Source organism: Paramisgurnus dabryanus, chromosome 10, assembly GCF_030506205.2.
Source record: "Paramisgurnus dabryanus chromosome 10, PD_genome_1.1, whole genome shotgun sequence".
In the NCBI taxonomy this organism is placed as follows: domain Eukaryota; kingdom Metazoa; phylum Chordata; class Actinopteri; order Cypriniformes; family Cobitidae; genus Paramisgurnus; species Paramisgurnus dabryanus.
The window spans coordinates 34522858-34594946 of NC_133346.1; the positions used below are offsets into that span (position 1 = coordinate 34522858).

Below are 72089 nucleotides of genomic sequence, written 5' to 3' on the forward strand. Positions count from 1 at the left end.
GCTACAATATCATATAATCAACATGTATGTACATGTTTGTATTTTTGAGAGAAAAATGTTTATGCGTGGTTTTTGAAAAAGCAAAATTTTTAAGTCACTGATATAACTCCACAAAACTCATTCTAAACATGTTTTCCCAAGACTTTCCAAACTGGATCTAGTAGTCTAGAGTTTTTTCTTCAAAATGATGTGAAAATCATATGGCCTACTCAATCACATAAAGCAAGATATTGATTTACAATTTCTAAGACACTTTTGCTTGGGAAAGGCTGTATGCATGGAGGCAGGAAAGCTCCTGAATAATCAGTGATTGACAGCTGAGAGACAAAAGAGTTGAATAATGAGCCACTAATGAGCCTTGTGTGGATGTTCAACAGGAATAACTTTCTCTGTAGTAAAACCATGATAAGGTTTACTTTTCAATATAATGTAAATACACACACACACACACACATTATATATATTTATATATATTTCTATTGAAATATTTTCTATTAATTTCACAAGTATAAGTTACCTTTTAAAAACCATAGTAGCTTAATCATGGTAAAGATACTGTTTGGCCATCCCTTGTCAAAAAATCCTATTAGAATTTCATAGAATCTTGTAGGATTCTAAAGGATTCTTAAAATCCTATTGGACATTCAGATATATTTTAGTGGATTTTAACTTTGTCTTGTAGGATTCTAAAGGATTCTCAAAATCCTATTGGACATTCAGATATATTTTAGTGGATTTTAACTTTGTCTTGTAGGATTCTAAAGGATTCTCAAAATCCTATTGGACATTCAGATATATTTTAGTGGATTTTAACTTTGTCTTGTAGGATTCTAAAGGATTCTTAAAATCCTATTGGGCATTCAGCTTTATTTTAATGGATTTTAATTTGTCCTGTATGATTCTAAAGGATTATACAATCCTATTGGAAATTCAGATTTATTTTAGTGGATTTTCAGTGTATCCTTTAGATGTGTATTTGATTTTACAAATCCTGTTTGACATTGTTATACACCCTATCGAAATTTCATTTTGACCTATAGGATCATATTTGACTTATTAGATTTCTATTATATAAGAAATCACACATGTAGTTAACTGCAAAGAGCACCAGTAATAAATAATAATAATAATAACAACAACAACAACAGCAACAATAAATTGTGTCTTTCTCAAGTAGCCTAATCATAATAAAATACAAATAAAATAATTTGTATATTTATACATAAAATGTCTACACTTCCCTATCACACTTTGTAGTCATTAACATTGGGCATAGGCATCCTTTGTCCTGTTCAAAAACTTCAGCAGTTTGAGGGTTCTGGCTAGATGAAGTACAGCTATGGCCAAATCTCGCGAGATGTTTGGTTTAGCTGAAAACAGCGCTTGTTCGGCGAGAGCTCACGAGATTTTGGACACAGCTTTAAGCCGGCTAGTATCCCTTCTAGCCACAACTCAGTTCGTCTGAATGGAAACTCTGAGGAGCACAAACAACTGGTAAGTGGCTAAGTTTTACTATTTTTTCAATATTTTGCACGGTCTAGAAATGTAAGCGTGTGTAAAACATAATTTCTCATTATAAGCTACTGTTGTTGTTCCCGTTACCCAGCAACATTCTTAACCGTTATGAATGAAGCGAGAGAGCGAGTATCCGTGCAAAATACGCAAATTCAGGTGATAAAACGACAAAACTGGATAGGCATTAAATGTTTGTTGTAACTAATGATAAGTTATCGACCTTTTTTGTTGATGTTAGTTCATAACAGCTTTGCTGCACGTCAAAGAGCTTGCGTCACTTTTCTCAAACTGAACTCGCCTTTTTAACCAGAATAGAGGTAACTACAAACAAAGTTTTTCAATTGTTATATTATTATTATAAGAGAGAGTCATGGCAACTATTATGGACACCGCAGTTATGTTTAATGTTACTGTCTTTTCTCCGTGCATGGGAAAGAAAAGTCATACTTTATGTGAACACATGAATGAACAAACACCAGTCAGCGCGTGGCTCAGCACGTCAGCTTGTTGTTCTCTAATGTAAATCTAGTGTATAAAGTACTAATGGTGTAAATGTGGTAACTTTAAATCTTCAGTTGATAAGAATAACAGTTAACACTTCATTTTAACAACACTGACACTTCATGCGATCTGCTCACTACATTGTAAGAGAGTTTTCTTGGTTATTTCATGCAATTTAAACAATCAGCCATTAAAGGTCTCAAATTGTGTAGAAACCAACCTACTTAAAGTATATTACTATGTATGTCCACAGATCTGTTTTTTTCTAAAACAATTCTACTTTCTCAAATCTCTAAATTTAGACTATGAACAGAATTTACAACTAATGACATTATTTATTAATTTTGGTTTGTTAAAATATGTTTTCTATTTCTTTATTTTATAGGCTACCTCAAAAATGAATTCCATATGGAACTTAGTGGAAGACCATCTCCCAGAAATGTGCAGATGAATGTAAGATGTCAAAAAGGCACCACAGTCATTGTTTGTGAAAATTACTGCTTTGCATTAAAAGATATTTCACGGTAATGTAATATAGATTTTTTTACCTTTTGAAAGTAACAAATATAATATGATTACAGTATGTAATAAAATAATTACAGTTATAAGCATTTATCACTGTGTCTGTTATCTTTTACCTGTTATCAGCACTAATACTCTATTCAAAAGAGGTAAGAAATTGTTTTGTTCAAACACAGCATAATTATAAAGTATGGTTTTGCTGGGTTTTAATTGTTTTTTTATTAACACAAAAAACAACATGACTTCTGCTTCTAGAGCCTTAGAGCTGTTCATGTATAACTCCGTGGTAGAGCATTGCGTTTGCAATGCAAAAGGTCATTGTGGGTTTGAAACAAATAATAAGCAGCTTGTAATGCACTTTAAGTTGCTTTGGATAAAAGCGTATCCAAATGCATAAATATTATATATACACATGATGTAACCCCAGGTGGACCACCCAGGTGGAAACATGTATGCTTTAGGTGGACGGCTTTATCCAAAGCATATACTTTTTATTAGTATGTGTGCTCCTTGGTTATTTAGCCCATAACCTCTTATTTCAGCCTTGTTTGTTTTATTTTTTATGTATATACACTGTAAAACCTAACAGTGTAAGTCACTAAACGAAATGAGTTTTTTAAACTTATTATTTTTTAAAGTAAATTTCACTTAATAAAAACTGTGATATGAACTCAAAAACTGCAAATGATTAACCATAAATTAAACCAAATAAGTAAGCAACAGCCAGGACACAGATATGAAGAGCTAACAGGTAAGCACTGCAAACTCTTTCAACCTTTTTAAAGGACAAGTTCGGTATTTTAGACTTAAAGCCCTGTTTTCAGATTGTTTATGGTGAAATAGAATGGTTTTGACTGAAATTTCGACATTTGCGGCTGCCCTGAGAATTTTCGCGTGTTTGTGTTTCAGCTCAGACCTCTACAGTGGGTTTAATGGTGCACTGGAACAATCCTTCCTAAAATGCATTAAACTTTCGTTTACAAAGACGTGATGTTTGTGTTTCAGCTCAGACCTCTACAGTGGGTTTAATGGTGCACTGGAACAATCCTTCCTAAAATGCATTAAACTTTCGTTTACAAAGACGTGAAACTCACCGAGTGGTCAGGGGTGTTCACTGATATGCTCACACAAAAATCGCTGCAAAAGATGCTTTCCAACAGCTGTTTTAGCGTTCGTTGTTAACTTGTGGACCTATTTTTCCAAACGCCTCACACCCGTACATTCTTCCGCTTAGAGCTTGAATAATATACACTCCAGCCCAGGTGGTGGCGCTAATCCGCCTTTGCCAATTGCAAGAATAGAAACAAAGTTCCCGGCGCGGAGTAATACGTACCTCACAGCACATCTAATACAAGTCAATGGAGTTGGCAAAAACTACGATAAAACCTGTTGGAATGCGTCTTTTGGAGCGATTTTTGTGTGAGCATACCAGTGAACACCCCTGACCACTCGGTGAGTTTCACGTCTTTGTAAACGAAAGTTTAATGCATTTTAGGAAGGATTGTTCCAGTGCACCATTAAACCCATTGTAGAGGTCTGAGCTGAAACACAAACACGCGAAAATTCTCAGGGCAGCCGCAAATGTCGAAATTTCAGTCAAAACCATTCTATTTCACCATAAACAATCTGAAAACAGGGCTTTAAGTCTAAAATACCGAACTTGTCCTTTAAAGCATCTTTAAACTTTAAAAACATGTTGTTTGTCGTGACTCTACATTGTAATACTCACCCGGTTACAGTAATTTGTGTAATGTTGGACATACGATGAAACAACACGACATTGATACAGCAATTTGACCTCACACTCATTTTTATCAGCAGATTAGTGTGCTTTGAGTACACCACAGTTCTGTAAGTGAAAAATTAATTCATATTTATGTGTGTTTCTTTCTCAGTAAGGACTAACTTTAACTGACTTTCTGTCTGTCTGGCTTCGTTCATACTGCAGGCTGAAACGACCCAATTCCGATTTTTTTGCCCCTATGCGACCTGAATCTGATCTTTTCATGACAGTCTGAACGACACAGATCCGATCTTTTCAAATGTGACCCAGGCCACTTGGGTATGTGGTCCTGAATCCGATACGTATCCGATCTTTTGAAATGCGACCTCAGTCTGAACGGCCAGGCCACATGTATCCGACCCGTACGTCATTGATGCGCTACAAACGTCATAATTCTGCGTTGAAGTAGGCGGGAAGGAGAAGAAGAAACAACAACCATGGCGGACGATGCCGCTGAGTCCAGTCAATGGAAGGGAAGCGAGGTCACAGATTTGATTAATATTTGGGGTGACAGCTCTATTCAGGCCAAACTCGAGGGCTCTTATCGGAACCGGGCGGTATACGAAAATATTTCCCGCGAAATGGCCGAGCGTGGTTACAGACGATCCTGGCTTCAATGCCAGCGAAAAATTAAAAGCCTCCGAGCCAAATACAAGGAGGTTAAAGACTGGAACAAACGAAGTGGCCGTCAACGTATTACCTGTCCATTTTACGAGGAGTTGGACCGCATTTTGGGGGATAAGCCCAGCGTTCAGCCACTAGAACTGTTGGACAGCTGCTTTGTCCAAGAAGAGCCCGAGGAGGAGAGCCCAGGTCCCGCAGCTGTCGCGGCCAGCGTAGCTAGTCACTCTTTCGGTGATACAGGTGGGTTATTTGCACATGGCTACTGTGACTTAACTTTATAACATTGAAATACGATGTGTGACAGTTTGTTAAATGCATACACAGGTGATGGGACCCTTCTAGCTCTTTCGCCTTCTGCCTCTACCTGTGATGAAAGTTCTGCAGCAAGTGAAGATACATCTGTGAACAGCCATGCATCTTCCACACCCACTGCTTGTATGTTTTTGGCTGTATTTTGATCGTTTTCCAACTCAACTAACCTCTTAACCCCCACCTGAACCGAATACATTTTCTTCAGTTTGTCATTACCCAAATCTAAAAGCTTCTTGGAAAAAAAGCAATGAAAATTTTACAAAAATTCAACTAAAAGTGACAAAAACATGACAAAAAATTGATTAAAACGTGACAAAACGAAATAAGAATATGATGACAGTGCAACAAAAAATTGTCAGATTAGTGATCATTAAATAAGTCAAAAACTGATGGCCAAACGACAATGTTAGATCAGTGATATAGCTTTCAAATGAGGTGTTAGTCTGGTCTGTAGGCTGTAAGCTTTTAGATTTGGGTAAAGCCCAAGAAAATGCACTCAGTTAAAGCGGAAGTTAAGAGGTTGTGAGAAGTCTTGGCAACCTTCGACCTAAAACATGTGATATAAAATTAATTTGTTTGAATTAAACGTTGAACTGGCTTCCACTCCTGAACAGCTTAGTATTGTTTATAAATGGCCATAAATAATCATAATTACTACTAGATATAAACTGGAATGCTTGGCGTTTTTACTGTTATACTAATAAAAAAATTAAACATGGTAATCCTTATTTTGATCTGATTTTTTTTACAGCTACTACTGCCAGGAGCAGAAAAAGAAAATCAAAGATGGTGGCAACGCTGGAGGTGTTTGCTGACAAGATTACCAGTGCCCTTAAAGATGACGACACAGATCTTTTGTTGAAGATGCAAGCAGCTCAGCATGAGCATGATAGTAAAATGTTTGCCATGATATCTCAGTTTATGGAGAGATCAATCCAGCCTCCACAGCCACCTTTCTACCAAGCACCAATTCAGCCATCTAAGATTTACAACTCAATTGGTCCTCCTGCTCATCATTCCACAAGGTTTCCTGTGGCTTCCTCTCCATCTCCCACCCAGCCCCTGCCCTTTTTTCAAGATTTAAATCAACCACTGCCCTTCAATAATACACATCCTCATTTCACTCAGTCCTTTTTCCAGGCACCGGCAAATACTCAGGATAAACAGGCTTTCGACAACGAGGATCATCAGCCACCTTTCCAGTCTCAAGATGATGAAACCCACTTTACAAGTTTATGAATGGTTCTAAAACATTAATGCCAGTTAATGATGCAGTTTTGCACAATGTTCAGGTTGAAGTGTGAAGGTTATTGATATGCAATATGTTGCATTGTATTTGTTTGCACCATTATAGCCACACTGTTTCTCTTAATAAAAAGGAAACCGCAATAGCGGTATTAAAAATGTTATTTAAAAACTTATTGCAGCTATTGTAACATATTACAGTAAAATGCAAAAAGATATGTTATTTTTCTCTTTTAAACCTATGTGATTGTCCTGGGAAATCATTTTCATGAACTGTGATTTGTTGGATAATTTGACTTAAATGATTCAGTTTTGCACAATGTTCAGGTTGAAGTATGAAGGTTATTGATATGCAAGGTTATTTTGATTTGTTGATGGAAAATTGAATATGTTGCATTGTATTTTTTTGCTCTATTATAGCAACACTGTTTTCTCTTAATAAAAAGGAAACCGCAATAGCAGTATTGAAAATGTTATTTAAAAACTTATTGCAGCTATGGTAACAATTCAGCAAAGGAGCACTAAACTAAACAAATAACTAATTTGTGGTTAGGCCTGTCAAGAAAACAGGTACATATTACAGTAAAATGCAAAAATAAATGTTATTTTTTCTTTTAAACCTATATGATTGTACTGTGAAGTCATTTTCCTGAACTGTGATTTGTTGGATAATTTGACTTAAATGTTTAAATAAAGTCATACATTTCCTGATATTTATTATTTCATTTTATTTGTGTCAATTGTGCGTTGAAATGAGCTCCAGCATCCCATGCAATTCTAGAGTAGGCCTAAATAAAACATTTTTTCATTTAATTAATTTTTTATACATCTAACACTAAATGCAAAGCAACTCACTTAAAAACTATACATGAAACATCTCAAAGAATGGCTTTTAAAAGCATGAAGTTCAACTTGACTTAAAATAAATTAAAGTTACATCATCAAACAAATGATGCAAGATTTTTAAAACACATTTCAATATATTGAGCTATTAAAATATTGAAGACCTTGTAATGACACAGAAACTAACTAACAAATATATGTACAGATAAACATTGTACAAAATGTTGAACGATATTGTAATTATTGTGACAGCCCAGTTTGTGGCTCAACGTTGGCTAATAAAAAGCTGAGTCAGTGCTTCTCTGACTCTTGATGGCTGCACATCTACAAATCCCCCTCCTTCAACCCATCTCTCAACATGAGGAACATGAGAAACAGTTCCACCAGCCTCTTCATAATTCTCCCCGTGCATTTCACACACGTTGTGGAGTGTGCAACATGCACTGATTATGGTGGTGACCAGGGAAACGTCCACATCCAGCCGTTTAGCAAGGCACCTCCACCGGCCCTTCAGTCGGCCGAAAGCGCACTCCACAGTCATCCTGGCTCTGCTGTGGCGCTCATTGAAGTACTTCTGCTCAGCTGTCAGGGTCCCTGTGTCGCAGTATCCTTTTAACAGCCAGCTTCGAAGGGGATAAGCCGGGTCACCGAGCAGCATGATTGGCACTTGAACGCCCATTATCTCCTCAGTGTCCTTAAGATTTAAAATCAAAATAATTAAAGACATTGTATATGTTATTATAAATCACTATTACTAGATTACTCACTGGTGGAAAAAGCTCCCCTCTCTCTGCGAGTGAGTACACATGGGAATTCCGGAGTACCCTCGCATCATGGACACTCCCTGGCCATCCAGCATAGATGTTGGTGAAGCTGTTGGAAGACAGTGTTAAATTACTGAACAGTGTACAGTGTCCTATGTACAGTATTTTCAAGGATAATATTCTTGCAGATGTATGGCTCTACCAAAAGAAATTCTGGCAAGTACAGTACTTTTAAACTATTATAAAAACAATATCTATATTTCTTACCAAAACCGATGATCCACGACACCCTGGAGCAGAACTGAGTGCCACCCTTTGCGGTTGAAATACTCTGCGTGGTTATCCTCTGGAGCAATGATGGGGATATGACTCCCATCAATAGCTCCTCCACACTGAGGGAAACCCCATCTCTGCTGGAAGCCTTCAATGACCTCTTGCAGGTCATCCCCTTTGGGCAGTTTTATGTACTGGGGCATGAGGACACGACGAACTGCTTCGCAGAACTCGTGTACAATGGAGCAGACTGTAGACTTGGCTATGCCGAACAAGTTAGCTATCGTACGATAGCACGCACCTGTTGCTAGCCAATACACTCCAACTCCAACGCGTTTCTGCACTGTTATGGGCCGCCGCAGACATGTCTCTTCCCGTGACAGAGTTAATCGGAGGCGCTCACAAACATAATCGAATGTGAATCTGGTCATTCGAAAGTTACTGATGAATTCTGTATTAGTGAAGCCACTCACATCAGTATCCCACCACTCCTGGCTGCGACTCCGCACCCACACGTTTCTCTGTACCGACGTTGCTAATACTGCTCCACAAAACGCCATGGCCAAAAACCTTGCTCTTCTCCTTCTTTTTAATTTTCTTCTTAAAGCGAGAAGATTGAAACTGTGCTGGCTCCGTTGGGAAAATAACTTTGCAAAAAGAGCTCCGCTGTTCACAACACTGTTGTTGACATACATTTTTACGTTAACTACTTCCGCAAACAACGAGTGACGTCGTTGACCGTTGAGTACTCTTCTGCGCATGCGGGTCACTTCTGGGTCATTTGACGTTCACACAGGAGATCACAAAAGGTCGCATTTAATTGGAAATGTGAACGGCCTTGCCAAAAAATCGAATTTTTTCAAAAAATCGGAATTGAGCATTAATGTTTGCAGTATGAACGAAGCCTCTGTCTGTTCTCAACCAAACGGTCATTCAAGACCTTTTAAAGGTAACGTTACCACATTTATTCATTCATTTATTATGTTTTGAGTACACCACAGTTGTGAAAAATGTATTCATATTTATGTGTTTCTTACTGTTTAGCAAAAACATTTCCCGTGCAAGTTTGAATCTCTCTCAGTAAGGACTTATTGACTGGCTGTCTGTTCTCGACCAAACGGTCATTCTTACTCATAAAAAACTTTTAAAGGTAACGTTACCCCATTTATTTGTTCTTTTAATATTGTTTAGTACACCACAGTTCTTTCAATTGAAAATTAATTCATATTTGTGTGTGTTTTCTTACTGTTTAGCACAAGTGTGTCCCGCGCAAGTTTGAATTTCTCTCAGTAAGGACTGACGGACGGCCATTCACTCATAAAACCTTTTAAAGGTAACATTACCACATTTATTATGTTGTGAGTATACTACAGTTCTGTATAGGGATGGGCACGAGTACTTAAACGTGGCATCGATGATCGATCACAAAAACGATGATCATGCGGCTTTATTTATTTATTTATTGTGGATATGACGGCATTGGATGTCTGGTTAGCATTACAAGCGCATGTGGTAGTAAAGGCTGGGTCTGGAGATGCGTGTTTGACATTGTGTTGAGCTATGCAGACCGGCGTATGACATCAGTAACATTACCATGCATGATTAAAAAACAAACAGATAATTCCGCGCACCCCCCGTGCACGCGGCAACCCCTCGATCCACGCAATGCGCGGCAACTCGCCGATCCCGTAAAGCCGGTCACACCTCACATCACTGAGGCATTATTGTTTAAAAAGATGCCCTGATTTTCAGAAATACAGTGAGTCAGGTGAAAAAGTACAGCGCCGTCAAAAGTTCAATGGGTTATCATCTCATATTTAAAAATCAATGTTAAAAGATACCAGAGAGCCATACGATCATTAACATTACATCTTGACTGAGAACAGGTTAGGGGACGGTTATCATCTCATATTTAAACATCAATGTAAAAAGATACCAGAGAGCCATACGAGCATTAACATTATATCTTGACTGAGAACAGGCAAGGGGATGACACGCCACAGCTAATCGCTAAAATAATAGCAAAAGACTTAAAGCTGCTTAATGTTATGAAGCTTGTGCTTTGACTGGACGTGTTTAAAAGGGCGCTGTTTATGGTGCACATCCACAATGGGAGTTAAACTTTCTGTACATAACTTAGTTGAAAACTTAGTTGAAGTCTAGCATTTTATGCAGATAGATGCACAATGTAAATTTATGTTGTATAAAGGCTTACTATATTTAGAGTGTGTCATATAGAAAGCGGTTTGTGCTTATTAACCCTTTAGATTCACTTCATCACGCAGCTATTCCTATTAGAGGTTTCTGTTAAAACCATTTAATTCATTAATAATCTAGGATGTGTTCATTGTTCTCCCAGGTTAGCACGAATGCATCCAGCATAATTTTGGATCTTTACCATTGAGGAGACTGGCTGACTGTTCTCAACCAACCATCATTCACACGCAAAAACTTTAAAGGTACCACATTTATTTAAGTTGTTAGTATACCACAGTTCTGTTAGTGAAACATTTATTCATACTTTTGTGTTTTCTCACAGGTAAGTATGAACGTGTCTAGAGCAGTTTTGGATCTTTACCATTGAGGAGGTTGACTGACTTTCATCTACCAACTGTCATTAACACAACAAAAACTAAAGAAATGTTACTACAAGTGGACCTATTCAGTTACTCATTATGCTGTGAGTACACCACAATTTTATCAGTGAAACAATAATGTTTGTTTTTTCTCAATGCTTGGCATAGACAAATGTGACCCTGTGTAATTTGGAAATTTCATGGGAAATGTGTACGTCTTAAAAATGTTTAAATGTCGTTTGAGTTAAGGAACAGTACACCGATTTATTAAAAGTGTGCAATACACTGAGTCTATTAAAGTCATAAAGGAATACTTGATATATTTCATAAAGGAATGTGTAAATCTAATATTAGTTTTAATGTGAATTTGGACAGAAAAGCAAAAAAATGTTTGTAAAATAAACAATTGTTTAATAAACTGTAATAATTTTACCCTTTTCTGTCATCATTTTTTATACTAATGTTTGGTTTAAGGCAATCGGTTTCCTCAAACGGCTTAAGTTGAGTTAACTTTTCGGGTTTTACATTGTAACAACAATGTACAAAATCAAAAAGAGGAAAGCATATTTTAAGAAACAAAAAATTTAATTGGATCCCATTAAAATCCTCTACAAATTATCCTAAAGGATATTTTTGTCGTGTCTTAAAATCCTTTAGAAATAACCTCTAATAGAATCCTATAGGATTTTTTCTAATGGAATCCCATAGATGTTTTGTAATGGAATCCTTTAGGATTTTTCTAATGGAATCCTATGAGATTTTTCTAATGGAATCCTATAAGATTTTTCTAATGGAATCCTGTAGAATTTTCTAATGGAATCCCATAAGATTTTTCTAATGGAATCCTATAAGATTTTTCTAATGGAATCCTATAAGATTTTTCTAATGGAATCCTATAGGATTTTTCTAATGGAACGGTTCCAAAATATGATAGAAATTCTAATTGGATTCCTGTACAGGATTCTTATTAAAAATCCTATAGGATTTTTTGACAAGGGATCTTAACATGAACACACTTCAACCCAGGGTTAGTGTTTGGTTGGCCAGCGAGAGGTTTACTTTTGTGCAGTAAAAAGCTCAAAAGAACAACTGCCTATCGTTGTCTGGACTCTTATTTGTGTATTTGTAATCATTATAGTAGAAACACAACAAGGGACACGCGTGGTAAACGTATCAATGTTTGTTTACAGCCGCCGCCATTACCTCACGTGTTGATCATGAAAGCAGTGAATGTGTGCACACGCGAGTGATCCTGTGTTTAATAAACTTGCTGTGCGAGATATGCGCTTAGACGCAACTAAATAAGGATTGTACTGTTTGGAATCGCGCATTATATAAGAATACCAAAAAGCGCGTCGAGTTTCCTGACTCGCGTGTTTGTGTATGTGTGTTCCAATCGCGTGAACTGTTTGACGGAAGAACAAAGAAAACACTCGCGTCTGGAGATACTGACACACATACGCAAGGAAATAAGGATTTATGTCATGTTTGGTGCAATCGGATGGAACAACAAGGAATGGAGAGACTGGATTGTGGATTGCATATCCATTGACTGCAGGAGGCACGAGTCATGCATATGGATGTTTCTGCTCATTCACTTCAATGGCGCGGGGGTGTGGCGATCCGATCTCATTACAGATAATGAGGTAACTGGCGAAATACGGTACTTCTCCTCCTTCTCATACAGTTTACACCGAATGACAATATCTGTTTTCAATTTCACTTATATCATTTAAAAGGAGACATTCCAAGCATTATGTAGACATTTATCTTTTGTTTCTACACCAAGTATTCGTTAAGTTACAGTTTATTTTTCTGACGCGTTTCTGAAAGGACTTCACTGAGGGAGAGAGAACAGAACGTGCATCATGTTTATTTTCTTAATTTTGCGAAAAGCACAACATTCTGTTTTTATTGGGAGTGGACAGAAAAAAACTAGACACTTTAACGTTTGAAATGATGTATAAATCATATCTGTATGTCAAAAATCAGCAGAGTAATTTAAGTCTCTTTGCGGAGTAATTGAAAAATAAAGAGTTTGCGGCGCCCGCGCCACCGTCGACCCCAGAGTGTTAAGGGGGCTCAAACTTGTCCGTCCAGAAAGTCAGTGAAGAAAATGTTTAAATAGTCCATGCCACTACAGTGGCTCAACCGTACGTTTCTAAAGCGACGACAATACATTTCGTGTGAAAAAAACAAGCAAAAGAACGACTTTATTCACCTATTCATTTTCTCTCACGAGAGCTCCATGACGCATGCGCGAGAACTGAACTGACGACGGTCTTCTTCTAATACTACTTGTTACTGGCGGCTCACTCCTTAGGCGTATTACCGCCACCTAGTGTGCAAGATGAAGTGGTGGCATAGCCGGAAGCGCTAAACTTTGTTTACAAGCAGGTGTACGCGCGCGCGGTAGTTAAAACCATTATTTGTAAATATGTCGGCCGATTTTGACGTAGATGAAGACTTAAATTTTTTTAACCAACCTTACTTATTCGAACCTGAATACACAGACATTGAATTGCAAGAGATGGAAGAGGCTGCCGCTGCAACACAACCGCAGTGTCAGGCTTCCGAAAGACAGAGAGCATTGGAGAGCTGGTGGTGTAAATGTAATCAGTGCCAGGCGATGCCAACTGAACAGGAGAGCATGTGCTGCATCGAGTGGGACATTGTCATGCCACAGCTTGAAAGTTTGGATAACGCAGAAAATGGGACAAGTGTATTTACCTGTATAACCGAGGATCCTGGTTTTCCGCCCCTGCTAAGTCAAAGTGTTTTAGAAGTTTTTTTTAATTTGCCCAAAGTGAACTGGAAGAGACGTCCGAGGCCAGAAGGACCGGCTGGAACTTTATCTATGGAGTAAGTAGGTTTGTTTTGACTGTAGAATAATTACACGTGCAGCCTAGCTTTTTACAATGCGTTTTCTTTTTCATCTATCCCTATGTGTGTAAACACTTTCTAATTATTTTTTTTCCCCGTTTACAGTCAGTACAGACTGGTGGCATACCGTGTGGTTCTCGAATGGATATTGAAAGGTGAAAAACTTGGAAGACACAACAGAAAAGTTCTTCCATCTTGTGTAGTGCGAGCCATACGGGAAAGATATCCCTCACCCTCGGGAGTATATGTTGGTTTCAAGGATGCCGAAGAAGCTTTTATGCTAATGTAAAGAAATTAAAAGCAAGTCACTACACTTACTTATTTTTATTTTATTTTTTTGAATATTTACATTTAACATTTCTGTGTATTGCTGATATACTTGTTAAATAAAAATGTTAATAACAATATATTGTCTTTCGTTTGTAATTAAGGTTTCAGGTTTACCAAACAGTTTTACTTTAGATGTTAAACAGAATTTTAGTCAGAGAGCTGTCTTTATTACTGTAATAGATATGCACAATTTTTTATTATCAACAGTTTCAAACACTATATACAAAATTTTCTAGCGAAACAAAAAAATATGTAAATATGCATCATGAGATAGCATTTCACCAAACGAAAAATCTAACAAAATAAGAAAAGGCCAAAATATGTTTTACAGTACTCTGTTGACAGTCTTTTACTTGGAAAACCTTGACACATGTTTTGCAATAGCAGCCTCCTTGTCCGGTTTGGGTTTTGTTGCAATATTGCACGGTATATCAGGCAAAGAAACTTGAGAGGAAGGGTCCTTGAAAAGTACAGTAGGGTCACTGCGCCGTTCGTGTACCCTTTGTAGAAGTTCATCCCTGAAGTTTTGTGTTGTTGGTTCATAAATCTTCCTTGCCAACCAATCTTTATTTTGCTTGGGGAAAACAATGTTGTATCGCGGAACACCTGTTAAATTGAAATATATACAGTTGTAAGGCATTATTTTTTGCCCTAACTAAATTACCTTGTCTATTTTGCTCTCGGTCAGTGTGCATGTATAATTCAATTGTGCATTTTGCATTGTCAGCACCCCACTTTTGGGAAGTTGATTACTTGCCTGAGCTGGTTGTGGCCTGTTGACGGTTTACATTTTCATTGTGATCCATGACAGCAAGTTGAGAACGAGCTGTCATCGAGGAGTAGTGAAAATGCAGGTTCTTTCTGCAGTATTTCAGAAGAACAGAATGGTAAACCTCAAGACTGCCTGAGGAAAAAAACACATTTTTAGGTTTTCCCTATCCATGTGAATTTTAAACCATTTGTTTTCGCATTTACTTGCCAGTGTGCTTGAAGAGGGCCATTTGCCTCATGTCCTTCAACAGATTGGGATGTAAAACCAGTGTTGATAGTGTGCGGAAGGCTGTGGACTCTTTTCGTAGCCATCGTTTCCTCCTTTGCTGGTCATGGGTGAGGTCATCGTGGGCACACGTTTGTTGACGTCGATTTTCTTCCCACGTGTGTTCACCGCAAATGTGATGGAGCAGAGATTTCCACTTTGCAGTCAAAACCTGTTTAAAACATTTTTACAATGAAATTTTTGATTAAGGGTTTGTCTACATCAGATGTATAAAATAAATATTAGATAACAAACCTCTGGGTCACCGTTGCAGGATGCACATGCATACCACAAATGGTTGCATATGCTTTTAATCCATGGCTGAAGGTCTACATTTTCTTTCTTTTTAGAAACTGATAGTAATTTCTTGAAGAAACCTGCAAAACATTATGACAGTTATTTATTATACATTATGAGATTGTGGGGTAAACCTAGTACATACAAACAGTGTTTATATTATTGTCAAACTGTAGTTTATGCTAAGCCGCTTTTATGTACAACAGTAGTTAAGAAATAAGAGTTATTAAAAAAATACATATGAATTAGTATGGAAAGATGTATACCCTTCACTACGTGCCAGATGTCAAACTCATGATGAATTTGTGGATAATCAACCCTCATGATCTTTCTAATAAATGGGGATCTGTCCGTAGTCATCACGTCAATGTCAATTCCCATTTCCAAAAGAGAGTTTAGACCTCTTTTAAAGCCTATGGGCTCCATGCCAACAGAGCTTGCTGCTTCTGTAACCTTGAATTTTTAAAATTATATAATTAGATAAACAAATGTTATTCCTTCATTAGATTAAAAGGTGCTTTAATCAATCTCGGTTGGCGTAAACAATTGTTGATTTTTGTATTATTATCAAACAAAACAGAAGCTAGCTAGAGCCTCTCTCCAACTCATCCGTGTAACCCCCCAAACCCACCCCACATCATTCTAGTCGGTTACTGGCTGGAACAGTTGGTTATGTTTTGTGCTACGGGTCACTGTGTTTGTGTTGATTAGGCTGTCTGTAGAGAACATGTTTTTTTTAAAAGTGTGTTCAGGAAACAGACAGCTAGTGGATACCTAGGAGATGTTTGTTGTATGTAAAAAAAAGTTTTTTGCCTAAAAAATGTGTGAGACCGCTTAGAGCACCTTTAATAATAATACACAATTTAAGTAAAATAATAATACAAAACACATTACATATAAATGTTGATCAATTAGTGACAATATCTGCATGTACACTGACCTGCACCAACTCGTAGTGAACAACCTGATTCGTCGAATCATCCATTATACTGTATGTACAGTACTTTGCTGAGAATCCAGGGCTGCAAAAAAACACCAATAATGATTTAAATTTAAAAATGGCTAACAAGGATAAAATAGTTTGCAACTTGTTATACTTATACACGCAGTTTAGATTTAAACTTACCTGTCATTTCTCCCATCTCCTGACAAATGAACTCCTTTTTCCAGAATGTTTTGTGTCCGCAAGCCTTCCAGCAATTTCTCCTGTTGTTCTTTGTACATAACGTCTACAACCGGGATTAAGTAAGAGGACTGGATAGCGTAAAAGGTGGTTTTCTTTGGTATTTGGAGGTTGAGTAATGAAGCCCAGTCATCAATGTCTGCATATGTTGCCCCAGTGAAAAGTATACACGCTGCCACAAGAAGGTTGTTAGCTGGCATGCCTCTAATTTCATCACACGAGTTCCATTTTCCTTGATGACCATTTGAACATTCCCAAGCAACACGTATGAGGCTTCCACAAGTTGTTTTTTTAGTTTCAGTGACTGATGCTCCACAATGATGACATCTGGTAAACAGCTCCATCAAACTGGACTCATTGACGATCCATTTTTTATCTCTGAATCTACAATTTGCTTCTTCTTCTTCTGTAGTTGGAGTTGATGTTGAGGTCGAACTTAGAGGAACAAAACTTAGGTCCTTTTCAGTTGTAGGATCCAGTGAAAGCATGCTGACATCAAGACTAAGGTCTTCATTGATGTTCTCACTTTCAGCATATGTTTGTTCATTCTAAATAAAATAATAATAAAAAAATTTGGCATAATAAAAACAACAACATAGGATTATAGTAACAAATATATGATACAAGTACATTTTATGTCCCTCATACAAATTACGATTTTATTATTAAAAACCACAGAATAAGGACATTAAATAAAAAGTTAACTTACTGACTGATAGGACTTTATGGCTGGTAAGGCGTAGTACGTCCCTGATGTAGATGGCTTTGAACACTGTATAGATTTTTCAGGACTTGATAACACCAACAGAAGTCTTGAAGGAAATGGAGAGTCAGGTACTTGCGTAGAACTATTAATTCTATTTGGCTTAACTGGGGTTGACTGAGGAACACCAGATAAATTTACAGCTGACAATATTTCCTCTGTAACTGTGTTTTCACTTTGATCAGTTACTTGTGGAAGAAGACCTGTAAGGAGTGGACCTGCTGACTGGATATCCTGACTGAGTTGTGATGGATCCTTTGATTCCTAAAACATTTCAAGTCAATGTTGTAATTCGGCTTTAATTCACTGTATCGTGTATTCTGTTTTTTTTTTATATATATACATATAACCAAATACAAATAAAGACAAAACTAAATTAGTGTTTCATGACTTTAACAATTACCACATACTGCTTCCACTTACCTTGTTGGTCTGTATAAACAAGTTGGGCACAGCTGTTGATTTCAGTAATCTTTTTTGTTGAACTGATTTGAAGTCGTCTGGAGAAAAATGTTCACTGCACAACTTCATGTGCTTGACGAAATTAATCGGTAAATTAACATCCAGATGAACAGCCAGCATCCATAGATTCAGTCGCTCACGATCATTTGATGGGAAACGGTGAAAGGTAAGCCGTTCATTTTGTGGCAATGTTAAGGCACCTTTACGTTTACTCGTTAGTTTTTCACGATTCGGACATCCAGGAAATGCACACTTTCTAACCATTGTAAACAATTACTTAGAGCGAGACCAAAAGCACGCTCAATGTCGAATTCAATAGCTTACACCGCGCGCGCGATCACCTGCTTGTAAACAAAGTTAAGCGCTTCCGGCTATGCCACCACTTCATCTTGCACACTAGGTGGCGGTAATACGCCTAAGGAGTGAGCCGCCAGTAACAAGTAGTATTAGAAGAAGACCGTCGTCAGTTCAGTTCTCGCGCATGCGTCATGGAGCTCTCGTGAGAGAAAATGAATAGGTGAATAAAGTCGTTCTTTTGCTTGTTTTTTTCACACGAAATGTATTGTCGTCGCTTTAGAAACGTACGGTTGAGCCACTGTAGTGGCATGGACTATTTAAACATTTTCTTCACTGACTTTCTGGACGGACAAGTTTGAGCCCCCTTAAAGCCAATGGAGGAGTATTCCAGCACTCATATTTCATCATAACAATATTAATTTGTGATCCGAAGATGAACGAAATGCTTACATGGTTGGATCAACATGAGGGTGAGTAAATGATGATAGAATTATCATTTTTGGGTGAACTATCCCTTTAAGCTGGTCAAGCTGGTTTTAGCCGGTCTCCCAGCCTGGTTCATAGCTGGTGTATCATGCTGGTTTAAGAGGGGTTTTGGTGACAATTTTTAGCTGGTCAGGCTGGTTTTAGCTGGTCAGGCTGGTCTTAGCTGGTCAGGATGGCTGGTCTTAGCTGGTCAGGCTGGTCTTAGCTGGTCAGGCTGGTTTTAGCTGGTTTAAGCTGGCCAGGCTGGTTTAAGCTGGTCTTAGCTGGTCAGGTGGCTCGTCTTAGCTGGTCAGGCTGGTTTTAGCTGGTCAGGCTGGTTTAAGATGGCCAGGCTGGTCTTAGCTGGCCAGGCTGGTTTTAGCTGGTCAGGATGGCTGGTCTTAGCTGGCCAGGCTGGTTTTAGCTGGTTTAAACTGGCCAGGCTGGTTTTAGCTGGTTTAGGTTGGTCTTAGCTTCTCCGCCGGCATTTCAACGTTGAATCAACGTCAGGGATCAACGTTGCATCAACGTTGAATTACCTTTTGGTTTTGCAAAGTGAATCAAAGTTGACTTCACAACGTGGTTTCAATGTTGATTTCACAACATTTCAATGTTGTTTCAACGTCACACTTTCAACATAGGTGAATCAAGGTTGATATCACAACGCAGTTTTAACGCACTTTTTAACACTAAATATAGATTTTTAAATTTCAATACTCACCAAATGATTTGCTGTATATATCATGTTTTAGTGTAATTATTACAAGAATGCAACTTGCTGCTCATTACCAACAGTACAACCCCATCCATAAAACTAAACACCTAAAGTAGGTAAAGTTTGAATGTGAACAATGGCATGTGCCTACCTTTTCTAAATAAACATGAAAGCAGCTGTTAAAATTGATCTTTTATAGATAAAAACAAATTCTTTCAAACAGTTAGGTTTCCAGTTAGTAGTGCGGAAGTGGAATATTCCAAATACAGAATGAAAACATAAAATATGAAAACAAAATAATATTTAAAAGTCATTTTATTCATCTGAATAGAAAAAAAATATTCTAGGAAAACTGCAAATATGAATTTTGTTGTAGGTTTAGCTCACAGTCTTCTTATGGCCACCAACACCCTTCCATTCTGGCTCATACTGTACTTAAAACCTGATGACAGCATCTAAAGAGGAAACAAAAGTTATTTAATTTTCAAAAAATGATGCATTTTTAGCCAATGTATAAAAAAATCTTGTTATTGCACATCAGGGTGTTTGTGTGTGTGTGTTCTTTAATGGTCTGTCTAGAAACATAGCATAGCCATCTGATGAAGGAAGAAAGCTGTTGTGTTTACAAAGGTGACAATAAGCTTCAATCAAGATCACCTACAGTGCATTCAGAATGTATTCAGGGTAGACCCCTTTCACATTTAAATTTTAAGGTGGTTGCATGATACTGTAATTGTTTAGATATTTTCCTCATAAATCTACAGTACATACCCCATGACAAAGTAAAAACTGAATTTTAGAAACTTCTGCAAATGTATGAAAAAATAAATATTATATTTACATTATACAGATCATTTGCATCAATATCTGCAATTTAGCTCAGCTGCCTCCAATTTCTCTTGATGGTTGCTGATGGGTTCTGATGAACACATGAAGATATTTTGAGAATGGCTGTAACCAAACTGACCGGAAGCACCATTGACTTCCTTAGTAGGATAAAAGAATACTATAGAAGTGAATGGTGCTTCTGATCGCTTTGGTTACAAATAAATCCAGGAGTTGCAAAGATTGCTGTGTCATACCCAAAAAGACCTGAGGCTGTAACTGCTACTTCAAAATGTGCTTCAACTAAGTACTGAGTAAAGGGTCGGAATACTTAGGTCATATCAACTTTAAACCCCCCCCCCCCCCAAAAGAGATGCTGAACAGAGCAAACATTGACTGGTTGCTTTTTGTGCAGTCCCTTACCAATAAAAGCTAAGATGGACTCCAGACCTTCTGGACTGTCTGTGAGAGACTTCAAACTCGCCCAGACCAACAAGGCATCTTGTTAGCAGACATCTCGACCTGATCAAAAAATTTGATTAGGAGATGTTCTAATCCTATTTTTAATATATGTTTTACAAACTTACCACAGGTGATCTGGCAAAGCAAAGACTTATAAACAGCATCTTCCCAAATCTCCTCTTCAGGCTCATCTTAGCGATCATTGCATTTGATAAAGTTTGGAAAAAGAAAAACATATTTCATTAGTATAGAATCATAAATGTAATGTTTTGGTTAGAAATACAAAAAACTGTGGCCCAAGTACAACTTTGAAAGAAATAAAGAATGTTTACATTTTTTGTCATGGTACACTGTCACTTCATTACTTTTTGAGTGGTACAGATTGGGCATCTGGAAAGACACATGACTTCACCTCTGTGTATTTTATCACAATTCTTCAAATTGCATGGTAATTAATCTGCCTACAATATAAAACACATAATAAAATAAAAAACAAAAGAAAATATAAATTGCGAAATACAAAACACTGTATCTTAGTTATTATGATTATTTGAATTTGATCTGAACACAAAACAAATACTAAATGCATTGTAATGTTGTAGGGGAGATGCTTCAAAAATAAATAGTAAATTATTAATTTCTATTACAACATGCTAGCTTGGTGGTGCGTTACAATGGTGGGTGGTAGCTCATGGACATAGCCATCATTTAAAAAATTATGATTAAAACCATAATACATAAAGATAGAAAATAATGCTGTTATGTACACCAAAGACCAATTTTATATGTCAATATGAAGCCTCTCTAAAACTTATGTCAACATCCACTCTGAACTATGAATTAACTTTTGTCTCTGTCTATTGAAAACAAAGGGTTTGAAATATGTAAGCCTACATACTGTAGAAGGAATAGTGACATACAAAAGAAATGAATTGCTGTGCTGAACAATAATTGTTGTATCCTAAATTATTTTCTTATATTTTCCTAAGTACAATGATAAACCAGATATGCACTTTTTGAGCACTTGTGTTTTGGATGCAAATATAAACACAAAGTAATAATACTTACTCTTCAGCCAATGGAAAACATCAAAACACAACAAGAAAATGACCTGTAAAGAAAAGTGAACATAAATATACAATAGTTATTAATCCAGAATTAATGGCTTCTGTTTAAATTCTTAACAGTTTTAACAGGCTACTGTAAACTGTGTGCCCGTACTGTAAGTTAAATAACCCTACATTTACGCGTCAAACCCTACATTTAAATAAGTTGCGTTATAATTAACTAAACAATGTCAAATAAATTTGAAGAACGAGGATAACACATTTTTATAGAAGGTAAAGACAAATAAAAGATATGCACTACATTAGCTCAGATGCGTCACGAGCTCAGTCAAACCACTGCATCAACAGTCAACATTAAAGTTCAGAATATTTTAGTCATATCGAATTAACTGTTACTAAAAACAAAATAAACATAACTGTGAACTTATTTTAATGACTTAACCAGGAATTAATAAAAACTTACCTTAGAATTTGCCATAGAAATGAAAACTGTCGTCTGAGGTAAACGGTTAAAATCCACTTTGAACTCACGAGGACGGAGGCGCGCGCCCGCAAATACGTGTGTTCGAGTTCTTGCTGCGCTGACAGGTTGATAACGTCAATGTACCGCGAGAGTGTAATTTCTTGACTCGCTCTCGCGATACATTGACGTCATCAACGTATGATGTCGGTTCTCGCAGCGCAGCATGAAGTCGAACATGACTAATAATAACCATAGCTAACACATAACAAAAGACAAAATGTTAAAAAAACAATAAAGATGGTAAAAAGATGTCCCACGTCCAGAAGAACTGAAAATTAGAACTTGTTTAACAATAAATATTTCTTCTATTAAAATAAACAGAAATATTGTGCTTTTAAAACATAGCTTTATAGATCTTCATCCGGGGGTGGGTTCAATTATTTCATAAACATGCATGCACATTTTGTTCTAAATGGACAGAGCTTTATAAAAAAATAAAATAAATGTTTTTATTATAATAAAAGTTTAGTAACTGGTTTTTGATTTAACAACAACAATAAACATAAAAAAATTATCTGCTAAGATAATAACAACCAATGATAATTATTTTAATAATTTCATAATAATACTTATTTTAATAATTAAAATATTTAAAAAAATTATTAGGCCCTACTTTGATTAATGGCAAACTAATGGGGGCTAGCTAAAAAAATATGGGGCATGTGTGGGTTTTCTGTGGGCATGCCCACTAAAAACCCCCATGGGGCTCAAAAGGGCAAAGTCATAAGGAGCCTGCATGCCTTGCCCATATGGGCCCTGTGTGGGGCCTATTTGGGATGTGGTGTGAGTTTGCCCTGCCCACACTCTCCCACAGTAAACCCCACAGTGGGCCCGCATGGGCATGTTTTGCTTACAAAAGGCTGAGGGAGCTGTCTGTGGCACCGTAAAGAAAGCAGAGAAAAGGTTGGATGTTATTACATTATTAATGGTATTCTTAAAATTTATATTTGAAACGTTATATTTTAGACATTGTGATGAAAATATACTAAAAATAAAACAACCATAATAATGCTTACAAAAATAGCCTAATCCATCTCCTGAATTCATCATATGGAAATCACATGCCCCACCAGTGTAAAAATCAATCAAATAGTATACATAAAATATTTTTTATCTTCTTAAACTTTATATAATATGAGCAACCTAGAAAAATATTTAACAAAAAGGCACTTGTTTTGAAAGGGAAAAATAAAGATACAAAAATGATTTATTTGCATGTGTCTAATATATTTTTAACTTGATCAATTACTTTTGTTAAATTTTAAAAATATAAGTATTTTCATAAAATGAGTTTTTACATTTTTATCTAAAGGATTCACAAATTAAAATGTCATAAAACAACCATTTACCATTCACCGTACTGACATTATTTCAATCAAATTTCAACGTTGATTTTTAACTTCTTTAACTCTGTGGACCCTGTACCGGGTCCAGAATTATCTTATTTTGACTTAATATAAAATATTCCTGTAATTTGTAATGGTCTGTCATGGACCCAGTACCACATATGAGATACTGTTTGAAAGCTTAGACTCTCTACTTTCTGCAGATATGCATCACTTTGACATATCTTTTACTGTAAGAAAGTTATTTACAATTAATTTACACCATCACCCCCCTGATATTTTTTAATATCTTTTAATATTCATATATTTCATGTTTTTCAAGTATGACAAACATGGGCAAGTCTTATATCAAATGAAAGCTCTCACTCTCAGGAATAAGTTTGCAGCGTTATTTTTGTCCTATTATCATCACCTATCTAACAATCATCGAATGAATAATGAGGTAAAAAATTGTCTTTTGTAAACATATGGGAAACTTGAGTGTGGACTGCCTCAGATAGCACATATAGCCACAAATGATACACCATCTTTTATTTTAGGTCCTACTCTAAAAAATGAGTCCATTCACAGCATTTTCTTTGGTTGTGTGCATAATTAATCCCTTTCTATTTATTATATGTGCAAAACAAAAAATTAATATTTATATAAAAAATTTATTTTCGCACACTTCAGTAAAATGAGAATAACTTTTGAATGCAACATGCTAAAGAGTTCATTCTTTTTTTGGGTGTTTACTGTCTGCTGCTGGTAACAACCAGAACTGTCTGCAGTCTGCTAGAGCACCCAGAACCAGAGTTATACACTATCAAAGATAGTATTTACAACATAAAAAAAGAAAATTTGGTGTTTTAGCATATGAAAAACCACATAAATAACACTATTTGTCACAAACAACAGCTTTTTATGTAACTTCAAAGGGATTTTTGCAAAATGATATAAAGATATTGCATTTATTCCACTGTATGTGGTTATGGGAGCACTTCAAATGTTTTTAGGCAGAAATTGTATACCAAAAGCGTATTAGTCCTCCCATCAGTTGGAGTAAAATAACTTTTGCATTTATTATGATAGAGAAAAAATTCCTTTTTCCTCTGTAAGCTGGCAATTGCTGGAATCAAACAAAACTGTCTGGAGGTTTCGTTACCACTCAGGGCCAGAGTTATACACTTTTAAATACAGACTTTAGAAAAAAAACATAAAAAAGCGCCTATTTATTTTTGTGCTTATTAGAAAACTGACAACACATACAACCATGTTTAGCACTTTTAACAGTGTTTTATGTAATTTCAAAGGGTTTCCTGTAAAATGATACCAAACTTTTGTATGTGCACCTCTGCATGTGGGTATGGGAAGCTTTTGAAATTGGGTAGGCCAAATCCAGGCAAAAATCCCCAAAATAGCCTCAGAGTCTTTTGCAACCGTTTACCATTCACCGTTGTTTCAACTTTGTATCAATGTCAAGGTTGAAGGTTGGTCATGCCTGCTTGGTGGTCAGGCTGGCTTGTCTTAGCTGGTTTAAGCTGGCCAGGATAGAAGACCAGCTTGACCAGCCAGGCTGGAAGACCAGCTTGACCAGCCCTAGTACCAGCCTGGCCAGGCTTGGAGACCAGCCTGGCCAGGCTGGGAGACCAGCCTGACCAGCCTGGGAGACCAGCCTGGCCAGCCTGGGAGACCAGCTTGGCCAGCCTGGGAGACCAGCTTGGCCAGCCTGGGAGACCAGCCTGGCCAGCCTGGGAGACCAGCTTGGCCAGCCTGGCCAGCCTGGGAGACCAGCTTGGCCAGCCTGGCCAGCCTGGGAGACCAGCCTGGCCAGCCTGGGAGACCAGCCTGGCCAGCCTGGGAGACCAGCTTGAGCTGGTTTTAGCTGGTTTTTTCAGCAGGGTATTTATAGCTTTTTATGATAGAGACAAGACATTTACAAAGTTAAAAAGACAATTTAAATATGGCGGCACATGTTATCGCATTGGATGTTATGCATCTCATGACTAGTCGTAATATGAATTGTGATGAAACGCAGTAGAGACACGTGAGAAACAATGCGATTGAGTTGTTGTAGTCTGTTTACATTACATATGCATCGTAACTCGCTTAAAATATAAAGTTTTTCTCACAAGCCTATCATTTTGCATCAGAAGAACCACTGGGTTATATATGGATCACTTTAATGATGAATGGATGCACTTTTGGAACTTCAAAACATTGATGCCCAGTCAATGCCATTATTAAGCATTAAAGAACCAGGACCAGTGGTGGACAATGACTTATTTTCCGAGGGCGCGCAATGCAATGCGAAGCTCATCCCAACATGTTTGTAGCCCGTCATGTGTGTGGTTCGTCATTTTAAAATATGTGTTAGGCGTATCGCATGTGAATCACGTGTCATGTCAAAATAAGTGCCTGCCGCACACACGTCATAATGGTTTATGATAAAAGATAAATGCATTATCTCATGCGTAATCAGAGTTTAATGTTAAGTGAATATGTTGCATGTATTTTGTGAACGTGAGCATCTCTTTTATCATAAACGGTTTTGACGCGTGTGCAGCAGGCACTTCTTTTGACAAGACACGTGATGCACATGGTTTACATGACGCAACAAACACGTATTTTTGAAAACACGAGCAACACACATGACACTGAACACTTATTTTGAATTCGCACCCCTCAGAAGAGCAGTCACGAGCCACCACTGGCCAGGACAGTATTTAAAGAGCACCAATTATGCTAATAAATTAGCACGTTAGCACGTTATTGTAATATCCCATAGTACATACATGTTATTAAAACTTGAACTAATGCACTGTGAGTCTTATAAATTGCTTACATACCTCACCGATTTCTGCATGTCTGGAAAACGCTCGGTTTAGTTCCTGTCTCCGCCTCCCAAAATGTCTAGTGTATTCGGATTGGTCAGATGACTACTCAACTGTTATTGGTCAACTGGGTTCGGCGTGTGTTTGAAAGGTTACGCCCCTGACTACGCGTGGGTTTTCCGGTTCTGACTGAGAGTCACAGGCAACGTAAACAAGCGCTATATTTCTCTATAAACGATGGTGTCTGTACTGCCTTACCACTTCAAGCTCGATCCAGAGAGTTCAGACGGCCGTTACGATGTAAACGATCTCCGTCAATGAACGCGATTGGATTTAACTTTTTTAGGTGTCCTTAGCTCTGCCAGAATGCTAAACGAAGACGAAAATGTGTTGCAAAGACATCCAAAAGGTAATTATAACGTACTACATTACTTTGCAAACTATATGGAAACACCAAATGTAGCACATAGAAGGTTTTATTTGAAAGGATTATAAAACTATTTCACTTATTAACATTATTTTACTATAGTAAACTTTATTATAAAAGACCGCTTACATACTATATTACTGTGCAAACTATATGGAAACACCAAATGTAGCACATAGAAAGTATTTGTTGAAATGATTATAAAACTATTTCACTTATTAACATTATTTTACTATAGTAAACTGTATTATAAAAGACTGTTTACATACTATATCACTGTGCAAACTATATGGAAACACCAAATGTAGCACATAAAGTATTTGTTGAAATGATTATAAAACTATTTCACTTATTAACATTATTTTACTATAGTAAACTTTATTATAAAAGACTGTTACATACTATATTACTGTGCAAACTATATGGAAACACCAAATGTAGCACAAAGAAAGTATTAATTGAAATGAATGTTCTACATTATTTCACTATGGTAAAGTTTATTATGAAAAACTGCTTACTTATAAGTGCTATGTTTTTACTTATTAGGTTTTAAGGAGAATGCAACATGTTCCAGGGCCTCTTACCTGCGTGATTCATCATCCAGGTTTTGCACAAATTGTCTAAATCCCTACACACAGAACATTTATTGTACCGACTATAAGCCTTTGAGGTGCAGGACTACAGTAAGTTTTATTACATTTTTAAACCAATAACACTAAAGTATCATTATAGTAACAAAGTACCCAAAAGAACAAAAGATGCAACTTTAAAGAAACTATAATAGTCAGTCAAAAGTTTTTTTTTATTTATTACAAATATATATTTAAATGTTAAACAATATACAAATAAACATACTTTAGTAACCATATTGTGCTCTTGTTTCAAAAATTGTTCAATTCATTTCTTACAGCTATCTATTCAGATAAATGGCATATCAAAGCTTTGTCAGCTGATGCTATCTAAGACGACACTATAAGGTAATCATCCTGTCGGGTGTTGTTCTCCAGATACGCTTGGAGCTTCCTGATCAGATCGGTCACAATTTTGGCTTTCGACGACCCCTGCACTGAAGATGGCATGCAATCACGTCCTCCTTTGAAGGTCTCTCAAACTGTGATGCCAGGTCCATTGGAATCGGGGTTTCCTTCAGCTTATCTTCAAATACCTCATCAAACACAAGCCTGATCACATCCTCCACATAACTGTAGAAATATTGCAGTCAATAAATCTTTTGTTTTGATAATTTATTTCCCTGCTTCATACATTAAGTTTTTAATTATGAATGTATTTGAAATAAAACATTACTGCTTACGGTATGTCATTTGTGTTTTGGGAACATAGCCTTGTACTTTCCCTCTCCTGCTTTTGTTACGGCTTGGTGACATTGTAATGGATGGCTGCAAGGTACAAATACCTGTAAAATATAAACAAGCAATTAATTTATTGTAAAAGTAAATAGTAACTTTGTTAAATAAAGTAGTAAAATACTTAAATACCTGCACAGCATTCCAATAAATGAGAAAAATTTTTTTTTGCTGCAAATCTGAAATCTCAGGCTACGGACGGCAAAGGCATCCACTGATGATGGTGATGGAAACATTGTGAAACGATGCTACTGCCTGGGTTCCTATTATTATGCAGAGAAAAAAAACTTTGTCATCATCAGTTATACATTTAAGACTGGAAGTGGTTTCATTCGCTAAATACATCATTTGTGTTACACACCTTTGCTCCTCATATGCCAGTCTGACTCCTTGTACTGTGTGTAATGATGTTGCATGTTTGCATACAGTGTAGAAGGATGTGTACAGCTGCGAATCTAGGATATAGACAAATAAAACAAACATGTATTCAGTCAAAAAGACATATTATAACAATAGAGTACAACGACTATAACTCGTTTGACTATTCATTAAAACGTAAATGTATTACATATTACATGGCCCAACATTAGCAACACACATTACGTGTTTACTTCGTTTCAAAATCTAAGAAAGCTTCAAGTAAATACAACAGTAAAATACATATAACTTTAAACAAATCATCTGTACTTAGAGTTTCTTGAGTTTGATCATGAGAACAAATTTTACCGGTAACAGTTTAGCTAGCATTTGTATTTGTATTTATCTTAGCAACTTAGCAAGTTTGTAAACATGTCTAAACCAACATCAATAAAAAAAACGATAGTCTGCATAATTCAACATACACGTGTGTAAATATGGTACGTTGTTTATGAAATACAGTATTACAACACAAAACAATTAGCTTGCAAGCTTAGCTCTACACGCACATTATGTTAATCTCCGGTTACCGGTTACGTAATGTACAGTAAAAGGCAAATAATAAACATGAATACTTACAGTCTGTGATCCAGAAGTGCACAGTAATCCAACTTTCAAGAGGAGACGTCGCGCAAATCCAGCTTCGGTTCATGAGAAGCAGTTATTGTGAAAACTCCGTGAACAACTTCTGACTGGATTTTTCCGGAACCGTATTAAACATGATGTCCTCTGTGGAAGTCCATAATGTGCTATTTTGCCCTCGCATCTAAAGAGACAGCGTCTACTCGAGAGATTTAATCGCTTAAACAATGAAACAAGAGTTTGCAAACAGAGTCAAAGCAGGGACTCACAACCTCCGCCATTTTAGCTCTCTTCTGACTCGGCGCTCCCCACCCCACCCTCGTCTTTGAGGGCGTACCCAAGCAAAGCAGAGAGGGCTGAACTATGATAATGTTGGTCTTATCTACGTCACTAATCCCAGGAAGTAAACTGTTGCCTACAATCCGAGTGTTTTTTGTAGTCCTCGAACGTTAGAGACGATAACTCGCGTCATCGTTTTCTTTGAGGTATGTGCTTTTTGAATATCGTTAGCATGTACTAATGCACACTTACACACAAAAGGATGTTTAAAAACGTGTATCCCATAATAGGTGCTCTTTAATATAACTCTAATTGTGTTTGGCTAAAGAAAGAAAGAAAGATAAACATCTTGGATGATATGGGGTTGAGTAAATAATCCTTCAAAGCTAAAAGTTTATGTAAAAAATTATAATTGTATCATTTACTCACCTTCATGTTGTTATAAACTTGCCAAAAATTCTTTAATCTGATAAATGATGTCAATCATACAGTTGATGGTACCCATTGACTTCCATAATAGGAAAAATACATTTTATTGAAGTAAATGAGCAGCTGTGTACTTAACATCATTAATCAAAATATCTTGTTTTGTGTATATCACAATAAATAAACTCATGCCGGTTAAGAACATAAACAGGGCCTGTGTGATCACTAAAGCACAATGAAAGACATGTAAAGCTATCTTACCTTGAAATAAAATTTGACACGGACTACTGAAAATCTAATGAAGGAAAAAGACAACAAATTATATTTTATGCACAAACGTTAAAAACAACATTGCAGTGTAGTGCTTAGTATAATGCGTTTCAAATAAGTAAATTCAACTTACATTATTTGTATAGTATATATCAGTACAGGGACATGCACAAGTTTGGGCACCCCTGGTAAAAAAATTCTGTTAATGTAAACATTTAAGCGAGGGGAAGATGAAATGATCTCCAAAAGTATCCAAAGTTAAACATGAAACGCACGATTACCACTGTATGTAGTCCAGTGCTGGCATCGTCTGAAGTCCTTGCAAGGGTCGATGTCATCTTTCTATTTGTGTTAGGTCATCTGACAGAAGCAGGATCCAGACTGCAGCTCACATAATTGCTAGTAGAAATAGAAAAGCAAATTGAGAAAATTTGCATGACTGCTGTTCATAGCTTTTTAGGTAGTGGATGGTTGTGATTATTAAGTTATTTATAACCTGAGGCAAAGGTTAGTGAATGCAATTATGTGTATGCTAGACTTAGAGCTGTTGCGTTTGGTCGATAGAATCGGCGGTGTCAATTTCAACGTCGATAATTAGTCAACATAAATATTGTGTCATCACGACAAAAATATAGCCTTTTCCCCTTTGAAATGGCAGATTTAAATGCAGATTAACATTCACAATGAGAAATATCTGCAAACTGGACTGAAGAAGAAATCAGGGGGCTCGTCACTATCAGCTATGAACATTCACCAGCATAACAAAACAGCGTGTAACACAGTGCTTCCCAATCCTGGTCCTCGAGCACCCAATCCCAAAAACTTATTTAAAACACCGGATTCAACTTATCAGCCTCCTTCCAAAATGGTAAACATGTCTCCCTAACAAGCTGATGAGTTAAATAAGGAGACATCTAAAACTTTTTTTCTTATTATTATTATTATTATTTTGCTTATTATCATTGCTTCATAACAATATTATCATCTATATTTCCGTTTAATTTATTATCCATTTATTTACTATATCATTGAGCAGAACAAATCATTGTCACAATTGTTGTTTTTGTTGTCTGTTATGTTTTCGTTGTTTACTACTTAACTATCTGTTGTATGTCTGCACTTATAATAAAAAAAAAAAATTTAAAAAAAAAAAATTTAAAAAAACTTTTTGAGAGGACGTGCTCGAGGACCAGGATTGGGAAGCACTGGTGTAACGCACTGCTTTATGATCTTATCATAAACAAAAAAATACATGTGTGGTTTCTCGAGAGAGAGAAATCACGGATAAGCAAACTACAGATACTACAAAAAACCTACCAAGTGCATGTGTGTGAAAGCACAAACAAATCCAGATAACTATTGGCAGCGTGAATTAACCAAAATCAAATAATCCCGAACAACTCCCGGATGTGTACTCTGTATTTTTTCCATAATATGTGTGTGAAAAGGGCTACAGACATTAACCATTCATTGAAAGCAAGTTGTCCATTGAACCTTAAATGTCCTTGTCAGTATCGGGAAAGCGGTCCTGAAAAAATAATCCTCGTCGTAAGAGATGTACGGCGTACTGTCTCGACTAAACATATGGAGTCCTTCTTTAGGATCTCTGACTGCCGCACTCTGATGTTGTTCACCTGGCGTGTAACACGACAACCGAAATTGTCTTCATTATCCCAGGCACCTGCACAGAAACATTGAGAACACAAGCACCAGGGAAGCAGTGAGTATGCGTCTTACCTACACCTAATGTAGCGTGTACATGCCGGGCGTTGGAGGCCCCGGTGATCCCAACATAGGGGGGAGAATCAGTTATAAGTGGGTATCTCAAAAGCCTGAGGCAATGTGGTGGGAGAAGTGCTGGCTCGTGTCTTCCACTGTCGGTTTGCTGGCATTGGAGAGAATCTCATCTGGATTGATCGCATCCTAGATGTACATGCTCTGCACAGAGAAACAGATGGCTTAGTACCTCTATGTCCTATCACCGATAAAACTAATATGACAGTATGGTTATGTAATGTGTTTAAAATGACAATTTACCTCAGACAAGATATTTGCAAAAGCTTTTCTAACAAACGGGACAGAACAATTAACCATATTATGTTGATCATTTAAACATCAAACAAACACTCACAATGAAATGAAACAACCAAAATTACTATGTTATTGAACTCAATTATATAATCATCGATAATCATCCTCATATTTTTCCTAAAATTTAAATTACCTCAGAATACTTCCAACTGCTCTTCAGAAAAGCAATGGCCATCTGCCTATATTAAGTTCATCGTTTACATAGCAACAAAAACACAATACTGAACAAGTGAAAGGTATTTAGATTGATAAAAATAATGGAAATTATAATCTCTATTAAATAAAACATTTTAGCAAAAATGCATCAAATCTGAATCGCGCTGCTAGTACTACAAACGTTACTATGACTTTATTTGCTGTGCTGTAGTAGACGGAGTGCCTTATACTAACTTTTAAGACTTTTAATATAAGATTTTTGTCGAAAACTTACCTGAACCACGTACGTCTGCGAAGTCAGCTCCCGCATTTTTTCCTTGTTCATGGCAAGACGAGACTGGAGTGGCTTCTCTGGGTTAAGGAATATATCGCCATCTGTTGGTTTGGCATGCTCATGACAATGCTTCATACCGGGGTTTTGCGTGTTCGAGTTGACGTGGAATTGTCTGTTTTTTTATGAAGGAGGGGAACACAAAACAATGATACGTGTAAAACAAGCCAATAATCCCTTATTTGTCATCACTTTCCCGAGTTGCCTTTTCTCTAACTTACTTGAGTATTAACGGCGGCTGGCAACCAGCGTATGTACATACTGCCCCCTCCTGCTTCGGATTAATGGAATTTAGCAGCTGTGTGTCATTAAAAGCAAAGAAAGCGCTGCTATTTTATTTATTTTTACTTGTATTGTTGAGAATTACCCCACTGATTGCTAGTTTTAAAGGCTGTTAACCACTTCAGTACTCTGATTAGGGAGGAATCATCAGATTTCGCTTCCACTTTTATTTATGCAAGTTTCAACCTTGTACACATGCCAGTATACAACTGAGGTAGTTTCTGTAATAAACAAATAAGACATAATAAATAACCTGTCTACATACGGATTCAACCGTATTACAAATGAAACATCATGAACTCTCATATATACACTAAGCAAGGATATAAACTACGGAAAGAAATATAATAGCATAAATCACGTTATGCAGCATTATTATAGCAACAGATAACAAACTGTAGAATACAGGATTATGCCCATAATAAGAAGAACTAAACATATATTGCAGGTATTAGTGTTATAAGCACCCGTGCTAACGCAAGTGTTAGCGCGATTACACTGATAATTATACAGATCACGAAACAGCGGCAAAACTGGCGTAATGCCAGAAATAGTTACGTGCACACAAACATTAATCATTAAACATAGTATAATGATATGAACTTACTGTGTCAAACTTTAACTTGCACTGAAGGATGCTGCACACGAGTGAAAAGCTTGCGAACTCTACGAAAACTCCAGCTAGTATACTTTCGTAACAGAGAATACCACACTTTCTCTAGAAACGTATATGCTTTAAACTATGCACTGCGCATTTCATGTAACCCAACACATTAATGAGATAAGTTACGTACAATAATAGATAAACCATAAAGAATTCGCAACATGTATATTATATTAAAACATTTACATTTACTTAACGGATTCCATTTTTCTTCACTTATTATCATTTACTTAGTTCTTGTACATACTTGATACACCCATGATGTCGCTTTTGCTCTGGTGGGTTGCAAAGGGAGGAGTAACTGGACACGCACCAACAGAGAGAAGCGCGGCATCGGCCTCCGGTATAGTTATCCGACCCAAAGCCGACGTAACAGACAAGCTTGATGAGCGGGAAATACCGTTGACTTGACTGAAGATTTGGCCGATGCCTGGCCGATACTTAGATGTTTCAGATAAGGAGGCCGACGTACGCTCTTGAGCCGACGTCGGGCAGACGTACGTGTGCTGTCTGGGAAGTATGCTTCTACTTGTTGTGTTTTATTTAGAGAGTATTTAATATGTACATTTTAAAAGTATACTTTTAGTGTATGCACAAAATGTACTTAAACACAACTATAATTTGCGCTGCAATGCCTTTTTAAGTGTATTTCTATTAGAATACTTTTCATAGAGATCCCATTCAGAGCGATCTTTAAAACAGACACGGACATGCAGCCGCTTGCCATAGGGCAATACTTCCGGGTTTAAAAAGTTGCGGAAGGGTGCCACCTGGTGGATAATAGCGGTATTGTGGAAAGATGGAAATCTCGTCATTGGCGGGGAAGCGTTTTCTCTTAATTGACGAGATATCTCGTCAATGGCGGTGAAAGAGTTAATACATAATTGAATACGCTTAACTATACTTGATTTGATGAAAATAGTACAAAATGTAAAAAATATACTTAGTACACTTTTTTAAAGTATATTTTTAGTAGAATTATTTTTCACCTGGGATGGTATATAGCCTTAGCCTGGGTGCCAGCCGATCTTAGCCCCGCCCACCACGATTTGAAATACGGGGAAGATCGGTCTGGGGATTCACCGTTGAGGAGCTACTATGCGAATACCAAAACAGGCCGACGAATCAAATTGTGAGGGCGGGCTTTATACGATGATGGACAGATGATCAACAGTAACGTATCAACCACGTCACCAAAGAGCGCGTGTGTTCAATCTGTTTACAATGAAATGGCTGCCGCTGGTGAATTCAGATGTGTGGATTCTGACATTGAGTCTGTTCTAAAAGATATCGACAGAGCATTGATTTAAAAAGAGGAACAGAGAAACGCAAAGGCATTTGTTTATGTTTTCGCCATCCTTCCTATGGAGGACAAAGTTAAAGAAGCAACTGAAATGGGTATCACAGCGATGCAACTCGGCGTGCACGACGAGATGGATATAATTAGCGGTCGTTGCCAGCTTCTTTTCGGAAGCCTGGAATCGTGACTGCTGAATAAGTGGAGGGACATGCTAGGCTCCGATATTTTTCAAGCCAACGTAATGGGTAGCTATCGCTGGGATGAAGTTCAAATGGTAAGAGATAGTCTTACTGTATGACTTAGTAAATACTTAATGTTGTGATATAAATGAAATGTTGTAAACATAGTAGGTGTTGATGTACCTTCGCTAACTCAGACTTAGTATAATTACAATGATTTTAGTATCATTGTAGCGAAATTACTAGCAGTTCGGTCAGGCTGCTAAAGACGCCATTTCAACATCACACACTCTGTTGCTCTGATTGGTCGTATGTCTATCCAATTGAGTGCAGAGGCATTTTTCGGTTGAGACACGCCTCATAATTTTAGCTCAATGGAGCGGTATCAGACTCAAATTCTGACTAGAATTGAGTATGACAACGTCAGGCTAATATAGCCTAGCAAAAGACAGAAATAGCTTACAGCCAGAGTTGAACTCTCCCCAAAAGCCGTGTAGGCAAGATACATGCCAGATAGGGACTTCCTTGACTTCTGAGAACCTTGTGGGCTGGTAAGAAGCAAAGGCATCCCAACACTGCAGAAGGATAAGGGCCTGCCAGGGCTTGGTTCTTTCACAGTTGACTGTGGCACTTTGAAAATGTGAGGTTCCACTTCAACACCTCCAACAGCCTGCAATACAGCACAAATCACAAATATTCAATGTAATACCATTATTCATTGTTTTTAAATGTATGCCAAACACTTACAACTAGCCAGCATTAGTTTTTGGAAGTCACACAGGGGTATTTGACAGAGAAAGCACAAAGTACATTAGCACCACAATGTATATGAGATATACAAATTATATGCTATTCTGGCAATTCCTTATTGTTACGTCTATGGCTAATGCTAAAATGTTTTGGAACTTGCATACTGTGAATGATAGCCTACGTGAATCATTACGTTTTCATCATGAAAGTTCCACAGCCAAAAAATAGTAAACGCACAAAATCATGTAGCAAATTTTTTTCATGTAGGCTAGGGTTAGTGTTAGGCTTATGATGTTATGAACATGAAAGGTTATGAACATAACAAATACGTTAATTTTCCACCTGTTACAAATGTTACATTACAAAAATGTCAAGCCTACCCCAAGTTCTTCCAACTCTGTCGTCCCAGGACGTAATGTGGGAACCGCTGTATTTCTCAGTAGGGGTGGGCAAAAAAAAATCGATTCTTAGATGAATCGCGATTCGGACGTGGGCCGATTCTGAATCGATTCACAAATGTCAAGAATCGATTCTTAAATGTTAGTTCACAAAATAACGTCACGTTATCAGAACCAAAAGGCGGAACTCAACTGGGGGAGCGGTGATGCACACGGACAACTTAAGAGAGCGCGCACTGTACGAGCGCATAGCGGAGCTTACAAGAGCAAGAGAGAAAGAACACTTTAAATGCTTGTAGGACTATACTGCATATATCTCTACATTGAATTTAGGGCTGTCACCATTACTCTATTCTTTTTGAGGAGTTTTAAAAAAAATCCTTGAGTACATGTCGAGTACTCCTTAAAATAGCGGAGATGCGGTTTAGTGAAACTAACAGTATTAGAAGCATACAAATCAGCGCTACGCTGCCTCTCTCTCCCTCTCGTTTGCTCGCTCACACACAACGTGTGTGTGAATCAGCAACTGCGTGAGGCAAGAATGCGCATCCATGTGAATTTTGGAAGTTAAAGACGACTGAACTGCAGTGGCGTGGAAAAACACATTTGAGAAGAAAGGCGCAGCAACTCAAAAAGACCTGCATGTTTCACAATAACTCCAAAAGACCATACGTGACAATGGTCGCCCTAGTTGCATTAAAGTACAGTATATGACAGTTCAGAGACTAGCAAAAGCACAAACATTAACCTGGCTTTGAAAGCAATGCGACGTAATGACATCACAGATATGCAAATTAGTACGTCAAGAATCGATTCTGAATCGAATCGGGACCCTAAGAATCGATTCTGAATTGATTCATGAGGGTCCAAGCGATTCCCACCCCTATTTCTCAGCGGAAATATCTTTTTGGGCGATTTCGTTTGACCTCCAGCGAAGTCCTCATTAGTGAAATGTAGACCGCAGATACGGTGATCAGCTTTCTGCAGAACCTCAACAGGTGTGCTCACATCCAACCCCAGAAATTCCAGCCACAACTTTAGCCTTTTTGGATTGTTCAACGGAAGTCTGTGACAACTTGTTTTACCATGAATTTTCCCGCAATTTTTAACTTTTCTGTGTATTCAGTGGTGGTTTGCTTGCAATTGGCAAAGGTGGATTATCGCCACCAACTGGGCTGGAGTGTCTATTATTCAAGCTCGCAGCGGAAGAATGTACAGGTGTGAGGGGTTTGGAAAACTGGTCCACAAGTTTTCAACGAATGCTAAAACACCTGTTGGAAAGCGTTTTTTGCAACAATTTTTGTGTGAGCATATCAGTGAACACCCCTGACCACTCTGTGAGTTTCACGTCTTTGTAAACGAAAGTTTAATGCATTTTAGGAAGGATTGTTCCAGTCACCTATGAAGCCATTGTGTGGGTGGGGGGGTGCTACCACAGAAACCGAAAATGCTCGGGACAGCGTCATATGTCCAAATTTCCGTCAAAACCATTCTATTTCATCATAAAAAATCTGAAAACAGGGCTTTAAGTCTAAAATACCGACCTTGTCCTTCAAAACTTGCGACATCTGTGGCGGCAATGTGCTGTGTGATAAAACTGCACATTTTAGAGTGGCCTTTTATTGTGGTCACCCTAAGGCACACCTGTGCAATAATCATGCTGTCTAATCAGCATCTTGATATGCCACACCTGTGAGATGGATGGATTATCTCAGCAAAGGAGAAGTGCTCACTAACACAGATTTGTGAACAATATTTGAAAGATATAGGCCTTTTGTGTACATAGAAAAAAGTTGTACATCTTTGAGTTCAGCTCATAATAAATGGGGGCAAAAACACAAGTGTTGCGTTTATATTTTTGTTCAGTGTAGTTATTTTCAACACCGTGCTTTCTGTGAATTATACCTGCAGCTCAAAACAATTGTATGCATTTATATTTTGGTTCAGTGTAAATTATAAATGGTCAGATATTAGTTAAATGTTTTTGCTTAGGGCCCCCGTTGCCGAGTGGTTTAAATCATCTGCCACTGGGTCCTATGAGTCACAGTTACACTTGCCGATTGTGGATTACGGGTTTCATAGAGTCGCCCTTATTGGCCCAGCTGTGTCTGGAGGGAGGAGGTAATCAGATGGGGGCTTTCTTTGCGACAAAATTATTACCCAGGTCTGTGATGAGTCAGTCCAACTTTCCTGACTAAGGAGGGGATGTAATCTAATAGACCAGGTGCTTAAATCTAGAAGAAAGTCTGTGGCAAACCACAACTCTCCTTAAACTTTTAAAATATTTAAAGTACCGAATGGCAACATGTTTGTTATCATTCATTTGCGAATGTTCAATGTTTACTGCTCTTGAACGCTTTCAAAGTTATGGGCACAATATTGTTTTTTAAATCAACCTTTTTTTGTCGGTTGTATTTGATTCATATCATTAAATAAAACGAAAGGTTAGAGCAACGTTTTTTTGTCTAATGTATTATCTCATGAAAAACTGGTTTAATGTTTAATTGTCTTAAGCAACACCAAAGAGGTTTTTTTTTTACCTTAAAGGGGCGGTGAATGTGTCGATTTTATTGTTTTATACTGTTGCCTGATGTCTACTTCTGATGTCCGCGTGGTTTTTACATTCAAAAACATCAAAAACAATAAGTGATAGGCTATTTTGTAACATGGATTAGTGGCTCTCTGGAGAAATGGTTCGTTTGAAGGGGCGGGCCGCATTGAAGACCTGGACGTAAACACCCACTGCTATGATTGGACGGCTTCTTTCCCCGTCATTACATGTGGGCAAATGTTTTAAAAACATTAATGTGATAAAAATAGCAGCCGAACACAAATATGTTTGAGCCACAAAAGATTCTGGGTGCTAAATATGATACACATAAATGACAATACGTATATTAAAGTAGAACCAAAACTCGACGTGACTAAATTACCGTATACAACACAGTAAGCGCGCATCAGAATCTAAACTGCGGCTAATAAATCCTTATCAATAACTTTGTATATTTCGATTGTGCTTGTGAAGTTGCTTTTACATTCACGTAATGTTAAATACCACAGTTATATGATAAAAAATAAGCTTTGTTGAGTGTTTGACCTTTCAAACGTAACTCGCCTAAATTACCGTATACAACACAGTAAACGGGCATCAGAATCTAAACTGCGGCTGATAATCCTTCCTTATAACTATTTTTGTATATTTCTACCTTTAAATTACAGTCGTATTGTTAAGTGTTGTACCTTTATTAATCGTTTAATGTTTTTAGTAAATTAAAACAGTCAAACAAACGTGTTTAGACACGGATGTTACAACAGGACATATCAAGCAATCTCTTTTAACAAAGCAATAGTGAAACGCAGTAACTTAAATAAAGTAAAATGTCTTACTGTGTATAATGCTGTGTCATTGTTGTCAGATCCAATATAAGTGGTGCTTTTAATCACAGTCTCTCTGCAAATCCAGCATCGACTTCTTTACAAATGAATCCGTGTACACAAAGTTAACAAACACTCCCCACACGAGCTGGAACTTCTTAAAAAGCAAACTTTTTCCACGCATTTAATGTTATGTTCCAAGCATCCGAATTAAAGTATTTAGCTTCTGTGTTGTTCCCACGCGGTTCTTCCACAACCGAAAATGCGTTTCCAGTCTATCATAACAGATCACCGCGTCAAAATAAAAGTCTCTCAGAATTTTTTATTTATTTAAAAGTCATTTTGGTTACATTTGTCAATCTTTAAAGACATATTTACTTGTTGAAACACACGTGTCACGCAAAGCTGTGGGCGGGGCTACAAAAGTGGTCCTTGTATTTGGCTATGGGGCGGTGCTTCAATTCTACTTTGACGTCATAGATTTCCGAATTCCACACTGGCTTGTTTTACTGGCTTGGTGCCAAAAAACTGTTATATTTCAGTAGCACGGACGTTTTCAGTTCTGAAACTTGCAGGATGTTCATTTAAGTATGATGACCTCTTATATAACAAATTATCAAGTTAAAATTGAGTATTTGATTCACCGCTCCTTTAAATCATCCACTCGAAACAGGGTGAACGGAACTTTTACATTCGCTTTGCAGCCCTCTATCGGCCAAAACTGCACTAAAGCAGTTTCCAACCGTCGGGTCGCGGTCTTGTAGTTTGAGTGAAAACTACAAAAACTTGCTTTACGGCAGACCTACATTCCAATCAGAGCCAGCTTTGCTGCAGTAGGCTAAATTATTTACGACAGTGGTAATGGACAGTTCCGCTTCCAACCTATAGGGGGAGCAAAGAACAAAAACTCTTTAGTGTTGCTTTAACATGGAAATGTTATACATTAACTACACATACTTGCTTGTGATTTCACAGTCATCGGGTCCTGGAAAGTACTAAAAATAAGATAAGTGGTGCTGTTAAATTTTTAAATGTTTTAACATGTTCTGATCTTGCCTGGTTTTAAACAAAGCATAAACATCTAGAGAGAAATTTCCCACAAAATAGGATGTATAAACCTGTAAACATACATTAATATGTATGTATGAGAGGCATAGATCCAAAAACATCTTCATATCAACTCAAATGCTGTATACTTTATGTTCAAGTGATACTGTGAAGTAAAGGATATAGATTTTTATTCAACTGAAAGAATATGTGCAAAGGGCCCTACAACTACTGAATAGTAAAGGCATGGCCTCACGAAGTATGTAAAACCTGAAGTGTGTGTAGGTGGACCCACAAGGAAGGAAAACCAGTTTGGGATCCCACTATATATATATATATATATATATATATATATATATATATATATATATATATATATATATATATATAAATAATTTTTTTTTGGACCTTGGTGAAATTTAATTCAGGACCACTACCATCCAGAGAAGACGAGGTGCTCAAAGAGAAGCTTCTGTCATCCAGTGGGACAATGACTACAAACCAGAGTCTGGGGCCAAGTCCATTACTGCGTATTCTGTGAAAAAGCTCAATTGAAGATCGCTAGACATCTAGAATTAAAACATAGTATGGAACATGACGTCGCCTATGCTGTTAGTTTCCCAGTTGGCTCAAAACAAAGGAAGATTCTGATAGAAGGCCTTCTGAATAAGGGTCACTGGCAACACAATCACAAGGTTTTCAAGGAAGGAAATGGTGAAATTGTAGTATGGAAATGGCCATCTGTGAAGGCAGACATAAAGAGCTACCTACCATGTCAACACTGTTATGCAATGTTCAAGAGGACTGAACTCTGGAGACATGAGAAGTCACATAGAGAACTGAAAGAGAAAAGACAGAAAGGCAAAAGAGTACAAAAATCTCCCTTACATCTCCTTCCACTCAAATCAGGCCAAGTTGTACAAAAGATCATCCACTCTATGCAGCAAGATCATGTAACCTCTCACATCAGAAGTGATAAGATGATTTGGGCTTATGAAGATGCATTATTTGCAAAAAAAAAAGGGCCGTGAAGAATCTCAGCACAGATACATTGCACAAAAGCTGAGAGAACTAGGATGGTTTATGTTGGTGGCCAAGGTGATTGATAAGCGTGCCAAAATTCTTAAAGACATTTGTGATCCAGCACATTTTAAGCTGGCAATTGAAGCAGCCAGACACGTGTCAAACTATGATGTAAACAAGAAGAAATATGGAAAGCCATCTACAGCTGTTAAAATTAGGTTTTCACTCAAAGGGGCCACTGAAGCCTGAATAGGCCACTTCTTGATGGACTCTAATGTCAAAACTGAAAAGAAGGCCAAAAAGTTCAAGGAGTTGCTGGAGAACTCATGGTCCATTCATGTGTCGACTTATGCTCATAGCTCATTTGAGCAACGGCGTTGTGGCAAAGAAGACACTGTACCTCTGACAGAGGATGTTGTCACTCTCCAGAACTACCTGAGGAAAGTTGAGGATGAGGCAAAGGCAGAGTTAACAGAGCGCATGAGTACTACAGCATACAGGAAGTTAAGTAAGAGCCTTTTTGAACACATAATTGTGTTCAATAAGAAGCGTAAAGGAGAAGCACCACATTTAACCCTTGAGACATATCTAAAACCAGACACCCACCGGTCCTGTTAATAAGGACATTTTTGAGACACTATCGCCTGTGGAAAAACAAATGAGTCAAAGACTGACACGTTTGGTGACACGCGAAAAGAGATGCAGAAATGTGCCCATCCTTCTTCTTGAGCAGACAAAAGCTTTGTTTGACTTCCTGATTGAAAAATGGGGGGAAGGTGGCATACTTGAGGAGAACCCCTTTCTGTTTACCAGGCTTAGCACAACAACCAATCTTCGTGGGTGTGACTGCCTCAGAAGAGAGCAAGGTCAAAAACCCAGAACAGGCGAGATCAACAAGAGCCAGCAAGGGTAAAGTCATAGCAGCATGACACAATAAATTAGTGATTTAAATAAGAATTTTAATTGTATACAATTGTATTAACATTTAAATATATTAGGAAATGTGATGCAATTTAAAGAAATCTGTAAAAAAAAATGGATTCAAAAAGAAAAACAAACTGGTTCAGCAAAGAAAGTGTTCTTCTAGCACAGTCAGTCCTTAAAGGTAAACTTTACCCGTTAGAACATTAATCTTTGTTGAAAGTGTGTCATATTTGTAGTTGAAATGTAACATAAATTTAGAATTTGGTGCCTATTTGACAGAGAAAAGACAAAACGTAACTTTAGGGCATATGGAAAACAACAACTCCCACAATGCAAAGCTCTGCAAACCACTCCCATTAACCTAGAAAACTGCTCAGCTGTATGCTATTGTGTACATACATGCCACGTTAGAATTACAAAGAAAATTGAAACACTCACTTTATAGTAAGATAAAATATGTATCCAAGACGCCGCTGTCCATATACGGTACAAAGCTTGGGTGGTTGGTTCACCACTCAAACCAATTGTATTGCAGGCATTACTCAGTTTCTTATTTATTTTTGAGAGTGCTTGGCCAAATGTATAAAAATTCCCAAAGAAGAAAAGGCCGCACCCTGCACACAAACGCGTCCACCGCACAACGTGTTTACTCCACAGACGTGCCTTTGCTCAGTGCCTTCCTCAGAGTGCTTGTGAGCCGAAACGCGTCTGTGAAACAAACATGCCATGCAACAAACACGCCTGTACGCAAAGTACCTTTCTTTCACAGGACCATTCACCACACAAACGTCCACATGCTGATCTGATGCAGAAATTTCGTCCAGAAGGCGCACAGTGAGAGTACAGGCACTACTACTCCGTCCGAGCTTGAGCCAGTCAGGCCTCCTCCCGCAGCCTCCTCCTCCTCCTGATTATCTTCTGCAATTGTTGTAACACGAAGCCTGGCTTGCTCTACAGCGCCTGTTAGCTTAGCTTCCAAAAAGAAGTGTATGTTTGTTTATTTTTGGAAGTCCCACCAAGTGATCTGTAATAGGTCTGTAGTGTGAGTGGGTCCCACCCATAGCCCCCCATTAGAAAAGTAAGGATGGAGTGTTTTTAGTCTTACACCCACCACAAAGACATAGCAGTGATGCACAACCATTCAAAAGCATGACTGGGTTTCTAACGATGAAAAGCTTAATTCAAATGGGTGACGTGTCCCTTTAAATGGAGGGATGTGATGAGTGGAAAATTTTGTCAGATTTTAATGGTTACAGTACGTCTGTCTAGGGGAAACGGTGCAAAATGAAAGGCATCCCTGCTGAAAAAACAGCATAGACCAGCATCATTCCCATGCTGGTTGGGTGTTTGTTTAGCTGGTCACAGCATACCAGCACAAAAACACAACATATGCTGGTCTTGCGAGTATGACCAGCATGGGATTCTTGTCTTGCTGGTATGCTGTTTTTTCAGCAGGGATTCCAAACTCGGAGTCTTAAAACAGGCAATTAAGATAAATACCTAAGTTCTCTAAACACACTCAGGTTCTACAATAAACAGCCAAACACTCTGCTCAAAACAAAAGATCTCTCTGTAGAGGAAGTGATGACCTTTTAAAGTATTATGCATCAATTAGGATATGGCATCAATCAGCATGCAGGAACCAATCAGGATGCTGTTCCTAGACAGACATACACAGACACAGAAAAAAACAACATAGAAATAGAACAGATATACCTAAAGGGCCATAACATAACAAGTGAGGACAAAAAGATGCATGGCAACAGATTGTAGTGACTGTAAATGCAGCATTTCCTCGGACAAGAAGTTTAACAAAATTGCGAAAAAGGTGGTACAATGTTATGGCAACAGCACACAAGGAAATTGCAGCATACAAAGAAAGCATGTGAGCCACTGGTACTTTCAGGGGCGAAAATTTAAAGGGGACATTCCACGAAAATCCGACTTTTTCCGTTTTTAAGGGACTTAACTTGCTCCCGGGTGCATCTAATAACGTAGAAAACGCGAAAAATGACATCCCTGTAACTTTGATTTGGTAAGGCTTTCTCTGCAACCTTGTGAAAAAATAGGCCAGTCAGATCCTGTTCCCCCAGTGACGTGGGTAAGGGAGCCAATCGTAATGTCACCGCCCCTAAGTCTGCATGTTTCCACCCCCGGGCTGACATTTAGTTTTTGCACGCGAGTCTACGTTCTACCGGTTGTAGCGATATGGCAAAAGTTAGAGCTAAGCATGCTAATTATTCCGTTGTTGGTTGCACAGACCAGCACAAATCATTATTTAGAGTCTCTACCTCAGAGGTGACAAGAGTACAGTGGATTGATTTCATTTTCGATGGAAATCCTCCCAAAATCGTAAGCAAAAACCTGTATGTTTGTGCACATCACTTCAAGCCGGAGTGCTTTTTGAACCTTGGACCGTATGAAGCTGGATTTGCTTCTAAGTTGTTCCTGAACGAGGGAGCTATTCCAACTCAACGAGCCAAAGCTGCAGATGAAGGAAACGTAAGTATTTAAAAGTAATTTAATGTTTTACGGCAGTACGATTTTCAGTTCCCGCTTTTCATTTAGCAACGGTAACGCTACAAATAAGCTAACTAACTTACTAGCACAAACAAAGGGTGTGTTTGACCGAAATATATAGGCTTATGAATTCGACATCTTAAACTACTATTGTAATGTTCATTTGCACTGTTGATAATTTGCTAATTGCTTTTAGGGTTTGATTACAACAAGCACTGACACGTTTTATTTGACTGCCAAGAAGTTGATTAAGGCAAAGTGTATTGCTTAAATGTAGTATTTCTTTCCGAGATATATAAATAAGAGCATTAGACAATTCATATAATTTGAAAGCACTCTTAAACAGTAGCCTTCTGTATGTGGCTCTGTTAGGCAAACAGTTATGCTGCTTATAGTGTTGGTCCTCACTTGTAAAGATGTAACTTAGGTCATAGAGATGTGTGATCATCTCTTGACTGCGATACGACTATTATCAACATCTCATTCAATTAATGTACAACTAGAGCATAGTGAAATGTAGGACCCATTCAAACAAAGTAATGTTTTACTGTATTATGTAGACATAAATTATTAAAATATAGGCTTCATAGCTAAACAAATCTCCCATGTTTACTGTGTAATATAAACTTATATTTAGGGGTACAGTGTGAAGTGTGACTAAACATGCATTAATAATTTAATTTTTCCCTTTACGGTTTAGGCAAGTACATCTAAGCAGTTTGTTGATGCGGCCTGCCAGACGGATCGTCCACCTCCACGTACATATGGCACACAGCTGTCTATGAAGACTCTATCACATCCATTTAGAAGCAAAGGTTTGTAAATCTGCAATTTATATGACTGTTGTTATTCTTCATAGTACAGTTGTAATTAGTTGAAATGTCTTGAAATGTTTTTTTAATTGGTGTAAAATATGACAGAGAATGTCTGATTTGAATTATCAAAGGCACACAGACAGACATTGTGTCCTGCGCCGATGTTGGCATTGGCACCTCAGCTGTCAGAGCTTCAGGACCATTGCATACATCAACACCGCACAAAAGACCCTGTTTTGAACTGGAGGAGGAAGACGCAGGGCTCTAGACTAACTTTTTGCACTGGTTGCACTGGTGCGCCTAACATTTTTTCATAGGTGCACCAGCATAAAAGTTAGGTGCACCATAATTTTTGACTGCATCAGATTTATAGTTCACCCAAAAAAGAAAATTCTGTCATAATTTACTCACTCTCATGTTGTTACAAACTGTATAAATGCCTTTGTTCTGGTGAACATGAATGAAAATATTTTGAGGAATGTTTGTAACCAAACCATTCATGAGCCCCAGTCACTTCCATAGAATTATTTTTCCTACTATAGAAGTGAATGAGGCTCATGCTTGGTTTGGTTATTAACATTCCTCAAAATATCTTGCTTCGTGTTTATCAGAACAAAGAAATTTATACAGGTTTGTAACAAAATGAGGGAGAGTTAATGATGACAGAATTTTCATTTTTGGGTGAACTGTCCCTTTAACAACGCTAGTTTAGTGCCCATAACTGTCCCTTTAACAACGCTAGTTTAGTGCCCATAGTGGTTTAATACAGAATATAAACATGTAGGCTATTTTATAATTTTCATGTTGTCATTCCATTTTCCTTATACGAGTCATGCACAGTCCTGTTTGATAACCCGCATCCGCGCGATTTAAATAACACTTGACCCGTTTTCCGACATCAGCATCGATTTATTTCATACCCGCTCGTTTGACAAAGACTGCGACCGGCCGCACCGCAAATCGTGAAGTAAGTAGAAACCTTTAAAGATCTTCATGCAGAACATTGACATAAATAAGCACAGGACCATGACTGGACAAATATATTATCATTTAATGTGAAACTTTGTGAGGGTCGGCAGATTGACAGCTGAGCGGTCAGCAGTGTTTGAACACTTGTGCATAAACTAAAGCCTTGGTGGGAATTATTTATAAATGAATCAACAACGCAAATCAAGGAATTAACTTATTTCTCTATTTAAGACAGTCTGGCAGGGCAGTAATAGCGATACAGCAAACACCGAAAAGTTTATTAGATTTGGAAGTAAGATTATGAAGAAAACAGCGGTCCTGACTCCTGGCTTTTTTCTATAAATTAGGCGCACGCGACATTGCTGTTCGGGGTGACGTTCAAATAATTTTTTTCAAAAGAATTATGCTCTGGCTCTGACTCGATTATAAGAGGCTCATTACCTAATTCCGTCTTCAGGTTCGGACCAGGGCTGATGTGACGGGAGGCTGATGTCAGAGAGCATTGGTTATGATATTTGGACGGATCAGGCATTAACTTAACATTCTTAACGAAAAAGTTGTCAATCGTTCTTCTCCTCTTCTCTTATCATCCGAGGCTACATCCACTCTGTTAATATTCTCAACATAAGTTTTCCAGTTCCTAGCCAAGGAAAGAGCAAGTCGAACTTTCTGACCATTGGACCATAGCTTGTGGTCACTGGGGGCATCAGTTCCCCACAGGGAGTCGTGCTTCTTGAAGAGATCTCTTTTGGTGCGATGTTGAACTTCCTTTGCGATGATGATGAAATAGTGATCTGTTGGTAGGGTGGGGGCACACCGGCCCTTCCACCCAGTAGAAAGATGGTGATAAATGTCTAATCCGCAAAGCCACACAAAGTTCATCTGTGGGGTGGTTCCCATGACATTGGGTGCATTGAAATAATTTGTACACACAACTCCTCTGTTAGCTTCGGATTGTCTGAAATGTCCTGTTTGATTTTTAGTACAAGGCGTGAATATGCGTTTACAGTTCCGTTTGGGCACTTTTCAAAGAAAAACCTCATCTCCTATTGTCACAGTGTTCTCATAACAAATAAACTGTGCACTCGGAGGAACATGGACTGGGCCGTACATTTTATCACTAACATTAAAGGTTATACTCATAAACTTCTTAAAAGTCAGTTTCTTAATATCCACAGGTGGCAGGCGGTTTTGCAAAGTCATGTTTAGAAACTGTGGTAAATAAGCTGATACTAGTCATTCAGGAAACAGGTCGGAAACGTTTATCACAGGTTCAGGAACTACATGCAGGTTAATTCCTGACTTGGGCATCTTCTTTATTCTGCTGCCACTTGCCTTTCTCCTTCCTCTTAGAATCATCTTGCTTAACTTGCTTCGTCCAGCCAGGCGGGGTCTCACACATCAGCATGACTGCTAGGATCACAATGATTATTTTCAGAAAATCAGCCATTTCTTCTGTTCTGCGTAGACAGGACAGTGCTAACTAATATTACCTACAATGTCTTCTGTGGTAAACTTCCCTTACTATAAAAATATTACCTTACCTCATCAGAAACTTTGTCGTCTTCCACTAAAGTGGTCAAACTATTTATTTGGATGTTATATGGCCTAACACTTCCAACTTTGAATGTTGGCCTCTTCATTTTCAAACATTTTAATACCTCAACATCTACAAAGAACAAATTTAAAGATGACTAACTTCTGAAAGCACAAACTGAACATATGACTTAACACTGCAACAGCATGTGTTAGCTAGAGAGAAATGCACTTTGTTGGAATTAAAACATGTTAAAAAATAAATTCTGTAAAATTATAGTAACATAAAATTATACCTTCCATTGCGTACTCTTATTTCCACTTGCTGTCCTTTATACACAGAAGCAAGAATTTAGATCATGTTTCAAGGCATCTGAAGGCATCGTCGCGTTACAGAATAAATATATATTATATGATGACTTGAGATCAACACTTAAATGACGGTCTGAAGGCATTGTCGCCTTAAAGAATAAATATATATGATAAGATAACTGAGATCAACACTTAAATGACGGTCTGAAGGCATCTTTGCATTACAGAATAAATATATATGATAGGATGACTGAGATCAACACTTAAATGACGGTCTGAAGGCATCTTTGCATTACAGAATAAATATATATCATATGATGACTTGAGATCAACACTTAAATGACGGTCTGAAGGCATCGTCGCGTTACAGAATAAATATATATGACAAGATGACTGAGATCAACACTTAAATGACGGTCTGAAGGCATTGTCGCCTTAAAGAATAAATATATATTTCAGATTTAGATTCAGATTTCAGATTTATTTGTCACATACATAATGCAGTGAAATGTTACAGACAGACGGCTCCGTGCTACTCAACCCACAACAAGAAAAACAATACACTCAGGATATCTGGTGGTTTTTACAGATATACACATTACACCAATATACACATATCTACGGAGCCCTTCTGATGACATGGTAAAACTTTGTTTTTAAATCGTGGCCACGAATTAGCAATTCGTTCCCTCGATTAAGTTAAATCGTGGCCACGTTTTATGAATTAGTGCCCAGAATTTCATTTAAACCATCTGGACATTAACACAACGCTAACAAGATCAAATTCACTCTAGCCATTATTAATGACGCATACTTAATGCAGTTTTATAAATTCCTGCCAAGAATTTCATTAAAATCATCGGAATAGTCACGTTTATTGCAGCTCAATGCATTAATACATTGTTATTAAGTATAAAATTCATACACCTTATGGCTTCTGTATATATACAGTTTATTAACTCCTTCACAGAATTTCATAAAATATATTGGGACATAAGGTGAGCTAACGCATTGATACAGTGCTATATAAGGATCAAATTCATATATCTTGGGTCTTAAACCGTTTTATCCATTCCTGCCTGGAATAATAAAAAAACAATATCGGGAAATTAACATGACCCTTAACGCATAAATACAGTGCTATTTAAAGATGAAGATTAATCTATATACCTTATTAATGAGCCATACTTCATATACAGTTTTATTAATTCCTGTGCAGAATAAAAAAAACCTTAACACAACCTTTAGGACATTAACATGACGCTTAATGCATGCTAATGCATTAAATACAGTGCTTTTAAGATCAAAATCACTTTATTAATAAGTCACATATTCCTGCACAGAATTAAAAAACATATTGGGACATTAACGTGACGCAGTAATAAATTAAACTAAATAATTCAGTGGCTTAAATATCACTAAAATAAAATAACTTAATAAAATCTCTTTATGTCACTTGGGTGATTTTTTTAGTTAGACAAATTATTGTGTAAATATTATTTAGGTGTATACATCAAATAAAATAAGTATTTAACCAACAGATTATTTCTAATAAAAATCCTTAATATTTGATGTAAATCAAATTCATACAGTTTTATTAATTCGTGCCCAGTAGGCTACCTAATAACCGGGACATTAACGTGACGCTTAACGCATTAATAAAGTGCTATTTAAAGATCAAGTTTACTATATACGCTATACCTTATTAATGAGTCATACTATAGCCTAGTTTTATTAATTCCTGCGCAGAATTTAAAAAAATATAGCTTAATGCATGCTAATACATTAAATACAGTGCTATTAAAAGATAAAAATCACTATAAAACTTATTAATGAGTTATATACATATTCCGTTTTATTTAGCCACGTCAGGCAAAATGTCAAAAGGTTTAAGGGTTGACGAATAAAAAAATTGGCATGGACTAAACAGTTAAGCGGCCGGTGTTGTGTGGAAGTCTGTTCCCCCTATGTTTCCCGTTAGTGTAGTGTTTTTATAGCATTTATATCACACGTTTATTCTTTATATACATTGAAAGTTTTAATGGCTACTGAGATGTACATGTGTGCATTTATGTAATGTATCTTGACTGTTCTTGATTGTAAGTCAATTATTTTTACAGTATGAATCATATTATATGTATAATATATATTTATTATGTTTGGAAACGTAAGGAAAAGGAAAAAAGAAAAGAAAAAGACAGGCTATATGTTAAAAGACATAAAACTGTCAAATATGAAATATTTAATAACTTGTATAATAGAATACGTGATATTATTGCTTTTTAGTATAACCAATTGAAATCTTTAATCTTTCTAAATAAATTATAAATGTAACGTGATGAAAACGCTATAAACATAGAGGGAACAGACTTCAATGAGGAACAAACACCGGCGCCGTCTTTGATTCATTAGTTCTGATACCAAATAAAGTCAACTGCATAAATAGTCCTGTATCCATTGCAAACTTATTTTATTATAAGTCTTAAAAATGTCCATAACATAAAATCATTGTCAGCATACCATAGTTTGACTTGTACTGCGCTGCGCTGATTTCTAAAGACTGTGGCGGTAGCGTTTTGCTCTCAAACAACGCTAAGAGAGAGCTTACGAATGGTCCAGGTCCAGATATAATAAGCGTACAAACGTTTTGGGAATCGTGCCATAGAGTTAAGAGAGAGGTTAAGGAATAGGTTAAGGACTACTTAGCGATAAGAACGTTTTGGGGAACCGGGCCCTGTTAGTTAAATACTTATTTTATTTGATTATATTATTATTATATTATTTGTATACACCTAAATAATATCTGTACATATTACACTAAATTTCTGTTTTTTTATATTAAATCATCTATTTTGGTTTGTCCAACTAAAAAAAATCACCCAAGTGACAAAGAGATTTTATTAAGTTATTTTAATTATTCATTTTAGTGATATTTAAGCCACTGAATTATTTAGTTTAATTAATTACTGCATCACGTTAATGTTCCAATATGTTTTTTTAATTCTGGCCAGGAATAAATAAAACGGTATATGTATATAACTTATTAATAAGGTATATAGTGATTTTGATCTTTTAATAGCTCTGTATTTAATGCATTAGAATGCATTAAGCGTCATGTTAATGTCCCTAAGGTTGTGTTTAGTTTTTTTTTATTAATAAAACTGTATATGAAGTATGACTCCTTAATAAGGTATATAGTAAACTTGATCTTTAAATAGCAATGTATTTATGCGTTAAGCATCATGTTAATGTCCGGATGTTTTTTTTATTATTCCGGGCAGGAATTACTAAAACACTTTAAGGTTTAACCTTATTAAGGAGTCATACTTCATATACAGTTTTATTAATAAAAAAAAACTAAACACAACCTTAGGGACATTAACATGACGCTTAATGCATTCTAATGCATTAAATACAGTGCTATTAAAAGATCAAAATCACTATATACCTTATTAATAAGTTATATACATATACCGTTTTATTTATTCCTGGCCAGAATTAAAAAAACATATTGGAACATTAACGTGACACAGTAATTAATTAAACTAAATAATTCAGTGGCTTAAATATCACTAAAATGAATAATTAAAATAACTTAATAAAATCTCTTTGTCACTTGGGTGATTTTTTTTAGTTGGACAAACCAAAATAGATGATTTAATATAAAAAAACAGAAATTTTGTGTAATATGTACAGATATTATTTAGGTGTATACAAATAATATAATAATAATATAATCAAATAAAATAAGTATTTAACTAACAGGGCCCGGTTCCCCAAAACGTTCTTATCGCTAAGTAGTCCTTAACCTATTCCTTAACCTCTCTCTTAACTCTATGGCACGATTCCCAAAATGTTTGTACGCTTATTATATCTTCTGTAGAGTCACACTTTCGTAAGGTTGGTCTGGACCATTCGTAAGCTCTCTCTTAGCGTTGTTTGAGCGCAAAACGCTACACTGAAAAAAACAATACGCTGGATTTACTAAAAATTATAGTGCATCATTTTTGCATCCCTCTTTTTCAGCAAGTTTCACATGGAATTTTAAGCAATTGCTTTAACATTTTTTAAGCTGAAACTGCTTAAAATTCCATGTAATATTTATTTTAAAAATTGCAATTGCTTAAAATGCTTAAAATTCCATGTGAAACTTACTTTAAAAAGTAGGTGCCAAAATTTTGCACTATATATTAATTTTTTTTAGTAAATCCAGGGTATTGTTTTTTTCAGTGTACCGCCGCAGTCTTTAGAAATCAGCGCAGCGCAGTACAAGTCAAACTATGGTATGCTGACAATGATTTTATGTTATGGACATTTTTAAGACTTATAATAAAATATGTTTGCAATGGATACAGGACTATTTATGCAGTTGACTTTATTTGGTATCAGAACTAATGAATCAAAGACGGCGCCGGTGTTTGTTCCTCATTGAAGTCTGTTCCCTCTATGTTTATAGCGTTTTCATCACGTTACATTTATAATTTATTTAGAAAGATTAAAGATTTCAATTGGTTATACTAAAAAGCAATAATATCATGTATTCTATTATACAATTTATTAAATATTTCATATTTGACAGTTTTATGTCTTTTAACATATAGCCTGTCTTTTTCTTTTCTTTTTTTCCTTTTCCTTAAGTTCCCAAACATAATAAATATATTATACATATAATATGATTCATACTGTAAAAATAATTGACTTACAATCAAGAACAGTCAAGATACATTACATAAATGCACACATGTACATCTCAGTAGCCATTAAAACTTTCAATGTATATAAAGAATAAACGTGTGATATAAATGCTATAAAAACACTACACTAACGGGAAACATAGGGGGAACAGACTTCCACACAACACCGGCCGCTTAACTGTTTAGTCCATGCCAATTTTTTTATTCGTCAACCCTTAAACCTTTTGACATTTTGCCTGACGTGGCTAAATAAAACGGAATATGTATATGACTCATTAATTAGTTTTATAGTGATTTTTATCTTTTAATAGCACTGTATTTAATGTATTAAACGAATTAATAAAACTGTATGAATTTGATTTACAACAAATATTAAGGATTTTTATTAGAAATAATCTGTTGGTTAAATACTTATTTTATTTGATGTATACACCTAAATAATATTTACACAATAATTTGTCTAACTAAAAAAATCACCCAAGTGACAAAGAGATTTTATTAAGTTATTTTATTTTAGTGATATTTAAGCCACTGAATTATTTAGTTTAATTTATTACTGCGTCACGTTAATGTCCCAATATGTTTTTTAATTCTGTGCAGGAATATGTGACTTATTAATAAAGTGATTTTGATCTTAAAAGCACTGTATTTAATGCATTAGCATGCATTAAGGGTCATGTTAATGTCCTAAAGGTTGTGTTAAGGTTTTTTTATTCTGCACAGGAATTAATAAAACTGTATATGAAGTATGGCTCATTAATAAGGTATATAGATTAATCTTGATCTTTAAATAGCACTGTATTTATGCGTTAAGGGTCATGTTAATTTCCCGATTATTGTTTTTTTATTATTCAAGGCAGGAATGAATAAAACGGTTTAAGACCCAAGATGTATGAATTTGATCCTTATATAGCACTGTATCAATGCGTTAGCTCACGTTATGTCCCAATGTTTTTTTTAATTCTGGGAAAGAGTTAATAAAACTGGATTTATACACGACCCAGGTGTATGAATTGTATCCTTAATAGCAATGTATTAATGTATTGAGCTGCGATAAGCGTCACTATTCTGATGATTTTAATGAAATACTGGGCAAAAATTTATAAAACTGATTTTAGTATGCGTGATTAATAATGTGTATAGTGAATTTGATCTTTTAATAGATGTGCATTGTGTTAATAATGTCCCGATGGTTTAAATGAAATTCTGGGCACTAAAATGTGGGCACGATTTAGCTTAAACGAGCGAACGAATTACTAAAACGTGGGCACGATTTAGCTTAAAGGAGGGAACGAATTACTTAAATGTGGGCACGATTTAGCTTAAACGAGGGAACAAATTACTAAAACGTGGGCACGATTTAGCTTAAACGAGGGAACGAATTACTAAAACGTGCGCACGATTTAATAATTCGTGGGAACGAATTGCTAATTCGTGGCCACGATTTAAAAAAAAAGTTTTACCATGTCATGAGACGGGCTCGGTACATATCCCTATGCACACACATATATATATATATATATATATATATATACACATATATATGTATATATGTATATACACATACATATATACATATAAATACACTTAAACACATATACATATATATACACATCCATACATACATACGCATGTACACATACACTTACATATACATGCCCGCGCATACACCTACATACCTACACACATACATACATATACATACACATGCATATATAGACACACACATACACATTCACATGCATACGTACATGTGCATACTTAAAGTGCCTACACATTACCATTTAAATACCGGACGGCCTGGGGAAAGAAACTCTTCCTGAGTCTCTCAGTCCTTGCCGCCAGTGTACGGTATCTATGTTTTGAACGAAGCGGAGTGAATAAACCATAATCAGGGTGGCTTGGGTCTTTCAAAATGTTTTTGGTCTTGTCCTTACACCGCTTGCAATAAATGTCCCCTAGGTTAGGGAGTTGCCTTCCTATGGTACGTTCAGCTGAGCGCACCACTCTCTGCAGAGCCTTACGGTCCTGCATGGTGGTGTTTCCATACCAAGCGGTGATGCACCCAGTCAGAATGCTCTCAATGTTGCTGGTGTAAAAGCTCTGCAGGACTGTATTGGATGCCTTGAATTTCTTCAGCCTACGTAGATGATACAGTCTCTGCCTTGCTTTCCTTACCACAGTGTCCAGGTGGGTAGACCATGTCAGATCTTCTGTGATCTGTACCCCAAGGTATTTAAATGTATCCACCCTCTCCACAGAGGTCCCACTGATGAATAAAGGAGTGTAGTCTCGCACCTGCTTTCTCCCAAAATCCACCAGCATCTCTTTAGTCTTGCTGACGTTGAGGTGAAGATTGTTTTCATGACACCACTCGGTCAGGCACCTCACTTCCTCCAGGTAGGCCGTCTCATCATTGTTGTGGATTAGACCTGCCACTACAGTGTCGTCAGCAAACTTAATGATGGTGTTAGATTTTGCGGTGGCTGCACAATCCTGCGTGTACAGGGAGTACAGCAGAGGAGACAGAACACACCCCTGGGGGGCCCCTGTGCTAAGGGTGAGGGAGGATGAGGTGTACCTGCCCGCTTTTACCACCTGAGGTCTCTCTGTCAGAAAGTTGAAGATCCACCTGCAAAGGGCGTCATTCAGCCCCAGGCTCCTGAGCTTTACGATGAGGGTAGCGGGAAGGATAGTATTACATGCCGAACTATAATCAACAAATAATATATGATAAGATGACTGAGATCAACACTTAAATGACGGTCTGAAGGCATCTTTGCATTACAGAATAAATATATATGACAAGATGACTTGAGATCAACACTTAAATGATGGTCTGAAGGCATCGTCGCGTTACAGAATAAATATATATGACAAGATGACTTTAGATCAACACTTAAATGATGGTCTGAAGGCGTCGTCGCGTTACAGAATAAATATATATGATAAGATGACTTGAGATCAACACTTAAATGATGGTCTGAAGGCGTCGTCGCGTTACAGAATAAATAATATTATAAATATGATATAGTATTGTGCGATACATTGGGGCGAAACGGGTGAACAGATCCGGCTTTACGATCTCCCGGGGGGCAGACAGAGAAACAGTCAAGCGCGCCATCCTGCCGCGAGCGTGCAAATGGATTCGATTCGTTAAGTTACGTTACATGAGCGAGCAAACAGCTTTGGTTTTGCGCAAATTTTATTTCTTCGCGAAACTACAAGCAATACATCGTGCTCAGTACTAGAAACACATTTACAATGCATAATTTTATAAAAATTTGCTTACCGATGCAACTTATAAATCTGCAATTGGCGACCTGTCTGATATCTTTCACTCCTGGAGCGGTTGAACAATTTCGCGTTAAGCACCTCCCCAGTTTTTGAGCGCGGTTCAATTTGATGACACCTCAAGCGTTGATTGGTAGCGGCAGTTGTTGTTCCAGGAACAACATTAAAAAAGTTGGTCTGAGGACATCAGCCACTTGGCAAAATCAGGACGTGCGTGAAGGAGCGTGCAGACGTGATGGAGGACGAAGGGGCTGAAGGAATTTGTTCTTCTTCATAGTCTTCTGAAACATCACCAAAAAACATATATAAACGATTAGCTTAACTTGCTGTGTCCGGTAAAACAAACGAGTAAAGTTCAGAAAGGAGTCTGTGATTGACACCTACCAGAGGGTTCCCTGAGGGTCACCATGGGGACCTCCGGGTGGCTGGCCTCAATAAGGAAAGTTTAACGGCAGACTTACCGACAGATCCCGGTGGGAATTCGTGAAGTGTGGCTGTATGTGCTTTAGAGCACGACCACACAACGGGCACGGGCGGAAAGGCTGCGTGACCTTTCTCCGGGAAAAGCTTACCCACAGCTGCCTTGCCCGGATATTGGCAACCCCGTGAGACAGCCTCAGCTGCTGCCTCATGTTGACGAGATTCTTGGGGCAATCTCGTCAACATTCCATTTTCTGAAACGACACAAAAGAGGACATTCATAACAACGATGCAGGCTGTAAAACTAGGCCTCACTATCCAAACGCGAGTCAAAGGCAGTAAACCGTAATGTTACGTGACATTAGTAAAGCTAAACATATGCATAATGCAACAAGCACCAAGATATTACAGTATCTGGATGACAAAAGCATAGGTCAGAGGTTAAAGTCACATTGCAAGGCCTACCTGTTGCATTATAACAATACAAACACGAGTCACGGGCTGTAAACTTTAATGTTACGAGACATTAGTAAAGCTAAACATATGTATAATGCAACAAGCACCAAGATATAGTAAAGCTAAACATATGTATAATGCAACAAGCACCAAGATATTACAGTATCTGGATGACAAAAGCATAGGTCTGAGGTTAAAGTCACATTGCAAGGCCTACCTGTTGCATTAAAACAATACAAACATGTGTCACGGGCTGTAAACTTTAATGTTACGTGACATTAGTAAAGCTAAACGTGTTCAGAATGCAACAAGCACCGAGATATTACAGTATATGAATGAAAATAGCAAAGGTCAGAGGTTAATTAACACCATTTTAATGGGAAAGCCCCTGATATTAAAACATGCGTCACAGACACTGAACTGTGACTTCACGTGACATCGATACAGATAACTATTTAATAAATCACGACCTCTACGTTAATGAGACATTTAGCGATCATATTTACAACTTTGTACACATCCAATTAATGAACTAATTGACACTTTCACTTTTTAAAAAGTTTCAAATCAACAAAGCAAAGCACAATTAAACTTACCTTGTTGGGTTAATCGTCTGTTGAAATATGACGCTTTAATCAGCTGTTGTATACATATATAGGGGTTTCCGAAATTCCCGTACCAACATACGTAAACAGTACATTAGCCAATGGGATTCGTTGATGTTTAAATGCATTGTTTTATTTTCACGTGGTTTTATTTAACTAATGAAGTTAATTAACATCGTTCGAGGTCAATGTTACGTTTTATTAAGCTGTCTTTACGTTGAAATTAATTATTTTTCGGGTTTACTTCCGGGTTTGTGTTTACGTTTTTTTCAAAGTTACAATGGATTTTTAATTTAGTTTTAATTGATTTTATCTAACTGCTTTTAACGTTAGGGTGCTAATTCTTTTTCGATCGTGTTTAATGTTACGTTTATCATTTATTAATTTTTAGCGCCGGTCACTTCCGGTTTTCAGTTGCACTCTCTTTTAACATTATTCTATCAATTTTTTTGACGTTTTTAATTTTCTTTTGGCCAAAGGCTTATTACCTTTCACTCAAGATTAGTCTTTAAGTTTTATTTGTTGGTTTTCAAGTGTTTTTAATTCGTTAACTGTTTAATCATTGTTTCAGATTAGTTTTTCTTAAGTGTTTTCATTTGGATTAGTTTCTAATGAATGTATTTATTAATAATAAATGTGAGTGTTTAATTAAATCTATCTTGGTTTGATTTTTTGATGTACCTGTAATTTATTCTTGTCAAAACCAGAAATGAGGACAAGTCAGACAATTTAACATTTGAAGGTTTATTAATCACAGAACACATAGATCACATGAATTGAACTGATTGACACATAACCCATGAATTGAACTGATTGACACATAACACATGAATTGAACTGATTGACACATAACACATGAATTGAACTGATTGACACATAACACATGAATTGAACTGATTGGTATTTAGAACATATTAATAAAACTGATTGGTATTTAGAACATATAAATAGAACATATTGACATTTAGAACATATTAATAGAACATATTGACATTTAGAACATATTAATAGAACATATTGACACAGATTTATTTCCTCATGTCTCTGAGTGCCCGCTGGACCTTAGCCTGCGCACGACTTGCTTTGGCTAAGCCGGACAGTTGATATGAGGGACTAGGTCTCCACACCGGCGACCCCTTTGCCGGCGACACCTTCAGAGGTGACAGGACCACCATGGGTTTCCTCCTGGTGGTCCTGACAGCTCTTTTAGGCCGCGCTGCCGGCTTGGGGGCTGCCGGCTCTGAGGCGGCGGGCTCGGAGGAGTCTGGCTCGGAGGCGGCTGGCTCCTGGGCTGTGAGTTCCGGAGAGTCAGCCGGCCGAGGGGACGACCCTGCCGAGGACGGCACGACCGACGGCTCGGAGGAGGAGGCTGTCACCGAGCTCTCGGGCTCAAGGTGGCTGGGGTACTCTTCCAAGCTCTAAAATGCAAGACAGAGAAAGAAGTTAGCATCACCACAAACACCTCGTTGACACGAATGAGACACACGAAAGACAACTAACCGAGGGAGACTCGAGCAAACACCCCTGACTCCTGGTATGTTATGGCCTCCTCCTCTGAGCTGCTCATCGAAGGCGGCCTTCGCGCCGTGCTTAGTCTTCGCCCGCCTCTTGGTCGGCTTCGAAGGAGACACCTCCACCCCCATCAACGCCTCCTCGAACAACCGGCGGTGCTGTGGCACATGAACTTTGCCTTCGCGACGCTGTAAACCCACCTCAAACATCGACCTTCGCGCGACATACGCCCCTACAACTCCTTTTCCGAACGTCGCGCGAGTCTGCGCTTCCGGGGTCCGTTGTTGGGGACCCCAGAGTGCGCGCGTGCCGAGTTTCGGCCCCTTTCGGAACCCGACACGAACCCGCCTGCCGAATCGCGGGAAACTGTCGGGTCTACCGCGAGGACGGGAAAAGTCGTAAGCTGACCTAATTCGGCGTGCGGGCTGCCGGAGAGATCTTGCCCAACATATCCGAAACCCACGGGACCGGCGTGAAATCCCAGATTTAGGGTTCGTAACCCGTCTTGCGATAGGCTCTCGGCCGCGTCCTTCGGCATCCCCAGCCGGGCCCCCGGTGGGATGTTACAACGGGCGTACAACGGGGTCGCAACATTCTTCCATTAAATCAATGTTATTTTCCGTAATGGGTTTGCAGATGCGCTCCTCGTAACCCCGCGAGGTGTTAGATGACCTCTGGGGGGCCCCCAATCGACATATCCGAATCTGGAGAACGTAGCTCAAAAATGAGACACTGAGTGCGTTTACATGCACAGTCTTACTTACTTTACAAAATCATTTGAGTTAAAAATAAAGCCAAATATTATGGGTGTTACACAATTTAGACTTAAAAAGGTCCTTCCACATAAAACCGTTTTTACTTGTATTTTTTGATATGTGTTAGGTTCATATGTGTTTGTGTTGTGTCGTGAATGTGAAAATTAACTTCCACCTCCTCTGTCAGCTCTAGCCACTAAAAAAGAAATAAGCGGAGAAATCAGGTCAGTTTGAAAAGCTTATCAGTGTGGCGTGGAACTGATCGAGGTCATTACTAGGCGTGCACGATTCAGAAAATTTCACGATTCGATTCCGATTTTTTTTTTTTTTGCTCAAGATTCGATTCAGAATCGGTTTTCGATTCAAAGACGATTCACAGTATGTAAATGTAGTTTACTTTTTCCTATGTCTTAATGCAAAAATAAAAACTGATATGAAGCAATTAGATAACCCCTTTTATCAAACTCTATTAAATACAATAATATAGCATATTAATGATAGACAGTGCAGGTCTATAGATTATAAATGTGACTGGTGTTATAATGGATATTATTTCTATTAGATAGAGCAGAAGCAGGAAAAGTGCCTCTCTTTCTATTTCTCTCTTGCCGATTAAAAAAAAAGCTAAATCCAATCATTATTTCAGATTCAAAAGTCTACTTGCTGTCCCAGTGACAGGGGACTTTACATTACAGCTTTGCGTTTTGTAACTCTTGAGTCAGCTTGAGCTTTGCTCGTTCATTGCAATTGGTTTTAGGAAATATATGGTTTATTTATAATAATAGAAAATGAGCCATTTATCGCCATAGAAACCGCAGGCACGCTGAAACTGCACGCGAGCTTTAGGGCGGTAGCGCTCACGGCCACTCTCCGTTTGACTCGGGTTTTACACACAATATTAATCAGACTCGGGACTCGGAGTAATTAACTATGACTGACCCGGACCCGACTGACCATTTCAAATACAAACCCGAAACCATATGGGCCGCGGGTGCTCCGTGAAGTCCTCTAATGGTAAAACTTTGCTCAAGTTCAGAAACATGAAGGATACAATGTGACACGAGCTTGTTCGCGTCGCATCCCAATTCATTGAGAAACAGAGCACGTGAACGCACACCGAAATCATTATGTCGCACACAAAATGTCATTATTAAAGAGTGTCATCATCACGGAAAAACAAAAAAGACAAAATTTGATGCCAGATATACTTGGGCACTTGTTAACCTGGGCAGCGCTGCACAGCAAAATGCGGGAAACACTGTGACAAGAGTGTGCAGGCGTCAGTGTGACTTCGACGCGCCATCTATGGAAATACTGAGATAAAAACATTTCAAGACAATAGCAACACGGCGTTAAAAATATATATATATGTGAATCGATTTTTGGAATTCTATGAATCAATTCTGAATCGGCAATGCTTGAATCGCGATTCAAATGTGAATCGATTTTTGTGCACACCCCTAGTCATTACTATTCATGAGCTCTTCAACTTGAGACCGCGCCCACATATTACGTGTAGTTGAGTTAGTTTTCATAACAAGTTACAGCAAGGATGGCTAAACGTCAACCGTACCGTATTCGGGCCATTGTTTTTGTTGAGAGACATCATTCCTATTAAACGAGGGAATCATAACAGTTGCTACATGTTTGGATGTTCAGAAGAACGCTGGATTTGAAGAGAGACTGTGATTAAAAAGCAATGCTCCTCTATCAATATTGGATCCGGACAGAATGGCACAGCTTATGTGAGTAAAACACTTTAGTACTATGTGTCACTGTGGCGGACGGTGTTTTCTCTTCCGAGGGACGCGAATTCATGCTGCACACACGTTGAAAGGGTTTATGATAAAAGACACGCGTGTGTGTGTGTGAGTAAAACACTTTAGTACTATGTGTCACTGTGGCGGCCGGTGTTTTCTCTTCCGAGGGACACAAATTCATGCTGCACACGCTTTGAAAGGGTTTATGATAAAAGACACGCGTGTTTGTGTGAGTAAAACACTATGTCTCACTATCAGTTGCGGCCGGGATTTCTCTTCAGAGGGACGCGATTCAAATGTGATAAAAGACACGACAGAGGAAGGGCACCTTTAAACTTAAAAAAAAAAATGCAAGAATGCTTTCCTCAAATTGCAGTCACTGTTTCTTTAGGCAAATATACTCTAATGTAGCATCAATAAGGACTATAACACAAACCACAACCAATGTGAGTTTTAACTTTCTATTAAAAAAAAACAATTCACACTCATAGCTCATCCAGAGCTTCATCCGTTTCTTTATAGCGGCTATAATGTCCGTGAGGAGCTGGATATCTACGTCTGATGCCCTGAACAACAAACACAGGCAGGCAAAACAAGTCGATGTCCTTTACCCAGTCTTTCGCCTTGCAAAACTCATTGCACGAAATGCCGATAGGATGTAAGTCGATATTGTCTAAAAACAGTAAGCACGACGTTAGCAATGCAAGCTATTTATACATACAATAGGCTAACATAGTTGTTAATATAACAACCATAGCTCAGATGACCGACGTGAAAAACAATACTCACTTTACACTCATGCCTCCGTTGCTCCCTGCGGGCTTCAACAAGAAAATGCCATCGCTGAATTTCGCGACAGCAATATGACTCTCTTTCGATGTCCATAGGCGCACAGCGATAGCACGTACGCCACCAAACCGGCCCCACCTTGGCTACAGCAGCTGCGGTGGCAGCCTCTTGTTCCTCAATCATCTGTAACTGTTTCTCGTTGCGGCTCGTACAGGCACCACGACCATCAGATTCGAGAAACAGGTCATCAAAATCCCCTTCTGACATCTGTTTTCAAAAGCTAGCTTAGCTTAGCGAAGATTAAAGATGGCTGACTCTCGTTTTGATTTGCGCTTTTCCGAATGGACTCGCAGTCCAACCCCTATGGGCGGGGAGAAAACATGCGGAAGTAGCTCCTAATACTGGCTGTAGTCTTTGCCTCTGGCCAAAATCTCCTCCGATGACTTTTTTGCACAACCAGAATACAGATATCTCTCCTCTCACGAGGACATGAGGTAAGGAAACACGGTCATTCAGAAATACTGCCAGGTTTCTACTGATACAAAGCTGAATGCTAAATCGGTGAAGTATTCCTTTAAATCTAGTCTTGATGATGGAGGTGTGGTAGGGGCGGTCTTTCTGGACTTGAGAAAGGCCTTCGATACAGTTAATCACCAGCTTCTCATCAGCAATCTATCTGATTTTTCTCTTGACACAAATACAATAGCATGGATTCAAACTTATCTTAATGACAGACAACAATGTGTTGAGGTAGATAATATAAAATCACCCTTCAGATCCTGCAGCATGGGAGTGCCACAAGGCTCCATTCTGGGCCCTCTGCTGTTTACATTATACATAAATGATTTGCCAACTGTGTGTAAAAGTAAAATTATTATGTATGATAATGACACAGTGCTATATGCACATGGTAAAACTGCGGAAGAAGTTGCTCAAAAACTGACTGAAGAGATGAAGAAAGTTTCTTTGTGGCTGAAAAACTCATGCCTCACCTTAAATTTAGATAAGACCGTTTCAGTGTTTTTTACAAATCGTTATAAATTACAAAATAACCCTAAGATCTTAATTGATGGACAAATGATTTCAAACCCAAAGCAGGTAAAATATTTAGGTGTTATATTGGAACCAAACTTAGGCTTTAAAAAGCATATAAAAAAGTTATCAAATACAATTAAATTGAATATGGCACAGTTTAGATACATTCAAAATTCCCTTACGATCGAGGCCTCGGGAGCCTATTTTAATGCTATGATTGTTCCACATTTTCTTTATTGTATGACAAGTTGGTCACAGGCTTGTAAATCTGCACTTAGGCCACTTGAGTCATTATTTAAAAGTTCTTTAAGATTTATGACAAGAAAGGCAGACGATTTCATCACTGTCATATTCTTGTAAAATACAAATTTCTCAGTTTTGAAAACCTGATAATACACACAAATCTGTGTCTGATGTATAAGATCCTACATGACATCGCTGCTCCTCCACTAAAAGACTTTATATCTTTAAGCTCTGAAACAACAGCTCGAACCACTAGATCTACAGTGCGAGGGGAATGTAGGATCCCCAAACGCAGGACAGCATTTGGAAACTAAGCCTTTTCTTGTGTTGCGGCTCGTCAGTGGAACATGCTGCCTACAGAGCTGATAAGAAGCACAAACTTTTATATGTTTTCTCGCCTGGCAAAGAAATGGCTTTTATCAAATCAGATCTGTACTCACATGTGAACGGATGGCCTGCATGTCTTGAATTTTTATTTGACCAATTTAAATTTTGTACTCATGTATGTATTTTAACATAACAACAGCCTGCCCAGGGACTACGCGTGGAAATTAGCTCTTGAGCTATAACCTGGTACTATGCATATTTCCTTTTAAGGTTAATGTTTAATGTATGCTGTGTCCCTGTTTCTATAAATAAATAAAATTCAAAAAAAATTCAAATTCAGTTCCTTTAAGGACACAGACATGGTTGCTGCAAAAAATAAAATTGATAAAGGTCAAATGATCATTTCCCTACTTTATAAGGCATGTTTACGTATAATAACGAGGCAAAAAGCCAGCTAGCTTGCATAATTATTCATGACTGCAATGGCAGAACTAGCGGGGGTCAAGATTTTTTTCTTTAAGCCCCACGAAAATCACGTTAGATAACTATTGTTATATAATTCATATAACTGTTTTGAGGACATTTACCTCAGTGGACATGTTGTTCGACGAAGATTTCGTTGAGATTCTAAATCTTGAATAGAAATATGCAGCAAAGCGCTCCCGCGGAGTGAAGAAGAGGTGGCGTTACGGGGTTTCTCAGACAGTTGAAATGTCCAATGGAGTTAAGATATTTGCACTCAAGCTTTTTCAGGACTTTAGATTGGGTAATAACTTGAAAAAAAAACAGACCCACATGGGGACTGACCAATAGCATCGATTTGTGAAAAAATATTAAATTTGGACATAGGAGGTTTCTGCCAGACAGCAACGATATATTTAGTCTACTTATGTTACCAATATTTACCTGGGGAAAAATGTGCTGCTTCATTTAACTCAGTCTCATGACCGGTGTGTACAGGGCCCGGCGATGGGGGTGGATTCACAGGACCTTCCATCTCAGTAGCAGTTGTAATGTCTGATAGTGATGTCCAGTTCGTGAACGAATCGTTCTTTTGAACTGGTTCTTTTCAGTGAACGACTTGAATCAGTACACCTAAACGGACTGAATCGTTTAAAAAGTTTGTGTCTCGAGACAGCAATGATCCACAAGTTACTCACTTTCAGATGTGCGCGACAGTCATTCTGATTCTAATTAAAAGAGAGTAATCCGTATCTTAACTCGTAGAAGCTCTCCCCAACAGTATCACTGACTGAACCGAGACCTGGTGAACTTTGTTGATACTGAGCATGCGCAACAAACATACTGGTATTCCAGAGTCACCGATAAAATGAGTACCTGAATCTAGAACGGTTTCTATCGGACGCGTCCGACTTGATGAGCCGGTAATACTGTGCATGTGTTACTGAAAAGCACGATACAGCGACTCTCGAGTCAGGAATAGGTTGCTGCATTTATGGAGTCACCAGTTCACTGAATTGAGAACAGTTTCTATCGGACGCGTCCAAAGAACTAATCAAAGAACTGTGGATACTGAGGTAGCATGAGCCAAACAGTACGGACATAAGTTAGTTTCTGTGCTAATACTATAGCCTACATGAACTAAGATGATTGACAGACATAAAGTAAGTTTATTTAATATTACCATAAAACTTATGCGAAATATGCATGGAACAGCTAATTATATTAAACACCGTTTTGACTAAAATGTATTTGTTAGGTGTGTGTGTGTGCAGATTATATTTTAAGTTGTTATGAGCTTGATCATGATTTCTGTTAAACGTTTTTGAATGTGCTTTAGTTGGAATTTTTTATTTGTTTTATGTATTCTACCCTCCTGAATGATGGAATTAGATGCGAATGACGTCATTACGTAAAGTACGTTAAAGAACTGGTGAATCGGTTTTTTGAACCAGTTCTTTGAAACGAACTGTCCGAAAGAACTGATTCACAAAAAAAAAGTCGGACTTCCTATCACTAATGTCTGACAGTGACAATATAAAGAAATTGTGTCATATCACAACCTTTATTCCTTAGCAATCCAGATTAGCTATACACAGGGGGCAAAAAACACAGAAGTGGTGTGCACATCACATAAGCCCAAATTGGGGCCAGGTGCAGGACAACTGGAATACAATCAAATAATACAAAATGAAGTCTGCACACTGAAAAGTACTGCTCCATACAAATGTTTATTTAAAAGCAGGGCTTAAAAACGAAAAAAATTATCAATCGTTTCACTCCGAGCAGAAACGATATTTTAACGTTTCCGTTTTTGCGTTCCTCATTGAACATTTACGTTCCGAAAACGGTTTACTTAGAAAAAATACCGGTTAATAACGTTATTTTAATTCAGGCTATACTTTAACAAATGCATGTATACAGACTAATTTTCACACAAAAATAATAACATAAGACATGATATAACTAAACTTCAACATTTCATTAATTGTTAAAACCACAAAATAAATAGCTGCATTCATTTTAAGTATAAACAGCTGAAAAAAACGACCCGTTTTCAACCATGTCTTTTACTGGTTGAAACCGCAGCATACTCTGCTGGATGTTTATGTTAAATGTGCCTCTGTAAGTTACCTCAGTGATTCCCGGCTACTGTACTTCTCCCCCACATCCTTCAATATTGCAGACAGACTTGTTAAGACAGCGTGTCGTAAGAAAAATAATAACGAAAAGGAATTTCTTGGTGGCGACCCATCTAAAAAGTTATTGACAGTGGTATAAGTCCCCTGGCTTTTTTGAGTTACAGTTTGCATATTCATATTTCCAAGCAAGTTTTAACTTAAACATACCTCTGAACATTTGATGGGTAGCTTTGTGGTTATTTAAGACAAATGCTATCAGGCCGGAGACTCGATGACTGCTGCGCGGGCATTTCACTCACGCTATGTGTCAAAGTCACTCACGCTTGATGCGTCAAAGTCACATGTTGTACTGTTCAAATCATGATTGGTCACTGATAAGTACAATATTAAAGAAAACGATAAAATAACGTTATTAACCGGTTAATGGTAATTTTAAATAAACGTTTCTGTTCAGAACGATTAAAATTGATTTTGTTTTCGTTTTTGTTCCTGTTAAAATTTCGTTCGTTTCCGGTTTTCGTTCCTTGAACCGGTTCAGAGCCCTGTTTAAAAGGCAACGTTTCGACCCTCAGGTCTTTATCCGGCACAATCACAGGGGGCAACATACACTACCGTTAAAAGCTAGGGGTCAGTAAGATTTTTTTAATCTTTAAAAAAAGCATCTTCTGCTCACCAAGGCTGCATTTATTTAATAAAAAAACAATAAATAAAAAGAGTAATATTGTGAAATATTGTGACAATTTTAAATGAATATCCCCAAAAATAAAATTACAATTCTTAAAGAATGTGGAGCAATCCATAAACATAGTCCAATAAAGAGGCAGAAGGTCAAACACATGTAATCCATTCATAAAACAAGAAAACAAGACAGATAACACTGAGATCACAGGCTAAACTGACGGGTAACATCTAACAACGGCTGACAGCCGAGAAATGAACAAACTAGTGATGGTCGTTTTCGAAGCACTGCTTCATGAGGCTTTGAAACATTTACGAATCTTTTGTTTCGAATCAGTGGTTCGGAGCTTGTTTCAAACTGGCCCAAGTCACGTGATTTTAGCAAACGAGGCTTCATTACGTCACAACTGTTTCGAAACGTTTCGAAAATCTGATGGTTCACCACTAGGGGGAGTTGATCACATGACCAGTGTCTAATATGTTAAGGTGAACTCTGGTCAGTTTTATTATGAAAGTTCATAAAACATTTATCCTTCTGACTAATAACACTGCCATTTGTCTACTTTTTGTTGATAGACAGATTTAATGACAAAAATGTGCATAATTAAAAGGGTGGTTAGTTTTAATGATTTGTTTGCCCTAAATACAACTAAAAACACATATTTTTTAACATATTTTTATACAAATCTTGCTATTATTTTGTTAAAAAAAGTGTAAAATGTTTGGACATATCTGCGTTTACACAATTTTGACCAGCAGGGGTCGCCAGCGTGTGTGGTGTTTCAAACTGCTTTGAAAAACTGAATCAATTTTCAAAAAGCTTAATTTATCCCATCACTAGAACAAACAGGGTATATATGTAAAACAAGAACCAATCACAAAACAAACAATGAGTAACTATGACAACACACAAGTGGTAAAGGGTGAGTCAATGAGTGTCCAAGGTAACAAACAAGGGGGCGGAGCAACCAATTAACAAAAGGGAACACAGGCAGACTAAAACAGGGCAGACACAGACAGGAATCGTCACAAGCAACGCCTGTTCACTCTCTTCCATTGGTGAAAAGTGAAGCCGCCAGTGTCCCGATATGGCGCTGACATCTTGGGTCTTGAGTCTGAGCAGTAGCGTTTTTGGGACCATCATGCACACTAGTGAGCAGGAAGTGAAGCCGCGAAATTAAGACCCCGCCCTCGCTCTCGCAGAATGCGCATATCACACGATATCAGAGCTGTCATCATTAAATAACTAACTACACACAAACCTATTTTAAAAACATTTGAATGTACATAAGCATGATAAAAACTTCAGTAAATGACAGAAACCAGCTTCGGAAAAAAGATAATTGAAGTGTAATTAAATTTTTTAGTTGGTCTCAAGTCCCATTGAATACCATGGGGAGGCGGGGTTTATGACCTATACTGGGACCAGTCACTGGGGGGCGATCGAGATGATTTGGCTTCACTTTGTCTTCACTTCAAACATTTTGTAGTGCACAAAAATAAGTAAAACAAGCAGATTGTAATTTAATATCTATTGTCAGATGACAGCTGTGCTTGAATACAAACTAGACAATGCAGGCCATGTGATTATAAACATTTTAGTGAAGCAATCTCTTGTATTTACTTTAAACAACAGGAAACATGAATAAAAAAATGAATGAATAAAACCATCACAATAAATGAAAACGTATAGAAATGAATCCCATATGAAACAAAACTTTATTCAAATATATTTTTCTAACAAACCATCACATATTTACTGTCAGCTCAACACAGCTGTGACAATTCTACAGCTTTATTTTCATGAATCTGCTGAGCACTTTGTGTTATATCCTGGGTCTGTGCGTGAAGTCAGGGTGCTGGGGAACAGCCCTGTGTAAAGTATCGAAATCATCTGACTGGCTGGTCTCCAGTCGATTGCTTTGCTTTCCCGTGGCATCATGGGAAAGCTGGGATAAAAGTGTCCATCCGATGCATGCTTCAGAATCTGGGCGGACTCAGTAGGGCATCCGGGGATTTCTCGCCTACTGATTTTATTGATACTGAGGATTCGGACGTACTACTCTGTTCACGTACTGTTTCCCCTCCTAAATTTTCAGTAAGTAGTAGAGCCCTGCACGGGCTTAAAACTCCAGCCCTAACCCGGCCCTGACCCGACGTGTTCAAGCCCTACCCGACCCCAGCCCGACAATGCCTGCAATTTTTTCAGCCCGAACCCGACCTGACCCGAGACCAATATCAATTACTTTTAAGCTTGCTCTCTGACGCGCGCGCTCTTTGATGCGCGCTGTCTCTCTCTCGGACGCGCGTTCTCAAACATAATAAGAGGTGAAGTATAGCTTAAGCCTACAGAAATGCTTATTGCTTTAATGTAGGGAGTTATAATAGCTCATTGTTCACAGTTCATATTTATGATCTTATAGTCCATTTGAAAATTTTTGTACGAACTGACTGTATTCTTCAGAAAGCACTAAATAACTTCCCTTCCCTTACCTTACCTGTTGCTGTTCAGTGTGCAATTAATAAATAAAAATTAGTATGACGTTAATTTTTTAAAGTGTGCGAGGTCCGTGCACGTCCTCCGGTAGCAACACAGAAATGGCAAAAAGCGCAATCGGCTAAACGAGCATTAAATATTAATAAGATGTTGATTTTTTGTTTTTATTAATTTATAGTTGCAAAACTTATCAACAAAACATGGATTAAAATTAAGAGACAAATTATATGAAACGAAATTTATTTTAAAGTAGCAAGAAAAACTTAAATTAAACTGGGAAATAATGTCTGACCCATTACAATTCTACCTTCAAATTGACCTTTACAACGCCCTATATGGCGTTTAAAATTACGGTCTATCTTTCGTATTAAGCTAACTAAATTTAAACAAAGCATAAACAACATTACAACAATATTCAAACCCAACAATACTCAAACATAAATATAAAACAGACATTATCTATAATGATACATAAAACAATCTGATATAGCGTTTATAATAGCTGGTTGGTAGTTTACTATTTTTGGTAAAACCTCCGTTGCAAACCTCCATTTACCTGAATAAAAATAATTTTTACTTTGAAAATTATGCGCTGTCACATTAACATGAGCTGTTCGTTTACATAAGACTCCATCTACGTTCATTTACACTGCAGTGCAACGTCTGAGTTCTCAAACTAAAACAGGGTCTGCAGCTTTTGCGAACGTCCGAATCCGTTTATGAGGGATGAAAGCGGTGGTGTGTAAATGAAAGGCGTAAATGTAGCAAAAGTAACGTTTTAAAGGACAAACGCATTAATGTAAACATAGCCTCAGATGCGCGCTGTCTCTGCTACACACGCAAACAACCACACACATTGAGGAGAGACCCTAAAATAAGCCCGAGCCCGACCCGAGCCCGGTCTGAAAAAAAAAAAACGGCCCGAGCCCGGCCCAAATGGGCTTAGCCTGTCGGGCCCTGTCGGGCCCCGTCGGGCTTGCAGGGCTCTAGTAAGTAGGCGGTTTCGGACGATACTTAAGTACACGTGCCTCTGAATCTCGCGAGAAATAGTGCAAAATCTCGGTAATTCTCGCCTACCCTTTTACGTATCCTGAGGTTTCGTACATACTATTCGTTCGCCTACTGCTTTTTGCCTACTATATAGTATGGCAATATGCGGTTTCGGATTCAGCCCTAGTGATCATGAAGACATTGATTAGCTTGCAGGTGTGTTTGATTAAGGTTGGAGCTAAACTCTGCAGGGCACCGGCTCTCCAAGGTTGGGAGTGAAGAACACTGGCCTATTACTTATGATGTTCACGTGGTTTTTACATCCAAAAACATCAAAAGCAATAAGTAGACCTCAGACAATAATATAAAACAATAAAAAATGACTGAGCCATGTGCCCTTTAAATGTTTCTTCACTAACAGCATGAAATAAAAATAAACTATAGTCCAAAAAAATGTATATTATCAGGGATTGCACAACTCTCAAATGCAGACCGACTGCGTCCAAGACAGTACCAGTGTGCAGTTTCCAAGGCAACCTTCCTGGCTGTTTCTAGGTCCTTTATAACTG

At 37.6% G+C, this 72089-nt stretch overlaps 2 protein-coding genes and 6 long non-coding RNA genes across 11 annotated transcripts; 3 read left to right on the plus strand and 5 right to left on the minus strand.

Moving 5' to 3' along the window:
- The first annotated feature begins 1203 nt into the window (after positions 1–1203).
- LOC141282870 (uncharacterized) lies at positions 1204–2629 on the plus strand. Of its 2 annotated transcripts, none has more exons than XR_012337726.1 (2): positions 1204–1494; positions 2402–2629. It is a non-coding gene; the product is annotated as an uncharacterized lncRNA (long non-coding RNA). The 2 variants fall into 2 exon arrangements; XR_012337725.1 differs by lacking the exon at positions 1204–1494 and adding an exon at positions 1657–1832.
- Positions 2630–7250: 4621 nt separating this feature from the next.
- On the minus strand, positions 7251–9151 carry LOC135745249 (uncharacterized). The gene is made up of 3 exons (XM_065263578.2): positions 8377–9151; positions 8113–8218; positions 7251–8039 (listed from the first exon to the last, which is right to left on the minus strand). The coding sequence occupies exons 1-3, from the start codon at positions 9141–9143 to the stop codon at positions 7611–7613; spliced, it is 1302 nt and encodes a 433-aa protein (XP_065119650.1). The 5' UTR covers positions 9144–9151; the 3' UTR covers positions 7251–7610.
- A 137-nt stretch (positions 9152–9288) lies between these two features.
- LOC135718439 (uncharacterized) lies at positions 9289–11551 on the plus strand. Its single transcript, XR_010520798.2, has 5 exons — positions 9289–9331; positions 9427–9532; positions 9636–9715; positions 10742–10841; positions 10922–11551. It is a non-coding gene; the product is annotated as an uncharacterized lncRNA (long non-coding RNA).
- A 3781-nt stretch (positions 11552–15332) lies between these two features.
- Positions 15333–17733, minus strand: LOC135718338 (uncharacterized). Its single transcript, XM_065240685.1, has 6 exons — positions 17397–17733; positions 16631–17235; positions 16445–16526; positions 15771–15957; positions 15474–15584; positions 15333–15379 (listed from the first exon to the last, which is right to left on the minus strand). The coding sequence occupies exons 2-6, from the start codon at positions 17173–17175 to the stop codon at positions 15333–15335; spliced, it is 972 nt and encodes a 323-aa protein (XP_065096757.1). The 5' UTR covers positions 17176–17235; positions 17397–17733.
- A 1444-nt stretch (positions 17734–19177) lies between these two features.
- On the minus strand, positions 19178–22435 carry LOC135718438 (uncharacterized). 3 transcript variants are annotated; one of them, XR_010520795.2, is made up of 6 exons: positions 22207–22435; positions 21745–21787; positions 21009–21137; positions 20802–20867; positions 20638–20736; positions 19178–19844 (listed from the first exon to the last, which is right to left on the minus strand). It is a non-coding gene; the product is annotated as an uncharacterized lncRNA (long non-coding RNA). The 3 variants fall into 3 exon arrangements; XR_010520796.2 differs by having other exon boundaries at positions 21009–21066; positions 22207–22433; XR_010520797.2 differs by lacking the exon at positions 21009–21137 and having other exon boundaries at positions 19180–19844; positions 22207–22429.
- Positions 22436–26322: 3887 nt separating this feature from the next.
- LOC135718437 (uncharacterized) lies at positions 26323–27998 on the plus strand. The gene is made up of 3 exons (XR_010520794.2): positions 26323–26834; positions 27399–27535; positions 27860–27998. It is a non-coding gene; the product is annotated as an uncharacterized lncRNA (long non-coding RNA).
- LOC135718436 (uncharacterized) lies at positions 27915–29765 on the minus strand. The gene is made up of 5 exons (XR_010520793.2): positions 29213–29765; positions 28578–28671; positions 28349–28479; positions 28165–28266; positions 27915–28054 (listed from the first exon to the last, which is right to left on the minus strand). It is a non-coding gene; the product is annotated as an uncharacterized lncRNA (long non-coding RNA).
- A 558-nt stretch (positions 29766–30323) lies between these two features.
- On the minus strand, positions 30324–33028 carry LOC141282871 (uncharacterized). The gene is made up of 5 exons (XR_012337728.1): positions 32990–33028; positions 32712–32883; positions 31685–32113; positions 30472–30589; positions 30324–30375 (listed from the first exon to the last, which is right to left on the minus strand). It is a non-coding gene; the product is annotated as an uncharacterized lncRNA (long non-coding RNA).
- Between the last annotated feature and the right edge of the window lie 39061 nt (positions 33029–72089).

Excerpts from the sequence above, each read along its gene's own strand:
- LOC135745249 (XM_065263578.2), bottom strand. The coding sequence starts at position 9,143 with ATGCGCAGAAGAGTACTCAACGGTCAACGACGTCACTCGTTGTTTGCG. Across the intron at positions 8,219-8,376 it reads GTCGTGGATCATCGGTTTTG|CTTCACCAACATCTATGCTG; the intron begins GTAAGAAATATA and ends GTCTTCCAACAG. Across the intron at positions 8,040-8,112 it reads GAGGGGAGCTTTTTCCACCA|GACACTGAGGAGATAATGGG; the intron begins GTGAGTAATCTA and ends TTAAATCTTAAG.
- LOC135718338 (XM_065240685.1), bottom strand. The coding sequence starts at position 17,175 with ATGCTTTCACTGGATCCTACAACTGAAAAGGACCTAAGTTTTGTTCCT. Across the intron at positions 15,585-15,770 it reads CATCTGGCACGTAGTGAAGG|GTTTCTTCAAGAAATTACTA; the intron begins GTATACATCTTT and ends AATGTTTTGCAG. Across the intron at positions 15,380-15,473 it reads TGCATGTGCATCCTGCAACG|GTTTTGACTGCAAAGTGGAA; the intron begins GTGACCCAGAGG and ends TGTTTTAAACAG.